Here is a 70,229-nt window from a genome sequence, read left to right as displayed (position 1 = left end):
AACGTATCTTGCAAATATCTTAGAATTCTTTTGACATTTTCCAAATATAACGAAGGAGTGTTGGATTGTGAACAAATTATGACACACGATTCACTGCAAATGTTATATCGAGTTAGTCATGATTAAATATTGAAGAGTATTAAAGTAATGATAAATAGTTGAAAGTTAATTAATAGTTGAAAGTTAGTAAGTAGTTAGTAGATAAATATTTATGATGTTAGTTGGTAATATTTTTATATATAATTTAATTTTTGTATCAAACAACAACAACATATACAATATCAATTCATCTGTTCTCTTTTCTAAGATTTAATACGGTATCAGAGCCATGATATACTTCTTAAAAATGATACGATATCGTTGTGAGAAATCACTTTGTAGGTATTTTTCCATTAAACTCATGTGTACTCCATTAAAACAACAACTGCTCCCTCTCTCTCAAACATCACCTTCATCATTGAGCTTCACCAAACACCCGAACAACCATTCTCTATTCTCTTCGCCAACAGCACCCTTTGCCGCAGGGCCACCCCTCCTTTTTCCTCTGACCAAACAAAAACTACGAAATCATATTTCTCTCCCTACTTCCCTGTTCGCCGCTGGCAAACCCAACGTCGTCGTGGCTACCTTCTCTCCCTTTCTTCTTCTTCTCCTCACAATCTCTCTCTAGCTTGCCTCCATCTGCCATCAAACGCGCCAACACACGCCAGTCAAAGTACCGCTGCATCCATCATCTCCATCACCTTTCCAAATTCAATCTCAGCCATCCATTCAACATGCCAGATCCACAACTTAGATCATGTCGCATCTCTAACCCGCAAACCACTATTGGCTGCGTCCTTACACGCGTCTTCCTAAGCGCCACTGCATTGCACACGTCTTCTTCTGCGTCATCGCGTCGCATGCATCTTCCTTTCTCTTTTGCGTAACCGCGTCGCACGCTTCCTTCCTTCTTTGTGTCACCGTGCCACACGCCTCTTCCTCTGCGTCAATGCGCCACATGTAACACCCTACCACACAAAGCTTTACGCTTAAGTCGTAAAACAGAGGTGATGTGGTATTACGACCTCTAAAATAAAATAAGTACATATAATAGCAAAAGAGTTATAATATGCTAGGAGCCTTGAAGAAAAGGGGGAAATAAAAATCGCACAATAAAGGCGCAACGCTCAAGGAACGAGTTAACTTACGTGCTAAGAAAACCATAACTATCAAACATAAGCTAACAGAAGTGGGAATAGAGTGCCAAAGATACAAAATATCAAGCTCCTAACTCAGCCTGCGAAGTCAAGACTGGCCGGAGAATATTTACACATATATATACATACATATCCAAAACCCAAAAGTACATATACACAATCCTGCCTCTCCATAAACCTCTAAGAGGATCAAAAAGAATAAGTCATGCGGAGAGAAAACTAAGTACATATATATACATCATAGCATAACAAAATATCCTAGTAACCACTCCGCTTCAAGAGTCCAAACGCCTAACGAGATGCCTCTCGACCTGCATCTGAAAAATAACAACATAGTATGGAATGAGAACCGGAGGTTCTCAGTATGGTAAAGGTGCCACACACATAATATATAAGGTCCTGGGAATGCCAGAGGCAATCCTAGAACGCCGACACTCAGATTGTAGAGCTTAAAGTATTAAACAGAAGCCATAAAAGGTGGTTTCCTAGAAATATTTAATCCTAACTTAACTTAACCTTAAATCTAAGTCCTATACTGCCATTCCTCCATACCTCCAATTCCATCATGCATTTTCACAGACAAATAAACAGATAAAGACAAACACAAGAAAGTTACAACTACTGCAGGTAACAAATACACATTTAGCATGGCAAATACAGATAGGCACACCCAATTAGAGCACAAGCAAGTAATTCAAGTAATATGCATATGATGCATGCCTGTCCTATGGCTGATGAGGCTCATTTGTCGGTTATCCAGCCAACCCGACAAGTCTGAATTGTCCTTAGACTGTCCCCCGACGTGCATCCCCAAGAGTCTATGCATAGATTTTTCTCAAATAATCAATATTGCTCAATGGGGGTAACATTCCCGGGAATTTATATAGTGCCCGGTCACACTTACGTCGTAGGGTCAACAGAGTATCGAGTTTTCAACCTGGTACACGTGGTGGCAAGCCACGGCACTTAATCCAGGGAATCTCGTATCTCAGATTATTCAAATTCATAAGCCATATAAATAATTCAATTAAAATTCATCAACATCCACATCATTCTCAATCACATCTCATTCATCATTATATGTCAATCATATTCAATCATTATCCTTCATTATCACACCTCCCATTCCGTCCATCAATAGTTCCAATTCAAAACATAATTCTTTCTTTTCCAAATGAACTAAACTTAAAACATGCTCATTTTCTTAATAACTCAAAATCAAACCATATAACCTTTAAATCTAAATCTTTTTAAATAATCATATAAACAAAATCTCTAATTTTTATAAAATTTCGGCAGCATCTCCTCTAAAACTCGGACTTTGCCACCCTGTTCGGGTCCAAACCTGCATTCTTTTCAATTCAACATAACATTCAACCATAATTCTCTCCAAATTAACATAACAACATTCACCATCCAAAATTAAAAACTAATTATCCAATAAACTTCAACCAAATATATTCATCGATAAATTACTAAACATTAAACATACACCTGCATTCCAACTTATCCAATGGTCATCTAGCCTAAGTTTTCACAGAACATTATATATTAAATGCAAGAAACCTAAACCATACCTTAGCCGATTTCCACGTAACGACCAAAGATATTTATTCAAAACCAAAACAGCCCCTCAAAACTCAACTAATCCGCTTCCTCCAAGTTCCAGTATTCACAATTTCAAGCTCCAATTATTTATTTTCAACCTAATACACATTCATAATACATATATACCCAATTTAATACTCAAAGCTCAAATTTAATGAAATTAAAATAGAATTATCGTATCCTCACCTTACCCAAGCTTTACATAAGCAAAAGTGAACGTTTCTCTCAAGCTAATTGGATCCTAAAACATCAGAAATCAAAGAAATTCAATATTCCCACTTAAAATTCGAAAATTGGGGGAAGATGAAGCTAAGAGTGATTAAACAAGTTACCTATGAAATTGTTCCGGTAGAAATGTAGAGCTCGACGCGGTGAACGCGTGGCCGCAAACGGTGCAGCGATCGGAGCTCGGACAGAGAAGTTACGGGGATCGGAAGATTACCGTAAGGTTTCGGAAGCTTTCTCCCCTCCCTGGAAGTGTTTCACGCTGCTGCATCCAAATGAGGGAGAGAAAGGAGTTCGGCCTCATTTAATGAGTTGGTCCGGTTGGACCGACGGCCCGGTTCGGGTCCGGTTCAACCGGTTCGGCCCGTTCGGTCTAATTTTGGACCATTTTCTTCGAAATTGGTGTCAAAATTCTCGTTTCGATGAGCTCTATCCTAATTTAATATAATATTCACATTTCTAATCCTCCTTATTAAAAAATAATTTATTAACTAATTATCTACTAATTTAACCGGGGTTTACATCCTACCCACCTAATAAAGAATTTTGCCCTCAAAATTCAAATATAGTTACCTGAAAAGAGATGTGGATAGTCCTTTCGCATATCTGATTCGAGTTCCCAGGTATGTTCCTCGATACCAGCTCGTCTCCAAGCTACTTTTACCAATGATACTTCCCTTCCTCGTAATCGTTTAACACTGGTGTCATCAATCCTCACCGGAATTACTGGGAGTGTTAGATCTTCTCTCACTTGGATTGGTTCTGGTTCTAGAACATGACTTGCATCAGGAGTATACTTCCGAAGCTGTGATACATGAAATACATCGTGCAAATTCGAAAGGTATGGCGGTAAGGCAATTCTATAAGCCACTGGTCCAATTCTTTTCAGAATCTCAAACGGTCCAATATAACGGGGATTCAGTTTCTTGTTCTTAATAGCTCTTCCCACTCCAGTGGTTGGTGTTACTTTCAGAAAAACATGTTCTCCTTCCTCAAATTCCAAAGGCTTTCGCCTCTGATCAGCATAACTTTTCTGGCGGCTATGGGCTATAAGCATTCGATTACGAATCTTCTTTATCTGCTCAGTCGTTTCAGCTATCATCTCAGGCCCTAATAAACTCTTTTCTCCAGTTTCATACCAACACAACGGAGACTGACATTTCCTGCCATACAGAGCCTCATATGGAGCCATTCCGATGCTCGCATGATAGCTATTATTATAAGCAAACTCTACTAATGGCATATACCGGTCCCAGCTTACCGGCTGGTCCAAAACACAAGCCCTTAGCATATCCTCCAAGGTCTGAATAGTTCTTTCTGACTGACCATCTGTCTGAGGGTGATACGCAGTACTCAAGCTTAACTGAGTCCCAAATGCACGCTGAAAAGCTCCCCAGAACCTTGATATAAAACGAGGATCCCTGTCAGATATAATGGTAGAAGGCACGCCATGTAACCTGACAATCTCTTTGATGTACATTCGAGCTAATTCTTCCATTGTACAACTTATTCGGATAGGAATAAAGTGAGCTGATTTTGTTAGTCGATCCACAACCACGCAAATAGCGTCACAACCAGATTGGGTTCTAGGCAAACCTATCACAAAATCCATTGCAATACTCTCCCATTTCCATTGTGGAATCTCCAAAGGCTGAAGGGTCCCTGATGGTCTCTGATACTCAATCTTAACCTTCTGACACGTTAAACATTTAGATACATACAATGCCACATCATTCTTCATACCTGGCCACCAGAACATCGCTTTCAGATCTTGATACATTTTAGTGCTCCCTGGGTGAATTGAAAACCCGCTCTTGTGAGCTTCCTTCAAGATTCAGGTCTCCAATATCTGGCACAACAATCCGGTTTTTGAACTTCCACAAACCATCTTGTCCTTCTGACACTTTCCACTGTTTCCCCTGTTCGACTGCTGGTAATACCTTACGTAACGCTTCACTGTCTCGATGAGCCTTCAGAAGTTCTGATTTAAAATTCACTTGAAATCTGTAACTGACTCAAACACAAAATTCCAGATTCTTCTCTAACTCCCAAATTCAAACCTTGAAATGCCTTCAGTAACTCTTCCTCCCATAGCATCATCCAAGCTGCATATAAAGACTTCCGATTCAAAGCCTCTGCCACAACGTTCGCTTTTCCTATATGATAATTCAATTCAAAATCATAATCTTTCAGAAGCTCCATCCACATCCTCTGACGCATATTCAACTCTTTCTGCTAAAAAAGATACTTCAAACTCTTATGGTCTGAGAAAACATGAAACTTAACGCCATAGAGGTAGTGCCTCCAAATCTTTAAAGCAAACACAACAGCAGCAAGTTCTAAATCATGTGTCGGGTAGTTCATCTCATGCGGCCTTAACTGCCGTGAGGCGTATGCTACAACATTCTGGTGCTGCATCAGAACACACCCCAACCCTTTCAGAGATGCATCACAATACACTTCAAACGGTTCACTTGGTTCAGGTAATACCAATACAGGTGCAGTAGTCAACTTGTGCTTCAATGCCTAGAAACTCTCTTCACATTCCGGAGTCCAGATAAAAGGTGTGTCCTTCCTAGTCAACTTAGTTAAAGGTAAGGCGAGTTGTGAAAATCCTTTAATGAATCTGCGATAATACCCCGTCAAACCTAGGAAACTCCTGATTTCTGTCACTGAAGTTGGTCGCTCCCAATTCATCACTGCTTCCACCTTAGCAGGATCCACAGCTATCCCCTGCTTACTCACCACGTGGCCAAGAAACTTCACTTCACTCTTCCAGAACTCACATTTAGATAACTTAGCATATAACTTCCTATCTCTCAGAATTTGAAGCACAATCCGCAAGTGATCAGCATGTTCCTCTTCAGTCTTAGAATAAACAAGAATGTCATCAATGAAGACAATAACAAACTTGTCCAGATACGGTCGAAAAATTCTGTTCATATAATCCATAAATACTGCCGGGGCATTAGTTAACCCGAAAGACATCACTGTATACTCATAATGACCATAACGGGTTCTGAAAGCAGTTTTCGGAATATCCTCGTCTCTAACCCTTATCTGATGATATCCGGATCGCAGGCCAATCTTAGAAAACACACTGGCATCCTGTAGCTGATCCATTAGATCATCGATTCTAGGCAACGGATATTTATTCTTCACAGTGATCTTATTCAATTGCCGATAATCGACACACAGCCGCATACTCCCATCCTTCTTCTTTACCAGTAACACTGGCGCTCCCCACGGAGAAACACTTGGTCAGATAAAATGCTTACCCAACAGATCTTCCAGCTGAGCTTTCAGTTCAGCCATTTCTAAAGGCGACATCCTATAAGGAGTAATTGAAATCGGACCGGCTCCAGGCACCAACTCAATTGCGAATTCCACTTCCCGGTTAGGTGGAAATTCATTAATATCATCCGGAAACACATCTGAAAATTCACATACAACGGGAATCTGCTCTAAACTCTGATCATCACCTGATACTCCCGCAGTTAATAACATAGTACCCTGACATTCGGTTCCAGAACAGTTTACTATCATAGAATTCAAATAGTAACTATTCACCACAACCGGTGCTTCTGACCCTTCCGGCATAAACTGTACTGACTTTTCAGAACAATCAAGTAAAACATGATTCTTGGATAACCAATCCAATCCCAAAATGAGATCAAGACCAGTCATAGGCAAACAAATCAAATCATGCACAAATTCACGATGTTGCACTCGAAAAGGAACTTGTGGACATTCTATCCTAGTCACCATAGCTTCATGAGTAGCATTATATACTTTCAAATCATAACCTAGAACCACCATTCTCAATCCTAATTCATGGGCCTTTTCAAATGCAATAAATGAATGACTTGCTCCTGAATCAAATAAAGCATTTAAGATTTTACCAGCCATTTCACAATTACCTCTAATCAGTGTCTCAGATCCCTCAGCACCAATGGTAGAAGTGGTGTATACTCTCCCCGGCTGCTGCACCCTACCAGTCTCATACTTCTTCTTCTCAGGGCAATTACTGGCTATATGCCCGGGCTGTCCACAGGAATAGCACACTCCAAGTCCTAGTCTGCACGGAACTCCAGGATGATACTTTCCGCACTTCTGACAATTCAGATCTTGCTGTGGCTGCTTCCCAAACCTTTTTCCTTGACTAGCATTGGTATTCGGCCTTCTGTAATTACCTTAACCCTGAGTCTGCTGCGAAACAAAACCTCCACGTTTGAAATTCCTACCTCTCGGAGCAAAGTTCCTCCCTGAAGGCCTCTGAAAAGGCATCCTCAAACTCCCTTTCTCTGCTGCCGCCTTCCTCACACAATCCTCAGCCACCCTACTCTTATTCACCAATTCAGAAAATACCCTGATCTCCATTGGGGCAACGAAGCTCAGAATATCGCTCCGAAGACCTCCCTCATATTTAATACACTTCCATTCAGCAAAATCTTCAGGCGCACCTTGACAAATACGAGAAAAGCGACATAACTCCTCAAATTTGCTAGTATACTCAGCAATAGTCATCTGTCCCTGCTTTAACTGCATTAATTCAAGTTCCTTGGCATTTCTGGCTAAATTAGGAAAATATTTCTTATAGAACTCTGTCCGGAAAACCTCCCAAGGAATCGCAGCACCATCAGGCTGCAGGATACGTCGTGTTCCCTGCCACCAATACTGAGCTTCACCTTGCAACTGATAAGTTCCAAATTCAACCCATTGCTCTTCAGGAACCTGTTGTGCCTGTAATGCCCTTTCCATAGCCTGAATCCAATTATCTGCATCAGTGGGATTTGAGGTTCCCCTAAAAGTCGGAGGGCGAACTTTCAGAAATGTAGCAAGTGTCATAGGACTGTCCTCATCATTATTATTCCCATGATTACCCTGATTTATCTGGTTACCCAGTGCCTCAGCTGTTGCCTGCATAGCTGCAGCCATATTTCCCAAGGCAGCCATAAAGTCTACTGGATCAGTCCCTGTGGGTACAGGAGTAACGGTGCCTGTCCTACCTCTACCTCGCCCGCGACCGCGTCCGCGAGTCGACATCTGGTCCCTATACACACCAAACAAGTGATATTAAGTTGATCAGTCTCAATATCGCAGGTCTAATGCTTTAAGTTCCAAATGCATGCTCACAAACGTTTATGCCATATATATCAATCAGATATCCTAATAGCACATAAACACATATACAGAGAATGCACAGAAGCACAATCAGTCCGTCTTTCAGGCTCTATAGGAACGAACTGCTCTGATACCATTAATGTAACACCCTACCACACAAAGCTTTACGCTTAAGTCGTAAAACAGAGGTGATGTGGTATTACGACCTCTAAAATAAAATAAGTACATATAATAGCAAAAGAGTTATAATATGCTAGGAGCCTTGAAGAAAAGGGGGAAATAAAAATCGCACAATAAAGGCGCAACGCTCAAGGAACGAGTTAACTTACGTGCTAAGAAAACCATAACTATCAAACATAAGCTAACAGAAGTGGGAATAGAGTGCCAAAGATACAAAATATCAAGCTCCTAACTCAGCCTGCGAAGTCAAGACTGGCCGGAGAATATTTACACATATATATACATACATATCCAAAACCCAAAAGTACATATACACAATCCTGCCTCTCCATAAACCTCTAAGAGGATCAAAAAGAATAAGTCATGCGGAGAGAAAACTAAGTACATATATATACATCATAGCATAACAAAATATCCCAGTAACCACTCCGCTTCAAGAGTCCAAACGCCTAACGAGATGCCTCTCGACCTGCATCTGAAAAATAACAACATAGTATGGAATGAGAACCGGAGGTTCTCAGTATGGTAAAGGTGCCACACACATAATATATAAGGTCCTGGGAATGCCAGAGGCAATCCTAGAACGCCGACACTCAGATTGTAGAGCTTAAAGTATTAAACAGAAGCCATAAAAGGTGGTTTCCTAGAAATATTTAATCCTAACTTAACTTAACCTTAAATCTAAGTCCTATACTGCCATTCCTCCATACCTCCAATTCCATCATGCATTTTCACAGACAAATAAACAGATAAAGACAAACACAAGAAAGTTACAACTACTGCAGGTAACAAATACACATTTAGCATGGCAAATACAGATAGGCACACCCAATTAGAGCACAAGCAAGTAATTCAAGTAATATGCATATGATGCATGCCTGTCCTATGGCTGATGAGGCTCATCTGTCGGTTATCCAGCCAACCCGACAAGTCTGAATTGTCCTTAGACTGTCCCCCGACGTGCATCCCCAAGAGTCTATGCATAGATTTTTCTCAAATAATCAATATTGCTCAATGGGGGTAACATTCCCGGGAATTTATATAGTGCCCGGTCACACTTACGTCGTAGGGTCAACAGAGTATCGAGTTTTCAACCTGGTACACGTGGTGGCAAGCCACGGCACTTAATCCAGGGAATCTCGTATCTCAGATTATTCAAATTCATAAGCCATATAAATAATTCAATTAAAATTCATCAACATCCACATCATTCTCAATCACATCTCATTCATCATTATATGTCAATCATATTCAATCATTATCCTTCATTATCACACCTCCCATTCCGTCCATCAATAGTTCCAATTCAAAACATAATTCTTTCTTTTCCAAATGAACTAAACTTAAAACATGCTCATTTTCTTAATAACTCAAAATCAAACCATATAACCTTTAAATCTAAATCTTTTTAAATAATCATATAAACAAAATCTCTAATTTTTATAAAATTTCGGCAGCATCTCCTCTAAAACTCGGACTTTGCCACCCTGTTCGGGTCCAAACCTGTATTCTTTTCAATTCAACATAACATTCAACCATAATTCTCTCCAAATTAACATAACAACATTCACCATCCAAAATTAAAAACTAATTATCCAATAAACTTCAACCAAATATATTCATCGATAAATTACTAAACATTAAACATACACCTGCATTCCAACTTATCCAATGGTCATCTAGCCTAAGTTTTCACAGAACATTATATATTAAATGCAAGAAACCTAAACCATACCTTAGCCGATTTCCACGTAACGACCAAAGCTATTTATTCAAAACCAAAACAGCCCCTCAAAACTCAACTAATCCGCTTCCTCCAAGTTCCAGTATTCACAATTTCAAGCTCCAATTATTTATTTTCAACCTAATACACATTCATAATACATATATACCCAATTTAATACTCAAAGCTCAAATTTAATGAAATTAAAATAGAATTATCATATCCTCACCTTACCCAAGCTTACATAAGCAAAAGTGAACGTTTCTCTCAAGCTAATTGGATCCTAAAACATCAGAAATCAAAGAAATTCAATATTCCCACTTAAAATTCGAAAATTGGGGGAAGATGAAGCTAAGAGTGATTAAACAAGTTACCTATGAAATTGTTCCGGTAGAAATGTAGAGCTCGACGCGGTGAACGCGTGGCCGCAAACGGTGCAGCGATCGGAGCTCGGACAGAGAAGTTACGGGGATCGGAAGATTACCGTAAGGTTTCGGAAGCTTTCTCCCCTCCCTGGAAGTGTTTCACGCTGCTGCATCCAAATGAGGGAGAGAAAGGAGTTCGGCCTCATTTAATGAGTTGGTCCGGTTGGACCGACGGCCCGGTTCGGGTCCGGTTCAACCGGTTCGGCCCGTTCGGTCTAATTTTGGACCATTTTCTTCGAAATTGGTGTCAAAATTCTCGTTTCGATGAGCTCTATCCTAATTTAATATAATATTCACATTTCTAATCCTCCTTATTAAAAAATAATTTATTAACTAATTATCTACTAATTTAACCGGGGTTTACACCACACGTGTCTTCCTTCCTCCTCTGCGTCACCGCGCTGTCCGCGTCTTCCTCTGCTTTTCGAACCGCCTTCTCTCTTTTAGTTTTTCACTCTTCCAATTCTATCTTATTATGTTGTTTGTCATTCAAATTCAAGTTCTGACGCTTGAGTTTGAGGGGCATATTAGAGAAACTCTTGGGGATCAGCAACTTTTAGTACTTTTGGCTATCATTTGGCCAACACAAACACTAAATTATTTTTAACAAGTAAATTTTATTAAATTCATGTGTGCAAATTCTAAAAAACTTAGGCCCAAACTGTATTGATTCATGTATGTAAAACTCTTGGTAAATATATGTGCAAATTATATGTTTTTTTTTGTCTAAAAGTCTATAAATATGGGTACAGATTATTGCTGGCCAAGTGTTAACAAAAAATAATAATATTTACTGACTGTGTAGTATTGCTTGACATATTAAAATAATGATGATAAATAATTAAAAATTAGTAATTAATAGATAAAATATTTTATGAGATTAGTTGGTAATATCGATCTATATATATAATTTAACTTTTGTATCAAATAACAACAACATATATACAGTATCATTTTTTATGTTCTCTTCTCTAAGATTTAACAAAGACGCCTACAATGGATCTGGAATCGTTGGTGTAGGTCTTTGAATTATTCATTCTAGACTTTTGAAGCAAATTCCTTGTATACTTGGCTTGAGAAATCATAATATCACCTTGACGTACGCACGTTGCTTCTAATCCGATCCTAAGAAATAATTAAATTTGCCAAGGTCCTTCAATGTAAAAATATTGTCCAATTGAAATATCACCACTTCAATTTCCTTTGCATTATTTCTATAACAATAATATCATCTATATATATACACCAATAGGCAATAGATAGATAACACATGTGATGAAGTATGTCTAACAAACAATGATATATATATATCTGACTTAGTATTCTTAAATCCAAAATTATATAAAGTGTCAACCAATGTCAACCAACAAATTCTAAGAATTTGTTTTAAGCCATAAATTTCTTTATTCAGGTTGAGCTATATAAACATTGTTTTATTGACATGAATTTGAATATGTTTTGATTCATTCTTTTATTAATTAATTATGTGATCGATAATAATAGATTTTAAGAGTTTGATTGTTAGAAATAGATTTTTGAAATAATAAGAGAAACAAAAAATATATAGCAAACAGATTCCTATTGAAAGAGGATTGAAAACACGAGCCAAATAAAACGAGTTTCATTTATGTAGGTAATTAACATAATAACTTGATAATAATTAATATATATTATATAATGTCTCTATTCCCAAATCTGAAAAGGGAATATATAGATAGATATGTTTGACTCACGAGCATGGTGCCGTGCGTGCACAATATTAATTCAACAATCACCAGTCACCACGATATCTATGCATTAACCTACATGTAAACGTTTCTTGCTTTCTCCCTTTTATTTGTATACTAATACTAATTTCATTAGTAATGTAATCAGAATATTAGTATCTTTCATTCCTAACTAATTTGGATTGATCTCTCCATTCATTTGTTTATTTAATTAAATATTAAAGATTTAAATTTTGTTTTGTATAATTTTTTTTTATTTTTTACTTTTAGGACCATTTATATTAAATTATTGCTTATGATTGTTTATTTGGACTCCATTGTCATCTTGATTTATTTTGTTATGATGTCATTTTTTTTAATTTAAACTGATAAAAAGATGTATATTAATGATTATATTTTTAATAATTTTTAATTTTAATATATGATTTTTTGATATTTTTTAACTAAAATTTAATAAATATTTATTTTAGACTGAATATATAGTAACTATCAGATAGGAGTATAGGAAAAGGGTTATAAAATAATTTTGATATATCGAAAACTAAAATTCTATAATTCTATTTATATATTTGATTATTGATTCTCATTAAATTTCGAAAGTCTAAGTAAAATAAAATAATATTGATTTTATTTTCATTAGGACCTAAATCGATAAATAATATTGGCTTATTCTTTTAATTATTTAAACCAGCAATGAGATTAACTTATATAAAGTAAAATATAAATTTTTTTTAATAACAATCTATTGTCTAATAACAAACTCTTACATAAAATTTAGAGACTAATTCTTAATAATATATATTGAGTGGGAGGATGTTGTGAGAAATAAAAGTATCTTCCAATCATTTTTTTTCCTTTTTTTTAATGTTGAATTCAACATATCAAACTTAAACTTTGGAAATAAAACTTTAATTTGCTTTCAAAAACACTAAAAGAGTAGTGAAGATCTCTAATTTCCAATTGAATTGCTGAAGCTAAAATGCGAATTGATTAATATAACTTGTTTGACCATTCATTGAAGAGCTAGTGAACCCTGTTTCACCAGTTCCGACATGAGAGAATGAAAGAGACGTTTACGTGGAAGAATTCCATTGGTTCCAAAGCCCGCCAAAAAAGGAACGGATAATATATTTTTGGAGTTAGGCAAATGTCAAGCAATTTTGATTTGATAGGGTAGACGGAGCATATGGTTTTATCTTGGATTAGTCATTTCATCTTCATTTGCAGATTTTGATCATTGGATTGAAATAACACTAGTTTATTATGCATGTTTGGGGGTTCAATTCTATTAAGAGAAAGTATGAGGAGCTAATAAAATATTTGTACAATATATACAATGGAGATTTAGCGAGTATTAGAGATATAATTATTAGTGTTACGTTTTTTATTAGCTAAATGTTTTAGGATGAGTGGTATCATGACATGGTATTAGAATTTTAGATCCGAAAGGTTAAGAATTCGATTCTTGGTGAACTCGAAAATTAATTTAAGCTTTTGAAAATATATTTATTATCCCTAGTATTCGAATGATTATTCTAGATAGTATGAAATATTCATTCGAGACTCTTCTATTAATTTATAGTGATCGCACTAAGTCAAAGCTATCTATGGTCGACAATTTGCTACCCTACATTCTCGGGGTTTGACTTTGATGCATGTAGTGTATGTATTCAAATTGTGTATTAATAAGAAAAAGTAAACATTATTTAAAAAATAAAATAAAATAAAAATCAAGGACGCCAACAATATGCTTATTTATAGTTCATGACCTTGTTATTCAAGAAATATACATGCTAAAAGTGGTACCAAGATAAGATCAAGGAGATGGTAATAATAATTCACATTACTTTTTTTCAAAATTATTATTTACAATAACATATAAATAAATGAGGTTTCAAAGCCGTATGATGTATTTTTCTCCCGCCTTTCTCACTTTTCACCCATCTATCTATCTCCACATCAAATTTTTCTACATTTTCTAAAACATGCATGCATACACAAGATGCCAAGCCAACACTACCAAGAAAAGATATTGGATGATTCATGTTACCTATCTTACAATTAACAAAACCTATATTATTATTGACTTGAGGATATGTACATCATATCTTTTTACCTTAGCAACAGTGCATATAAATTTATATATGCCTTTTTTTTTAATGTAATACAACAAGCTAAGAAGATTAAAGGTAAAGATACGTTAATAATTGGTAAGGGCAGGGCATATGTTGTGTATATGCATACGACTTTAATTTGAAATACGAAAGGGACTGACCTAAAGACATCTTATAAAAACTAGTAAGGATTAAGTATTTTTTTTGTCTTTAAGGTTTGGGGTGAAAATTAAATTCGTCTCCGACTTTTTTCTGGTTATTATTCTCAACGTTACAAAACGTTATAAAATCGTTCTTTTCTACTTCAATTTTATTGTTTTGACCAAATTACCCTTAACAATTAATAAAAATAATATTAAAAAAACAAAAACAAAAACAAAAACACCCCACCCCTACCTCCACACCCCAGTACCCCACCCTCATCTCCGATCTCTCTTCCTGAGTTCCTTCCCCATTCCTTTCCTCCTACTCTCTTCGAATCCCCCCTCTCCGGCGTCTCCTCCCTCCGCCGATGGCTCGACACCATCTTCTTCGACAAGGTTTACAGCCTCGCCATCCAGTCCCATGTCGCTGTTTCCTTTGAGATCTCCGACTACACCGCCGACGTCGTTGCCACCGAGGCCCTCTGCCTTCTGGAGGTCGTGTGTTCCCATATCTCCGCCACCGGGCGCTTGCACATTCGGTATTACCAGGCGGGATCCTCAAAGATGTTCGGGTCCGCACCACCCCCTCAGGATGAGACCACACCGTTTCACCCAAGATCCCCTTACGTTGCATCCAAGTGCGCGGCGCATTGGTACACTGTCAATTACCGCGAGGCCTTTAGGATCTTCACCTGCAACGGCGTCCTCTTCAACCACGTGCAAGATCACGCGGGCTGTGGGCCAGATCAAGATCAGGATGCAGAGAAAGATCTTTTTGTCAGCGTCAAGCTCCATCACCCACAGCTGCGACAGCGCCAGCAGCAGTAGGTTCCGCACCGTCACTTCCTTCCTCCTCTTTTCATTCTTCTTTTTTTTATTTTTTTTTATTTTTTGAAGAACATAACAAATTTCTGTTGTTGCTGATTTTGAATCCGAAGTTACAGCTGATGATTTTTGAATTGTTGTTAAATCTAAAATTTCTGTTAATTTATTTTGTGGTTGTTGATGTTGTTGAATTGGCTGAAAATTATGAATTTGTTGTTGCTGAATTTGGCTGTTGCTGTTGCTGAATTTGGTTTTTGTTTAAGGAGAGAAGAAGAATTGGGGTTTGGGAAGGGGGGAGTTCGAAGATAGTAGGAGGTACGGGATGGAGAAGGAATAGGTAAGAGAGATCGGGGATGAGGGTAGGATACTGGAGTGGTGGGGGGTGTTTTTGTTTTGTTTTGTTAATATTATTTTTATTATTTTTATTAATTGTTAAGGGTAATTCGGTCAAAAAAATAAAATTAAAGTAGAAAAAGACGATTTTATAACGTTTTGTAATGTTGAGAATGATTTTAATAACAAAAAAAAAAGTCGGAGACGAATTTTATTTTCACCTCAAACTTTAAGAACGAAAAAAGTACTTAACCCAAACCGGTAATATTAGTTTTTATTTTTGTTGGTTTCTCATTGTATTTCTCCATCCGACAAACCAAGGACTAATCCGCCGTAGTACTGAGCTCAAGGCAGGATTCGAACTACTGACACTTACTTAAACGGATTAGTAAGCTAACTAACTACTAAACCAATCCAACTTAATTAACTGATAATATTAGTTAGGAACTTAGGATTAACACCTATCTTAATACATTAATTATAGAGATTAGGGGTGGATAAGATATAATTCGTATGTATTTTTCCACAATTATTATTGGCACAATTAATATCTCCTTAACGAATAACGTTAATTAATAATTAATTAACGGAGTGGTCCAAGCTTAATTAGTTCTTGTTGATTTCTAATAAAAATTAGAGCGAGGGACTGAACTTTATCCTTTCTAGATCTGCCTTCCTTATTTTCTTTTGCGCTTATTAAATTAAAGAGAAGTAGTACAACACAAAAAAGTCTTTGAACTTTAAATTATAAACACCTTTTATATATATGAAAGAAAAAAAAAAAGGAAAATAAGACTAAACTTATGTGTTAATTAATTTGCTATCGCAATTTAATATTGTATGAATTGAAGAACATGCAATCAAGTTTCCATGTAATTCATTTTCATGTGATTTATGAAGAGAGTAATGCTAATCCAATCTTTTTATGATGTATATATATATATATATATATTACAGCTTCGTTCTAAAATGTAAAAGCTAATATAACATTCCATCTCTAGTAACTAAAAATAATTTTACATTCCAACAACATGCCATGGTAATCTATTTTTATAGTTTTACGGCCTACATCACAATAAAGAGTAGCTTCTGGATTTTGCCTAATTATCTGTTTTTGAATTTTATTCTGTATTTATAATTATCATAAAAATTAAATTACATTTATGCATATTTAAAGAAAAAAAGTAAAAAGACAAATATTTCAACTGCAAATTAAGAAAAATATCAAGTCAATTGTATATAAAGTTCAAATCAAAATTTTGGAAAATAAGTAAAATAGTAAAGTAAATTACAAATTGATCTTTTAAAAAAAATAAAATTAGAGACCAAATTTTAAATATATAATTTTTTTCTGATTTTTTATTTTCCCAAAGAAAATAAAGTAGTAAACTATATATTGATCTTTCATCTAGATATCTATTAATTAGTATCAAATAGAAGATATAAATTCTGATCTCACATGAAAAAAAACAACAACTTGCACTAACCCAATAACAAACAAAAATATGGTGACAAATATTTAGTATAATGCATTTTTGTTTAAAGAAAAATACATGTTCCACATAAATGTCTCATGATTCACCACAAAAAAATGCATAAAAATTTGCAACAATGTAACATTTAGGGAGCTCTATATGCAGCACAAATGATGAAATGAATAAAAAAAACATGTATAATTGTATCATATTATAATTGAATAACTTCAATTGAAACTTATAATACTTGTTGATAATATTTTTTCGTAGTCTTCCTCCATCTAAGCAGAATACCTCTATGACATTAAAAATAGATTTAAAAAAATATAAAAGCCAATGAAATTATACTTTTCCTGAAATGAAAGATGTGAATCACACTTTTAAAAGTCAACTTATTTTGTCCAACTCATATTTAACAACATATGTCATGATAATCCATTTCAACCACCTTTGCCAATTGCAAACTGTCTGAAATTCCAAGGGCCTGGACATATATTGCAACAATGACAAAAAAATATGTTAATGGTAAAAACTTATTAATTTATACATATTCTTAGGTTTAAAGCAACAAAATAATATCCCTTTCTATGGTGAATATGATTTTAATGTGTTCAATGATTTTAAAAAGCTTTTACTTATTCTCTTCTTGTTTGCTAAAATATAAAATTTTGTAGATATGTCAAAAAAATGTTATAAGCATAAAAACACTAAATAAATTTTGGAATACTCAATTGATTTTTGGAAAAGGATTGCAATGTTCAATAAAAATCATAACAATTTGTTTGGTTTATTTTTCTATCTAACTATTTTATAGAATAACTTTCATCAATAAGTATATAAAAATGGATAAGTAAATTATTGCTTTTTGAAATTTTAATTTACATTCACATAATGAACGCAGTGGTTTAGATATCTACAAAAGTTGCAAATTTTTGTAGCACAAACAAAAATTTCAATAAACCAAAAAAAAATAAAATGGGGAGTCACCGATTTTTTTTTTTTTTTTGTATTAGAAAGAAAAAATAGTAAGGAAATTAAAACATGAGCGATTTTAAGTACCTCATTTCTGATTAAACTGAAATCCCTTGTCGGACCTGGATGAACAAATCGTAGTGGTGCTTTCGTCAACTTCAGAATCTGAATCTCCAACGTACAACAACACTGTAATGAACTGGTTATTCACATTCATAGCCCCTACTGGTGGCGGCGAAAGAGCGGTTGCGATATTGTTCTGTGACAAACGTCAGTTCTTTGCCACCTTCTTCTTTTTCTTTCGTTGTGTTTTCTTATTCTCTGCTCCGTTCTATCTTTCTCTCTCTCTCCCTTAACCTTCTCTTCTCTGCGACATCGTCAGAAAAAGTCTTTCTCCGCAAACACCACCTACTCCTCTATACTAAGAATTTAAATTCTGTCTCTAGTTCTCTCTTCTCATTTTTAAATTTTGTCTTAGTTTTTTTTTTTATATTACAAAGATTAACAAACAAATATATGTATGAGATTACAAAAGAGAAAGAATGAGTTTGGAAGTGATCTACAACTGGAATAAAAACTAGAACAAAATAGTTTTGAATTTGAACTTGATAAAACTCTTGCTTAAGTGACTCTCTTTTAGCTTTCTTTTATAACTACCACTTGTCAAATATTGGAGTACAACACTTGTTATTCATTGGCGGCTCTACTTATCAAGCAAATAACCGTCAAGTGCTCTCCTATTACACATAAAGAGATTGGTTGGTGCTCCACTTGTCAAGCAAATAACTCTCAAGTGCTCTCTTATTATATATAAAGAGATAGTATAGATTTTGATAGACTAGTCATAATTCATATATCCAACTTTTTTTTTTAAAATTTATTCGTATGTATGATGTTATAAGTATAATAATAAACTCATTAAAAGCAATTTACTTGACTAAATGAGAAATAATATTATTCATTTGTTTTAAATATTCTTACACATATATAAGCATTGACATAATAATAATAAACAAACTATTAGCATGTCTAAAATTGAACTACATAAGATGAGAAGGCATCACCAAAATCGATTAACCATTGGCTCTGATAACATAAGATAAGAAAACACTACATCTAAATCAAAACCTTAAGATATTAATTTATAGGCTCCGTATTTTATATACTCTTCACTTCTCCATGTTTTTTTCAATGTGGGACTAATTCATTCCTCACACTTGCAACCATAACAATCTCTCCCTCAAATGTGAGTCACCACATTGAGCACATCAACTACCTCTCTTATATGTTATCTACCATATTTGAGTATTCATCCCTCATTTTAAATACTCTTTAACCACTATACCAATTAACCATCGGTTCTGATATCACTTATTGGGCCACGGTGGAGAGCTCTGGACTACTAGAAAGATTTCTGAAAGAAACCAAGTACAAGAATTAAGATGAGAAGACAGCACATCTAATTTAAAACCTTAAGGTGTCAAGTTAATGGGTCTCTCATCTTATATATTTTTCATTTCTCTATGTTTTCTCCAAAAGAGAGAACAACTACAAAAATGAGATAAAAGAGGCAAAATAAAATTTTTATTTTTATGTAGAGCAGCAATCTTTGAACAGCGATTTCTAATTTGTTTACCGTTTAATTGGTCTGAATTAAAACTAATAATAACATATGGAAAATTCTTATTCTAATCACACTGGTACCAATGTATTTAAAGATCAATGGTAATTAAAGATATGTATGCACACTATGATAAACTTTTCTTCACTGAACAAACTTAAAGTTTATTCTCACATACTAGATTCTTTCATTCTCTTATATAGAATCAGCATGCTCTGAACTCACCATGTGCTTATTATTAGTATAGTGTAAATATTGACATATGGATAGGTCATAATTTATGTACCTAACTTTTTTTAATTTATTCGTATTTTTTATATTATAAGTATAATAATAAACTCATGAAGAGTAATTTACTTACTAAATTAAATGAAAAATAATATTATCCATTTATTTGATATGTTCTTACACACAAGCATTGACATAATTATAAACAAATTATTAATCATATTTAAGGTTTTTTATTTTTTTTGGGTGAAGAAAGAGTTGGATGAGGAGGGTAAGGAGATTATCCTTGTTCAAACCACCAATTTTCATGTCACTAAATTTAACGAGTAGGAGTAAGATGGGCAGATCATCTCTATGGCCCCAACCTTATTTTTTAAGGAATGGTTCAGCTAAAAATAAGAATATTTTAATATTTATTTAAAAAATAAAGCCCAAAAAATTATTTAATAATTTTATAAAAATCAAGCATGTCTAAAATTGAACTACATAAGATGAGAAGATACAACCAAGAACATAAAATTGTTCATCACCTCCCCAATTTTTTCGAATATGAAAAATGCCATCCAGATCGCTCTTGTCGGAAAGACTTTTGATGTTTCACCACCAAACCGATTAAACATCGGTTCTGATATCACCTGTTGGGCCACCGTGGAGAACTCTAGACTACCGGACAGACTACGGAGAGAAACTAAGTGCAAGAACATAAGATGAGAAGACACAACATTTAACTCAAAATCTTAAGGTATCAAGTAAATAGGCTCCTTATCTCATATACTCTTAATTCTCTATTTTTTTTTCAATGTGGGATTAATTCATTCTTCATACTTGCAATCATAACAATCTCTCCCTCAAATGTGAGCCACCACAGTGAGCACATCAACTCTCCATCTTATATGTTGTCTACCATATTTGGGTATTCATCTTGCATTTTAAATACTTCTTAACCATTATACCAATTAACTATCGGCACTGATACCATTTATTGGGCCACCGTGGAGAGCTCTGGACCACTGGAGAGATTTCGAGGTAAAACCAAGTGCAGAAACTTAAGATGAGAAAACATCACATCCAATTCAAAACCTTAAGGTGTCAAGTTAATGGGTCTCTCATCTTATATACTTTTCATTTCTCTATGTTTTCTCCAAAATAGAGAACAACTACAAAAGTGAGAGAAAAGAGGAAAAATAAAATTCTCATTTTTATGCAGAGTAATAATCTTTGAACAGCGATTTTTAATTCGTTTACTGTTGGATCGGTCTGAATTAGAACTAACAATAACATGCAAAATTCTTGTTCTAAATACACTAGTACCAACCTATTTAGAGATCAATGATTATAAAAGACATGTATACACACTATGATAAACTTCTCTTCACTGAACTAAATTAAAGTTTATTCTCACATATTAGATTCTTTCATTCTCATATATAGAATTAGCATGCTTTGAACTCACCATGTGCTTATTATTAATATAGTATAGGTTTTGATGGATAGGTCATAATTTATATACCCAATTTTTTTAAAAATTAATTCGTATGTTTGATATTGTAAGTATAATAATAAACTCATAAAGGACAATTTACTTACTAAATTAATGAGAAACAATGTTATTCATTTATTTTATATACTCTTACACATAAGCATTAACATAATTATAAATAAACTATTAATCATATTTAAGATTTTTCATTGTTTTTTGTGAGGAAGGAGTTGGATGAGGAGGGTAAGGAGATTATCCTTGCCCTAACCACCAATTTTTATGTCGCTCAATTTAACGAGTAGGAGTAGGATGGACCGATCATCCCAAGGCCCCAACTTTATTCTCTAGGAAATTGGTATCTCCTAAAAATAAAAATATTTTTATATTTATTTATAAAGTAAAACCCAAAAAATTTGTTAATAATTTTATGAAAATCAAACATGTCTAAAATTGAACTACATAAGATGAGAAGACTCCAACGGAGAGGATCCAAGTGCAAAATAGAATATAAGATGTGAAGACATTACATCTAAATTAAAATCTTAAGATGTCAAGTTAATGGGTTTCTTATCTTATATACTCTTCACTTTGCACTTGTACGCCAGTGCACTTTTGGGAAAAGAAGAAGCTTGCAAATATAATGAGAGTTTATATTATATTGCATAAAATGATTATTGAGGATGAAAGAGACACTTATGCAGAAAATGTTGCTCAAGACCTAGAGTATCCTAATGTCAAAAATAGCTTATCACAACCTCATATGGGAGAAGAGAATTTTGCCCCACACCATCAATTTCTCCAAAAAAATGTCCAACTTCAAAATAGGCATCAGCATCGAGAATTGAAAGAGGACTTGATTGAAAACATATGGCAATTTCATAATGCGCGTCGTCAACTATAGAGTTTAATTATGTTTTTCTTTATATTAAGTAATTTTGTAAATTAGTTTAAACTCAAATTATATATTATGTATTATTGTTATTTATTAAGTAATTAATTTTTTTAAATATTACTATTTTCATAATAGTGAATTATTTTTTAATTTATCAATATTAATAATATTTATAAAAAATAAATAATTACATTAATTTTAATTAATTAATTAAGTGAGACCACAATAGCAACTAAACTTAGTTCCTTCTAATAGAAAAGAGAGAAATGTTTTGAGTTTTTATTTATTATTTATGATGCAAAAGTTGGTATGAAGTTACTTCTTATGATAAATAAGCCATAAATAAGGATTGAGATGAGTTTTCAACTGGAGATGATCTTATTATTTGATACTTACTTAAGTATTTATTTGGTTACATGAAAATACAATGAATAAAAGATGAGAAAAACTAAGTACAAATAAATTTGATCATGTAGAAATGTAATAGAGCAAGAGTAAGGGAGAAATGAAAGGATCGTTGATGATGAGTTATATTTCATATGTCATTCCAATCTTGAGAAGTCTCTTACGCGGGATGGCCATCAATTGGTTTCCTTGGCGGAAGTTCTTTCTTAAGAAAGTATAAGCATAGTTGACAACTATCTTATTGAGGAACGATGAATTTGGTAGAGCCACCACCTCTGCTTCGCCAAGCATATACATCACACCTCTTTGCATTGCCATGTCGATAAAGTTGACCTCAGGTTCATCTAGGTGAATGAAGGCTTTGAGATTTTGTATTAACTGTGATTCAAATACAAGAGCATCCTCGAGTTTATCTTTATAACCGCATCTAACCACGCAACGGAACATTCGGTATTCTCTGGGCTCCAAATGGCAAAATAGAAACCTCTCCTCTAAAGAAACTCGGCTGATAGGGATGACCTTGATGGAAACAAAGACAATGACTGAATGGATGGATGACATACAGGCTATGAGATGGGGGAATATCGGAGGAATCCCCTGCACAAGCTCAGAATAGAGCAGCCCTACCCCGGGAACTCTTCTTATGTCCCTATCCATGGCCAATTCTCCTATGTATTCACTGCGAACTTTATTTCTAAGCTCGAACATGTACCTCTCTTTATGCACGTAATGCCAGATTCCCATGATCATCGTCAAAAACAAAGAAGACACAATTGGAATATAGCCTCCCTCCATGAACTTTGTTATCTGAGATGAGAAATAAATAGCCTCTATGCAGCCGAATACCAATAAGAAGATAGTAGCTTGCCATATGCTCTTCTTCCATATAACTACCATTATTAATGAAACCAGCCACGTTGTGATAAGCATATCCCCAATAACTGCAATCCCGTATGCTTGACTTATCTTTTCTGTGGTTTTGAAGGCAACACACATAATAATGCTTCCAATCATGAACATGTAGTTGATCTCAGGAATATACACCTGACCCTCGTGCTTAGTGGAAGTATGCACAACCTTAACTCGTGGGAAACAACCTAGACTCAGGGCCTGCGATATGATGGAAAATGCTCCTGAAATCATTGCTTGGCTTGCTATGATAGCAGCACCAACAGCCACCACAAATGTTGGCCAGTATATGGGATCTGCATGTATTGTTACATTGGACTTTACTGATTAATCATAATAACTACAGTAACTGAATTTCCTACGATTGCTCAACTTACTTGGTAGACTTTCATAGAAAGTATTACCCACTTTTTCAGGAAACTTTCGAAGAAATGCAGCTTGCCCAGTATATGCACACAATATTGCAGGACATGTAATCAAAGTGAAGCTGATCTGCGTCAATAACAACAATAATTTGGTAAGCTTACTTCTTATATAACTCTTAGAAATTAGAATGTGATTAGATAACATAATAAACGTTGCTGTATGACCAAGTAAATATATTAGCAAAGTCTGCCAAATCAGAAAGCAAAAAAAAAAGCAAGTTTAATATTAGATAGAAAAAATATATGCACAACACAAGTTTACATTTATTTACTCACTTGAATTGCTCGTACATTAAAGTGACCCAAGTCTGCAAACATGGCTTCAGATCCTATGATTATATGAGTACTAATTAGAATTAAAAAATAATACAACTTAATTAAGGAGATTAATAAACTAGGAGCGAAACTGATTTTCCAATTAATAATAAAAATAAAATGCTTTAGGCAAATATGCTATATGCCGACCTGTTATGCATAGAAAGACTCCACCAAGTGATAGCCATCCTTGCTTACCGTTGCGTTTGAAGTAATCAACTATATATTTTGGATTGAAAGCACGCAACACTCTGATATCATATTTGAACAAATTATAGATACCAATTCCCGCTATGAGTAAAAACCACACTAAAATAATTGGTACAAATGAGAATCCCATTTTATCTGTACCGAATCTTTGCAAAGAAAATAAAATAATTAAGATTCCTATAGCGATTCCCACAGTAGCATCTGCGTTTAAAAAAAAAAGAAAAAAAAATAAAAATTATATATATACACATATTAATTTTTTTTTGGTGACTATATACACATATTAATTGTGATTATTTTAATCACTCTTAGTTCAAAAAAATAATAAATAAATGTTATGTTTATTAATATATTTTATATATTTTTTGTTGTATTTTTTATCTTTTGTATTAAAAATAATTAATAAAAAAATAAAAAGATAAAAAATTCTTATATCATAAAAAATATAAAAAAAAATGTACACTACATGCAAAAAAAAAAATATATTATTTTTTTATTATGTAACACTTAACCAAACCTACTGAGATTAAAAGAAAATGAAGTCATTGGTTTAAGTACCTTGACCGAGTGATTTACTGATCCCACTTACGGCAGAAAGGACTGCATGTAAAATGAACAACATGTTTATATATATATAGAGAGAGAGAGAGAGTATATGGATCTATATACACACCTGACATTGAGGGAGTAAGAAAGCCGTCTCCTATGACCATGGAAGTTCCCAGAATGGTTGCAAGCAAAAGAAGAAAACGAGCAAACTGACTGTTCTCAAGCATCTGCTTCAGTGTTTGGGATTGTTTGAGCTGACTAGACGGTAGTTCCAGCTTGTAGTTAGAAAGTTTTCTGTCTTCTGGTTGTTGATTTGGAATCAAACTCACGTCTACGTGTCTGCATATCAGCGAATACAATGCAAATGCTCCACCTACACAACACAAGTTTCTTATATATGATGATGTGCAGCATCATCAACATAAAACTAACAAGTGTGTTTAGTGTATTTACCCGTCAAACGCATGAGAATAAGATGATGAAGTAAAATAAAAATATTTTAACTACATTTCATAGATAATGATTTTAGAGTATTACTTGCCACGCTTAAAATGATTATTGCAATACCAAGGAGTTTCATATAACAAATTAAGTAAATTAATTAAAAAATTTAGTAAAATCAAGAAGAGATCTTTGTCCTCCATTATCCAAGTAACAAAAGTAACAAGGTTAAGAGTTAATAATAAATGTATAACGCGAGACATCAAAAACAAAAGATAGAAATGGATTGAATTAGATATTTAGATGTGATGTTGAGAAGTTACCATTGCCGTTGTCGTTCGCCCATAGTACAATAAAGACATACTTAAGAAAAGGTATGAGCAGAATGGTATAGATGATGAGGGATAAGACGCCAAGAATATCATCGTTGTTTTTTATTCCACTGGTAAAAATGCTCGAATACACATAAAGCGGAGATGTGCCGATATCACCATAAACAATCCCTACGCTTTGAAATGCCAAACTTAACGTTGTCTTCCAGCTAACCTAATAATGTCATATTGTTTATTTATTTATTGTAAGAAAAAACTACACTACACTATATAACAATGATATACCTTAGAGCCATGTGTTTCACTCATGGTAACACGTCCAGCTTCCAAGTTGATGAAAGAGTCCATGCGTCGGACTTTAGCAGTGGCCACCGTCTCCATCTCTTTATCTTTGTCCATCGGATCTGTTTCTCCGAACATCACTTTTGCTGTACTGTCTCCCTTGCGGGTGTTTCTTCTCTTCTTATATATTATAATAATAGAGGGGTCAGGTTCTTTATTTGTTTTTCTTGGAAATGGTCAACCTCCTGCACAAAAGTCTCAATTTTGTTGACGTACGTAGTTCACGTTCATTTCTACATTTTAGGATTTTTCTTTGGCGAATAGGAGTAGACCCCATCAATGCGATTCTTTAGGCAAGCATATATGGTTGGAGGGCATGCAAGTGCTCTTTTTACTAACTTAATACGTTGCCACATTTGCATGCATTTTTCACATCCCCATTCCTCTCTTTTCCTCACTTTCTTACTCTCTTACATTTTTCAACTTGGTTTCTATCATCCCCTATCTTAGTGCCCAAGAAATCGGAGGGAAAAAAAATTAAAGACTTATCCATACGTACTAGACAACACCAAATAAAATTCAACTATAAAGAAAAATAAAATTCTTATGATCTCAAAAGTCCAGAGTAAAGAATTTTTCTTTTTTTTTTTACCATAAAAAAGAATTTCTCTTATTTTATATTATATTCAGAGCACTCTAATCATATTTTTTACCATTATCAAAATATATATTATTGATAGAAACTATTGCCAAATAATTTTACAAAAAATTTAAAAGCATGTTTTTAGAAACATTTTGTTATAAAGCAGCATATATGCTTTGCCGCTGAAAAGTTTTACCTACACAATTCATGTGATTGATGAGGTAACATGTTATATATGTCTCATCAGTTACATTATGGTTAGGGTTGAAAGTAAACCAGTCGAACACATAAGTTCTCTTAAAAAAAAATGTGAATAAAGAATGTCAAAACGCAGAAGAAGTTAATTGCAATACACAATATTTGTGTGTTTCCGCTACTGAATTCTTTTAGTTAATTGGTTGACAATTAATGAATGTTAAATAAGGTAAGTTATGATTGTTTTTGGTTGATTTTCTTTCGTTACCAAACATTTCTGATAATAAAAAAGTGTTAGTCTTCATTGCATGACAAGTGTTACTCACTAAATTTTTGGCATTAAAATAAAATTAGACCCAAAAGTTAATTAAATTAAAGAAAAGAACAAAAATAATTTCAGAGAATTTGTGGTTAAGATTTTATTTCAAATTTGATGACCAAAGCCTAGTAAACAGAGACCAAGCTTTATATAGTTTAAAGGGGGCTGTGCCCCCAAAAATTATCATTTTTCTTAGAAAAAATAGAAATTTTACAATTATAATTCCAATATATTAATTATGTCTTCTTTAAAATATATTATTTAATTATTTAATTATGGTCCCTCCTAAAAAAACGAGTCTAGCTCTATCTCGCAAGTAAAGATAAGAAATTCCATTTGACTTATATTGCCAATTTTGAGTACGAGATAATATATCTAATAACATGACTTATTTTGTTTAGAAGATATATGTAAAAGAAAAGTTTAGGGCCAGTAATTTTATTGAATTTTGGCCATATGTAACCAGTAGAGAAAGGTGAGTCATTAGATGAAATCTCACACCATTAAATTATTATTGATAGCTATTTGATAGCTACCAATCACAAAAATTATTGGTCTCCTAACATTGCTCATATGTAAATATATATGATTCCAATATATTTATGTCAATTTGACAGGGTGAGTCAGCATATGAGTTATTTTTATGGGCTCATTTTTTGTTTTTTCCTTTCTCGCTATTTTCAGGTAAGAAAGATTTTCTTTTAGTATTCTGGGCAGAAAGAAAGGTTTAGTTTTGAGCCCATGTTTTCTTAGTAAGGAGCAAACCTACTAGTCAGTTTTAGCCCAAATCCGCTGCAAAGGGATAGGCCAGGGCGCCTACAGGCAATTCCAAATCCAAATGCAAATGCTAATGCGACCAAATCTTGTTTGGACTTTTTCTTTTAAAAATATAAAAATAACAATTTCATCTATTCAATGCTGCACCTGCACATGAGATGAAGCACTGGAATTTGGTAGAGTGGGCAGTGAATGAGTGATCGCTCTATGGTTTGCTAATAATGACTACAAAATAAAAAGAAAAAGAAAAAGAAAGTGGTGTATGGTTGCATGTTTTTCCTGCATTTAACTCTGATTTGGAAATACCAACCAATAATAAAGACACAATGAGTTAGATGGACTGCATCCACAATGAAAACGTCAAAAGTTGCCTAGTGAATAGTGATCTACACCCTATGGTTTTGGCTTAGCTTGTCGCATGTGATAAGGGGGCACACGGGTTGTTAACCCACCAAACATAATTATCAAGCATGGTTAGCGTCCCTTTCAATTGGATGGCCTAGAAAATTTATTCGAAAAACAAGTTAAAACACATGTAGTAATATAACATCTAAAAGATATTGTATCTATAAAAGAAATATTAGTTATTAAATTGTTTTTAGTTTTTACCGGTACTTTTTATTTCAAATGTCAAGTCCTGGAAGCCACGATCTACCACCAAACAACAAATATTAGTACTACCTACGGGTCTCTGACGCAAATGTGATTGAAACACATTTAACAGTTTCATTATGATTGATTAACATGGACTTTGAGGAGTAAAATAGATAGATTCATGTGTAGTAATTTGTTTTTCAATGCATGTCTGTATAATACAAATCCATTATTTGCAGAGGGAATATGATGTACAACAACCACAAACACAGACACAGATATTGAAGCTAAGAAAGTTTCTTTTGTTTCTTGTCTTGCCATTGCTTGCGTTCGGCTTCAATCTTTGCCTTCACCTTTGCTTGGAACCCTGGGTATGGTTCATATCCGACAGATAATTGGAGAGCCTGAAAAAGAGCAATGACCTTGTTTGAATTGTCAAGCAGACTATTATATATATAATGAATGAATATGTGAAGGTATTAAATATTAATTACCTCAAAGAGGACAAAGAATGGGGCCATTAGGAAAGCTTGAACAAGGTTATCGAAGAGGGCTGGAGCACGTTTCTAACAGAGGAAGATAGAATAAGATGAGTGAGATGCATCAAAGTGGTGATTACTGATTAGTAATGAAATGATTTACCTCAAAGACGCCGTGACCAATAAACTGTCCAGTCCAACAGAATATCTGAGAAGCCAACACAATCTGAAAATAGACTGAATCAATTAGCGTTGACAAGATAATAATAATAAGAAGAAGAAGAAGTGTACCTTCCAGGCGAGGGAGAATCCGAGGTGGTTGGCGAGGAAAGAGGAAGCGAACCAGCAGAGGAAAGTGAGGAGGGCGGCGAGAGAGCCAGCTTTGAGGTCGAGGGAGGCGTAGAAGAGGGCGTAGATGGCGGTGAAGAGGAAGCCGTAGTTGAGGAGGAGAGGGGGAGGGAAGAAGGAGAAGGAGAAGGAGAAGAGGGATGGAGTGAAATAGAGGAGTATTTGAGCGGTGAATAGGATGGGCCAGACGAAGAGCATGTGAATGAAGATGTTAACGGGGTTGCTGTGGTATGCTCCATAGAAGGCGAAGTGTTTCTCCAGATCTATCATTGCCATCGCCACTTGCGAGTTGCTTCAAAACTCTTCCAACTCCGCCCAATATTCTTTATAGCTCTATGTCAACTCACTCACCGGGCCGGGTTCCAGATAAGTAGATAACTATTCCCAAAACACACATACGGTAATATTAATCCGCCCCCTCCAAAAAAAAAAAAAAAAAAACAGTTAATATTAATCCTATTCGATTCCAGCTAAAAAAAAGTTAATATTAATCCTGTTAGGTGTGAACTTTTTAATAATTAAAAAATATTTTTATTATAAAATGTGAATGATATTTTGTTATATTATTTCGTTTCTTTCTTTTCTTAAAAAAAACTATTACAAAATTTTTAACAATTTTTTTACTTGATATTCGTACAAAGTTCATATAACAAAAAATGTTTATATACCAAAAAAGTCTTTATATACTCCAAAAAAAAAAAAAAAAAACTACACGAGCCTAACTAAATTCACCTTTTTTTACTGCCAATCCAAACAAACTCGTGAGTTATAGCTCCTTTTGATAATTTTATTATTCTTTTCCTTTTATATAATTTTGTATTTTTATAACATAAAAGACAACTTTTTTTTACTTTTTATCAATCAGATAATATTTAATTTGGTCCCTAAATTTGCATACAAGCCTCAATTTAGTCCCTAAAATTTTAATTGACTTTATTTAGTTTCCAAACTTTGCGAACATGACTCATGTTAGTCCTTTGAACAATTTTCAATGTATAGATATTAATAGAACGTTGTCATGGACAGGCGGATGTCACACTAGATTCTGTAAAATGATGTCGTTTTGGTTTTGACACTCAAATAACCAAAAACAACATCATAAATGGTGTTTATTGAAACTTTATCTAACAAAACAAGTGATGTGACATCATTTTGTGCTATTTGAATACTAAAACCAAAACTACGTCATTTTACATATTTCAATATGGTATTTGATTGTCCATTTCAACGCTCCATTAACGTTTTTGAACTAAAAATCATCTCAAGGACTAATGTGAGGCACGTTTATAAAATTTAGAGACTAAATAGAAGTAATTAAAACTTCAAAAACTAAATTAAGACTCGCATACAAGCTCAGAGACCAAGTTGAGTATTAACTCTTTTATCACTATATAAAGATGGTGCGTATATAACATTTTCTTTTTCATTTTCTCGCATTTCAACAAAAACTATAAACTATTGCATCTTTTTGTCCATTAGTTAGTGGTACCAACTCAAAAGGTCAAAAAACTATAAACTAATGCATCTTTTTGTAGGGTGGTTCTTCACTTGACTCTTATCCACTTTATCCTCACTTGTGTAAGTACCATACCAGTACGCAGTACCTTGTTCTTTTTCTTTTTGTTTTGTGCTCAGCACTTCACACCATGGCTGAAGCTATCATTGGTTTCACTACCGTTTTCAAATCCTGTCTACAAACAAGGAGATTTGAAGCCAACCCCTCCTCAAGATTGGTATAATTAAGATCGGAAACAATTGAATAATATAAATGCAAGCATGATGTATTTCTAGTTTAGTTCGACAGTAAAGGTGCGTTTGTTTTGAATTTGCAGCCTAAGCAGCATTCAAGCTCTACCCTTTTCAGGCGATCATGGCAGGTAATTAAGTTGTAGTAGTTTCTTTAAAATGAAAGCAGTTTCAGTTGAAACGTAACATTATATATATGCAAGGTAAGGTTGAAGAGAGTAAGAGGAAAAGAGGTTGTTTGCATAAAGTGAATGGTTTGGGGGATTGGCCATTGATGGCAGTTCTAGTGGAGACAATGGAAGGGCAGAGAGACATGTTAACCACTAAATCCATTGTGCATCTCAGTGATGACGCCATCAAGAATGTTTGTAAGTCTGTCTCATATTATATCATATCTGGTTTAATTTGAGCTCTTTTGAATTTGAATTAATTTCCTGTGTGGTGGCATGCATGCAGACTCTTGGTACATAATGTTCACCGTTTGGGGATGCTTATTCTTTGGTTCCATGAAGGTTAAGTAATTTCATTCAACAAAGTTGTGAATTGTGATATATGCAGCATTGAAACAAACTAAATGAATTAATTGTGGTGTTTAGGACCCATATTACGACTCGGAGACGTACAGGGGAGATGGAGGAGATGGTACTGGAAACTGGATTTATGAGAAGGTAAGCTTTTATTTAATTTAATAGCTGCAGTCAGTGATGGATATTATATTACATCATTATACGAATATACATGAATGCATGCAGCAAGAGATTATGGAAGCAGAAGCGAGAGAAGCATTGTGGCGTGAGGAGTTGATAGAAGAGATAGAAGAGAAGGTTGGAGGGTTGAAGGAGCTTGAAGAAGCAGGCAAGAAGGAGGAACTAGTGAAGTGATGAATATGTATATATAGTGTATAATATCATGATCTAACAGTGGATGTGCCTTCTCCCTAAATTTCCAATTATTCAAGAATATTGCAAATTGCATAATCATATCGTGTATGTAATCGGTTACATATTTTTCACACACTCCCTGTGCTGTATGCATCTCAATATCAATCATCACTTTGTATTCTCTGCCTCTGCCCCTGCCCCTAGTAAACTTAATGAATTCACCTCTCCATAGCCCAGACATAGGAAAAGAATCTCACACACGCGCGGTGGCTCAGTGGCGGAGCCTAGTGCAGCCTAAAGGGAGAAATGCCGCCTCCCAAATTGATAATTTTATATGTAAAGTTCTCTATTTTAATGTTTTAACCTCTTTAATTTTATTTTTTGGCCTCTTATCAAGTTATTTTTTTATGTTGGCCCTTTTTAAAAAAAAAAAAAAATCTAACTCCACCCCTGATTCATGGGTGGGCATATAGCGGCCATAAAGCTTCACAACGACGGCGGCAAGGACCGTGTTGGCCGGTCAGTGAGGCTCCTGGCTGGAAGGGGAGAGAAGAGAGAGGATGGGGAGAGGGTCACAAATTTGAAAGATAATATGCATCTCTTTAAGGAAAACGGTGTATTTTATTTAGTTGGTTTACTGTTCAACGATAACATTTCACGCCAATTACATAAGTTTTGTGCTTTATTTTAGCATTAAAATAGACCATTCCACGACTAAATCCACATGTTAGTATTCACAACTTTTATCTTTTTAGTTCTTTAAATTTAAAATTATCTATACTGATTTTTGAAATTCAGTTGTGGTCATCGTATTAGTTTTTGGATCCTTTTTAGTATTGAATCGCTGAATTGACTCAGATTTACCATGTTGGAGACATAGCTAAATAGTGTCATTTTGTTTTGGCACTTAAATAAAGCAAAAATAAAAAAGAATTTAAATGGTATACAAACCATTATATTTTTCTTCATTCTTTAAAACAATCTCATTTTTGCCTTATATAAAAGCTAAAATCAAAAGATACTATTTAACTATGTGTCTAATGTAGCAAGTTAAAACTAGCTCAACATTTCGTTCATTGACTTAACATGAAAAATAATTTAGAGACCAATATGATCCTGGAATTGAATCTCGAGTATCAATATAATAAATTTTAGATCTAAAAAACTAAAAAAAGTGAAAATCATAAATCTTATGAATCACTGTGGGAATTTAGTCACAATTCGACAGGTATTATTGACAAAAATCTTGACATATTCCGACCTAAAATTTGACAATAATTATTGCAGAAAAAATTCGACCATAATTTCAAGAAATCTCAGTACATTTCTTAAGGTATTGGCTAGTGTAAATTTTTTTCTTTTTATAAATTTGAGATTTTGAGGTGCTTACAAATATTTTATTATATCATATTCTGCATTGCATAAAAATCTTTGCATTTGTATTCTCATTGAAATATTTTACATATATGCACTTGCCTATATAACACATGCATGTCTCCTGCAGTCCTGCAATATTTTTGCATTATCCAAGATATAATACATTCATGTTTCAGCAATAAATATTTTTTTTAAACTATGATTTGATATTAAGAACTAATCTTTATTAGTTTACTATAAAAATATAATTGAACAGATAAAAATTTTACTTAGTTAAAAAGAAGAATATAGGAGGAGATGAAATACGAAATTTTCATTTTTAATTTAGTTCTGTTTTGATTTTATTTGAATATATTGACAATTTTTATGGATACTATAATTTTTTAATTTTAAATCGACTAGAGAGAATTATAAGACATTAAATCTTAAATGTAACTGTGCAAATCCGTAATCGTTTTAACTAGATTTTATTAGTTATTGGGTGAGTTGTGAGTGGTTAAAATTAGTTATTCGCTGTATGAATTATCCGTTGTAAAAGTTGAGGTACAAGAATAGAAAGTGTAATAAAAAGTTTTAGTTTTAGTAGGTGAATTGAAAGGCTGAAGATGGCAATGAAGTTAAAATAATTATCCATTTTGCAGAGCATTATTATTAAGAGGACATATAGAGAGCCACACATGTGACTCAACAAGAAGCAATCCAATTCCAATTCCACGCAGATAATGCTGCAAAAAAAGTTGACGTGGATTTGGATAACCATCCTCTTCTTTTCTTTTTAGTAGTAAATTTTCTCAAACGGATAAAGGTTATTTATTGACTGATTGACTCGTTTCGCTTTTTAAAAGAAAAAGACAGCGCATCAAAGGAACCACCTTATTGAATTAAATTATATCCAGTGTGTTTGTTATTTGAACTAACTCTCTTTTCGTCTCTCTCATTCACAGGAAGAGAACACTGTTTGTTTTATCTGATTAAAATTCTGCTCTGCACTTTTTATTATCCATTGAATAGCAACACAAGGGTGCTGGTGTTGCTTTTCTCCTTTTGCCTTTTTGGTTTCACAAGCCTTAGCATCATATAAAACAGGAATATTTGCTCCTTAATATTTGCTCCTTAATGGCTTCCTCCATGAACTTGAAGAGTGCTGTAGTGTGTGTTCCTGAGAACATGGTTTGCTCAAAAGCCAAGCCTTGTCCATCTTCAATGAGACTAGCTGGTAAAGCAAGATCAAGGGCGTTGAGTGCTGAATTCATGGGGCAACCCATCATCATCAACACAACAAAACTCCAAGATGAAAAGGGTTTATGCAGTTCCAAAACCTCAATTCATGTACGTATATTGCTTTCTTTTTTGTGGGATTATATATTTATTCCTGAGTAACAATGCAAGCTGTTTCAGGCAGAAGCAAGTATATGCATTAGCAGATCGATGCAGTGGTGGAAGAAGAACCTGAAGCCCAACATGATTGAGATCCATTCAGCACAAGAGCTTCTCAATTCTCTGCTCAGCGCTGGTGATGCTTTGGTTGTTGTTGACTTCTATTCACCTGCTTGTGGTGGCTGCAGAGCCCTTCATCCCAAGGTATATATCTCCATATCTATGAACAATCAATTTTAATTGGGTCTTGAAGATTGTGTTACGTGATTGGATTCAGATCTGTCAAATTGCTGAAATGCACCCGAATGCAATATTCCTGAAAGTAAATTACGACAAGCTGAAAACCATGTGCCAGGCTCTGCAAATTCATGTCTTGCCATTCTTTAGGTTCTACAGAGGTGCAGAGGGTCAGCTTTGTGGATTCAGCTGCACCAATGCAACTGTAAGATTATTTCAAGTCCTAATTAATTAATTTACTGTTATGAGTCCTAATAATATAATTTTGTGTGCAGATCAACAAGTTTAAGCGTGCGTTGTCAAAGCATGGGAATGAAAGATGTAGTCTAAGGCCACCTAAGGGTTTAGATGAATTAGAGTTGACCAATTTGGTCTCAAGTTCTCAGATTTGGTTCTAGTTTTGCATCAATAATAGGTTGAATAAATATCAATTAGAAAATGAAGATGGAGCAGGCAAGGAATCTCCATTCCTTAATTCCTTTCTTTTTTTTAGGGGAGGGATGGGTTTGGATGGGAGGCTTGTAATTTTTTAGTTAAAATTGAGCTCCCTCTTTTAGGCGATAGCAATTCTTTTTTATTCCTCAAGTTCAGTTTAGAGGACAAAAAGGCAACAGAGATCGGTGTGGATTTCACTTGTGTCAATTAATAACAATGATATTGAAGATAATCTTGAGCTCTTATTCCGTGTAGCTACATTTTTAGTTTAATTAGTTTCTGTCAATTATGTGATCCATATGTACATAAGCATAATATATAAATTTTGGCATTATTTTTCCTTTTATTTTAATATTAATATTAAAAGGTGTATCTATACCTAGTAGGCTAGTACCTAGTTCTAGTTGTCCTGCCTGATTTAATAATATCGAAACACATGATAATATTAATGATACAAAGAGTGACAGATCCATGAAAAGAAGTTTTCACATGTACAATTTTACTTGAAGGTCTGAAAATTTTAGAATCTTATGACCATTAAAATAAAAAAGAAAGGAAAGGGATAGAGGAGGTCCCACAATGTACCTGGATATGTTGCGTCTCCCGTGGCATTGAATTGGATAGTAAAGAATCCTACTCAGCGTGGGGCCCATGAAATATGGACATGGACATGTGCTGCCGCTAGCCCATTGGAATTTGGAAGCACTGCACGCGGTTTCAGTTAGCCGCAATATCTACTAAGCGCTGACTCACTTCCCACTCCTAACTTCTAGTCTTGGAGTGATTCTTGATACAACTTATAACAAAAGACATTTACATGATACAACTTGAGAGCTTTGTTCAACAACCTTCATCTATTGTGTGCAAACTGAACAAAAGTTGTTATGGCCTCAAGAAGGCTTCTAAAATTATGTTCTACCTTTTATTTTTTATTTTTTGGTTTTGAGAACACCAAATCTGACATTTTTCTATTTATGAAACAAGACCCTACATATGTTATTTATATGTTATATTATGTGGATGATGTAATAATTACAGAGAATGATGTTACAAAAATTAATTTAATGATGAAGAAATTAAATACATGTTTACTTTAAAGAATCTTGGTATACTCCATTTTTTTCTTAAGAATAGACGTTCATCAAAGCAAAGAGGGGCAAGTTCACCTATCACAGATTGGATTTATTGAAAATCTATTATCAAAAGTTGACATGAATTCAGCTGCCTATGCCAACGCCCGTGATTTCTTTCTTACAATTGATGTCATTTGGGTCTGAACAGTTTGAGGATTTTTCTTTTTCTATATGTAAATTGAGTTAATTTATGCATCATCCATTAACTTTTTATTGAAAAGCTGTCAATTGTCAAAACTCAAAAGAGTTCTAAGATAGTAAGATATTTATAAGAAATTAAATATTATGGTATTGTTTTTAATAAATGTACAGATTTTAGATTTTGGATTTGTATCCTCTAAAGTTTGAATTTTACTTTAGAGAATAAAGTGTGATCTTCTATTGTTGAATATTTTCTCTTTCATATTTATTATTTGTCCTACCTATGAAATCAATGGTGAGAGATCACATTTTATTCTTTAAAGTGATATTCAAACTTTAGAGAATCAAAATCCTTAGATTTTATAGGTTTGTAGATTTGGATTGGACTGCTGATCTTGAAAATAGAAAATCTGTCTTAGAATTTTGTGTATTTTTTGGTACTAACTTAATTTTATGGCATTGTAGAAAGCAAACCACTATAAGTAAGTCATCAACCGAGGATGAATTTCGAAATCTTGCCTCCTCTGAAAATAGTGAGAAACTCTTATCTAAAGTCATTAAAGCTAAATCAGTGAGTGAAGACTACTAACAAACTTTACTAAAATATCTAACAGTTCCGAACCACATGGCCTTGGCGACCACACAGCTGACACTGTGGACAAGTGTTGAAGAAGCTCCTTCTGCCACCTCTATTCTACCTACAACCTCTAGCTCTTCTGTCATCATGCCACACTCACCTTGAAAGTCATAAGCAGTAGGTAGTTGTGGCAGATTAGCCATAGGAAGTCCTCTTTGAGGTATCTTAAATCACTTTAACATGTCATCATAGGCAACGAAAAGTGATTCTGCCTCTGCAACCTTGAAAGTCCCTAAGCGAGATATCACTGAAGTGATGAATATGATATATTCTTCTGATAGATCATCCAAGATTGTAGCAATGTGATATTCTTCTTGGGTTTTATAACCAATTGCAAACAAAGAATCAACTAACCTTGAATCTTAGACAAGTATTCTTTGACTGAACCAGTCTTTTTCACAAATTTCAACTATGATTTTAGGCTTTGAATGCGAGTAGCTGATGATTCTGAGAAATAGTCATTTAGAATGTGACATACCTCATGAAATCTAGTTCAGTGAATACTCTTGTTCTTGAGAGAATTTGAAATAAATGCAACCAGCCAAGTAGTCGAAGTTAGACCATCTAGTCACCTTTCTTTCTAGGTGGTGGTTTCAGATTTTGTTTTCTTTGCTGCATTTTCCTCGAATTATTCTGGAATTTCGGCAGCTGATTGACGATCTTTGAGGTTGAGGCTCTAAATGATGAGAATCACAAGATGATGCCATGTAGTGAAATTATTGTCAGTGAGTTTTTCAGAAATTGATAGTAGAACTTTTTTTTCACCGATGAATTGAGAGTATGATAGACATGTTGATTATTCAAGACTGTTGCCTCTGGATACCATAAAGAATAACTTATTAAATTAGCGGTAACAATTAAAAAGTTACTAACGGGGATATGTAAGAATAACTTATCCAATTACGAACAATGATAAATAACAAAAATAAGGTAAATGTGAATATAAATTGCAATATTTTCTTCTACTTAAAACTACTATTTTATCTTATATTTTTGTTATATATTTTTTATTTTATCTATTTTTCTCTTTTTTATCATTGTTTGTTGTTCATCTCTTCTCATTTTCATAATTGATTTTGATTTTTTGAATCCAATTGATATAATTTACAAATAATTATTTTGTACCAAAACCAAAGTTGTTATTTCTATTAAAATAACTTTTTATAATCTTTGTAAAATTCAAATTTTATTATTTAATTTATATTTATTGCAATATATGGTTATTGCTTTTCTAAATTAAAATTATATTTTAGATTTAACAAATTTGTTGCTTCAATATAGAAATTCAAAATTTGAATTCAAATTATATTCCAAATTAATAATTTTTTTTCAATTTAGCATATTTATAACAACCATCAATCTCATAATTATTATATTTTGAGTACTTATAATCAATATAGAAATATAGGCAAATAATTAAATAAATATAAGAATAATAAGATAAAAACTATTATACCATAAAATTGACAATATTATAGTACCAAAGTTAAAACGTAATACCCAGCGTACTAGAAACATGAAAGAAAAATCACTTCCACAACTTCCGCAATGACATGTTCTTCTCTGTTTCCTTTTTCATAACCTTGGCCACAGCCATCTCAAAGTCCTCCTGTGTCACATGTACTCTCCTCTCCCTCAAAGCAAACATTCCAGCTTCTGTACACACGGCCTAAACAAAAGAAAAAAGAAAATTGGATAGGATCGAGACAACTTAAAAACAGCTGGACAGACAAATGCAGCGTAAACAATGTGAAACATACCTTAAGCTCTGCACCAGATGCTCCATTCATCTTCTCAGCGATCTTCTTCAAATCAATGCCACGCATTAAGTTCATTCTTCTTGAATGAATTTTCAAAATATCTAGCCGAGACTGCATGAGATTAACTCAGTGTCAGGAGTGATATGAACGCAGTGTGTGTAAGTGTATTTGCTTCTTTCCTGGAACAAGTATATAAAAGAGTAAATGCTAAGGTAGTAGGTACTTATGCATACCTCCTCATTTGGGTTTGGAAATTCAATCTTCCTGTCAATTCGTCCAGGTCTAAGGAGGGCTTGATCCAGGATATCAATCCGGTTTGTGGCCATCAAAACCTGTATTGCATATTTTTCTTTAGAACTTGCTCATAAAATTGCTTAAATAAACATATATCTTAAATGAGTAAGATAGAGTGAAACATATTGTTTATATGTTACTTTTTTTTTTCTATTTCTAGCTAGGCTAGTTTTAAAAAATTCTCCTGAATGCATAATAGCAGTATAGCTCCAACATAAACAAACTGTATAACCTTGATTTTATTTGAAGCTTCAAATCCATCTAGCTGGTTGAGAAGTTCCAGCATAGTGCGCTGCACCTCACTATCACCATTGCCACTTCCAGATTCCATTCGAGCAGATCCAATACTGTCAATTTCGTCCATGAAGATAATTGATGGAGCATGCTCCCTGTGAAAGGAGTAGTGTTACGTCACAATCATAATATGGTTAAGCATGTCTTCATCAGGCATAGTTCCTAGCATACAAACCAATAAACCAATGAATCAAAGAATGTTAATGCAAAACTCTTTATAAGTATAATTTTTCTCTTTTCAACCGGCACTTACTTGAAATTGGAGAAGGATTAATATTTATGCCAAATTCATTCTCAGATTAATAAGCATCCAACTACAAAGTTCACAACCACAACATTACTAATAACAGAAGCATATTCAATCCACAAAGTGGTGAAGCCACAGGGAGCCAGGCACATATTTTCCCCCCATTTCAATGAAGGGCAACACACAATGAGCATAACAAGCTGAGATAAGAAGAGAATGTACCTGGCCATGACAAAAAGTTCCCTGACCATTCTGGAACCTTCTCCAATGTATTTCTGAACTAATTCAGACCCAGATACCCTGATGAAGGTACAGTCAGTATGATGTGCCACTGCCCTAGCCAACAACGTTTTTCCAGTACCAGGTGGCCCATAGAGTAGAACACCCTGCGATTCATGAGATTGTCAGCAAATGGGGAAAGTGAAAAAACGTATGCAAACAAAGAACAAAAAGTACAATATACTGATGGAAGCATGGTAAGTTGTGTGACAATCTCAAAAGAGATAGTACCTTAGGTTGAGCTATTCCAAGACTTTCAAACAGTTCAGGATGTTTAATTGGTAGCTCAATGACCTGAAAAATTGATGACATACATGAGACTCAGCAACAATTATAATTATTTTCTATGATGAATACACTTAAAATATAAATATACAAAAAATGTATATGCGGATTAAAAAGATGGATAAATAGATCTCACAAAATGCAAATATTGGAAGCATATCAGTCAATATCTTATATGATTACATACCTCTTTAATCTCCTTGATTTGCTGGTCTAAGCCACCAATCATGTCATAAGTAGAATCCGGAACTTTCTCAACTTTCATCAGATTGACCAATGGATCAACTTTGCTCGGTAGAATTAAATGAAGGACATAACTATCATTACGAAGAGCTACTCTTGTCGATTGAGTAATCTTTGTAATGTTAACATCTTTATCAATGTCCACCACATATTTCCCTTCTGGATGAACCTGAAGAAAGAATAGGAAAATCAGAACTTCATCTAGATTCTCATTAGTGATTATAATCAAAACATCCCATAAATAATCCAAATCCATATAAAACACTCTTCAAGGACATAAAGGGTTTTGTAGACAAGAAAGACGACACTCCATAATCCAGAAAAAGGGACCTTTAAACGATAAAACATAGATCTGTAACAAATCAGACGAAGCTTAGGTGTCCTTAACTGAACAAAAATTTCGAAGAAGAATATGTCCATCAATGATTTAGAGTGCAAGTTCAAATGATACTTATGCCTATAGCAGAATGACACAACCATTTAGGTATCTTGACAACATGCGAATCGAAGTAAATATTAAGATGCCAATTTTAGATAACGATAATTGTAATACAGGAGAGGAAACGTAAAAAGCTTCAATTCACCACAGAGAGTAGAATAAACAGAAAGCAGAGGAGCGAGACCGGACCTTGACTAAGACTTTGTTCTTTCCCATAACTTTCACAACTTCCCCTACATATGATCCGGGCTCCTGGAGAAGCTGCAACTCCTCCCTGAGCATCCTCACTGTCCAAAGTTGCCATTAACCACAGAAACACCCTTTCATTAGTTAACTTAAATTATTAATTATAGCACTAAATCCAACCAAATAGTTATTAAACGCATTAATTTTATTTTATAATAAAGGCAGTCATGTATAGATTAGGGCAAGGGTAAAGGTAGGGTTAGGGTAAGGACTAAGGAGAGTACCTCTAGAATTGAGCTCGTTGCGCTGAGCCTCGAGACGGTTGAGATTGTGCGTTTTCTGGCGGAGAAAGAGCTGTAGCTCATGGATGTGGACAGAGTAGTACTGGCGGAGACCCTCCCCCTTGGAGGCTGGCTTGGCAGAGCAGTTTTCCTCCGGTGCAGCCTCGGCCGCATGTTTCATCTCTACGCTTATAAATTTTAAAATATCTTTTAAATTTGAAGTAATACATGAAATGTCATCAACCAAAGTCTTAAGATCTTTAGAAAAAGTACAAACTTAAATCCAAATATGAAATTCCAACATAAAAGTTCATCAATCATCAAAATCTGTAAAAATTTGCTGCAGATTTGCATATGATATGATATGAAATGAAACATATATGAAATGAAAGTAAAAGCTCAATTTAGTTCTCCAAAGATTTTAGCACCATCAAGTTGGTCCTTTACACTCTAAACAGTTTGTACATCAATTTGGTCTCTCTATTTAAAATGGCATCAATTCAGTCCTTCAGTCTAATATATATTTAAATACCAGTTGGTCCTTAAATTGATGATTATTTTGTTCTACAAAAAACCAACTCGATGTTAAAAGTCTTGGAAGCAACTGATTTGATATCCTACATGTCTTAAACCAATTTGAACATTTACTCTATCAGTTAACATATCATATTTCAATATTTGAATTTCATTCCCAATATTACCTGAAACTAAATAAGCAAAGTGACAAGCTACGGCGAAGTGCGACTAGCAAGCGCAGAGAACAACCGCGAAGCTAGGCGAACGACGACGCAGCAAGGAGGAGGTGATGCATCGACGCCGGCGAATCGCGTGCGGCTGGGAGAAGATGAGGCTGGCAGTGAGCGCGACACAGTGGGGAAAAGGAGGAGGTGAGGCAGCGTGATAGATTAGAAGGACAAGGAGGTTAGAGGTAGAGGAATGGAGCCATGGAGGTTCAGATTTGGGAAGAAGAAGTGAAGGAGAAGAGGGAGGTTGGGGGCTCATGTTGTAGGGGTGTAAAGGTGTCTTTCACGCCAAGAAAAGCTCAATGTTTTTTTTTTTTTTTTTGGTCTGGAGAAAAGCTCAAGGCTTGGGATTCATTCGGACAACCTGGGCTTGCTTTCTAGAAGGCCCATTTTGTTAACAAAGAAGCTGAAACCTCATCAATCCAATTCGGGTTTTAAGCTGCCCCAATTCATTGGATTTTTGGCCCTTTTATGTACACATCACTCTTTTAGATCTATACTCATCGCCAGTCCATACAAACTTTCATCTTGGTATCATCATTATTATTGTAGTTAACCTAACAATTAATTTATCTTTTGGTTGCCCCTTTGGGCTTTGGTATTCATCACCTAGACAAATCTAAACACGACCTTGGTTGCATTCAAGTCAGTCTGAACTGATTATCACTAGAGGAATTACTCAAAGAAAATCAGGTTTAAGTTTACTTGCACAAAAAATTCAACTTAACTCGTATACTGTAAGAATATAACTTTTTAAAAAACTAGTCATACAAATAGTTATTAAATTTAATTATAGTAAAATAAATAACAAGAATAAGTTGAGAAACTCATTTGAAATATTATAACTTTATAACAATAAAAATATTAAATAATAATTATCTTTCCGAATATATTTTTTATTATCATCATTTAGTTAAGTTAATTATGCATTATCGCAACGCATGACTAACTAGAGTTTTTCTTTTTAGCAACTATATAAACGTTATTAATGCTTGTCAACATAGTTTTGTCACTGCTTTTTTATTTGAATTTAAAAGAATGTATGGATCGATATAATCGAGAGTCATTCTATATATTTACGAGAAATAAAGACGATGTCGTTATCATTTGTTGAGAATCATACAAGAAGCACCGCTACCTCCATCCAATTAGCTACCATCTATATATGGACATGATGAATGTTAAAAATATTTAATTTGTTAGGAATTGAAGAAGGTTGTTAATTTTGTTCTTCTAGATAGTGGAGTTAAAAATATTATATTCCTTCCCTTGCGTCTTATTAGACTCTTATTATAATATTTTGTTAATATTGTAAATACTAGTTAAGTTTGATATAAATTTTGCAGAAATAAGAAAAATTAACCAGTAATGAATTAATATAAATTTTAAGTGTGAAATTTTTGAAATTTAAATATATACTTTTTTAATTGTTTGATAACTCATTTTTGTTACTCTCCTAGCCGAACGAATTATGGAGGGCAGAGGAAGAAGAAGAAGATTGGTCCCAAAGAGCGGTAGTAACAGCAGTCATCCATTCACTTTGACATGCAGCACGCATTTGACAACAATATAATGTCCTTTTGGTACGAAACATACAAGAACCAGCTATAATCCACTTGAGTTTGGAACAAATAAAAGAGGGGTTTTGAAGCCAACAAAAAGCGACAGTGAGTGAGTTAGAGTGACGCAACCCAACACCATCCATGCATAACCCCAACACGTTCATTTCCGATCCCTAAACCCCTTACACTTGCACCTTTTTCTATGTCCCCACATTTGCATGCATTTTTCACATCCCCATTCACTTTCTTACTCTCTTACCCATTTTTCAACTTCGTTCCTAATTCCTATCATTCCATATCTTAGTGCCCAAGAAATCGGAGAAAAACAAATAGAAAAATCTAAACGGCTCAAACAATTAATTCGAAAGACAACAAGATCTCTAAACAAAAAAAATACTCAATCCGACTCCTAAAATTTATTTTTATAGGACTTATTAGTCCCTGTGGCAGTATTTTTTTGTTTTTTGTTTTGGTACAGAGACTAATCAGTCCCATAAAAATAAAGTTTAGGGATCGGGTTGGGTGTTTTTTTTGTTGGGAGCATCGTAGTCCTTTCGAGATAATTGTTAAGAGCCAGGTTGGGTATTCACTCAAAAACAAATTAAAGACCGTAACCATACGTACAAGGTACAAGATGCAGCGATAAAGGTTCAAGACACCGAATAAGATGCAGTGGCGTGATCCACTTGTTTTAGCTTGAAAATCGTAACACCGTCTAAGCAAGAGATAAAGGTGAGGTTGTCCCTCTGCTCCGAGTTACGCGGATAAGATGCAAGAGTTGCAGTTTAGTCTTACTTGCTCCATGTTGTAAATTTCGGTTCGATTTTGCGGTAATTTTCGATCCGCTTCGGTAACTTACACCCCTAATCGCTACTGAAATATCAGGTTTGGCTATATAATCGACATATAAGACTCATCGGCCATAGTGTAGAGATGCATCATGTGCATTTGTATGCTTTGTTTGAGTTTGCATTTGTTTTGACTTGCCTAGTTGCTTAACTCTAATTAACTGCTATCTTATCTATTTGCTGTAACTTTATATACACATGTGCTTTCCTTTTCTATTTTGTCTATATTTATTTCTGAGAGATCTCTCTAGCAGGTGGAGGAGGCGTTGAGAGTTATTCCACTTAGATTTTGGAGGATTGCTAAGAAAGAAAACAAAGAGTTAAATTATATTAGAACCCTTAGACATAATCACCTTAATTTTGGTTTAGTTAAAATTTTAGTATATGAATATGAGTTGATGGAGTTTTGGAATGCCTCTAGCTTTTCAGGACATTATTTATTATCTATGCAGGTACCTTTACCATACTGAAAATCTTCGATTCTCATTTCATACATATGTTGTTTTTAGATGCAGGAAATGAGACACCACGTTGAACTTGCTGGAGACCCTTGGGATGCGAAGATCTACCTTTGGGATATTCTATTTTTAGTGTTTTGTATATGTATATAGCAATATTCTCCATCTTGTACATAACTTACATTTTATCCCTTTTAGAGGTTGACTTTCGGAAAAAATAGGTTTTGTATTTTGTCTTCTGGGTATAGTTGGGTTCTATATATACATGTATATTTATTCTCTGGCCAGCCTTTACTTCGCAGGTCGAGTTAAGAACTTGCTACTTGTATCTTTTTGGAACTCCATATATATACGTACATTTCCCTTATTATACGCTATTATCTCCCCTTTTACGCTTAATCGTTTCTAGTGCGATGCGTTTTCTGTTGGTTTTGTTCAATTTTTCTTCAAGGCTAGCTCTTAGTTAAAACTTCTTTTCATATATACCTATGTACGCATTTTCACTTTTAGAGGTCATAATACTCCACCAACTCTGATTTACGAACTTAAACGTAAAGTTCTGTGTGGTAGGGTGTTACAGCCATCGCCAATCATGTGCCTGAGTAACACTTAAGACATCAGTTAGATTTATACTTGGTATAACTAAAGTAGATTGCGAAAGAGTTGAAATGTGTGATTGTGTACTTGCTAGTTTAGATAGAATGACAACTCTGTGATTTTGTTCCCTCGGGATATGATGAATTTCAAATTTAGACAAATGAGAAATGAGGGACTTGATAATATCTAAATATTTCATTAAAAGAGGGTATTTGACTTGAAATAGTTGGACTATTGCACAACTAATAGAGAGTCACAATTTACCTTTAACTCGGAAATGTGCATATCGATTGCTAACCTTAAACCAGCAATCAGGGCCTCATATTCGGCCTGATTATTGCTTGCCTTAAAAAAGAAATGCAAAGAATTTTCCAAGACAATTTCATTACCATCTTCAAGAAGGATTCCAGCTCCACACCATTGTGGGTTTGAAGCACCATGAACGTAAAGGGTCCATTCGTTGAAATGGTCTTCTGAGTCAGGAGCAGTAAATTCGGTGATGAAGTCTGCTAAATACTGGAATTTGATGGATCCCCGACTTTGATATCAAATGTATTCGAAGAGTTCGATAGACCATTCTATAAGTTGGCCAGCTAACTCTAGTTTAGTAATCAGATGTCATAATGGTTGCTCAGTCTGAACTATAATGACACGACTTTAGAAATAAGGTCGAAGTCATCTAACTGAAAACACCAAAGCCAGGACGAGCTTTTCTATATTTGGATAACGAAACTCGGTATATTGTAGGGATTTGCTGACAAAATATACAGGGTGTTGGACTTTATTCCTTTCTATAACAAGAACAGAGCTAATGACCCAATTAGTAATGAATAAACAAAGATGAAGTTCTTCCCCATGTTCAGATTTTTGTAATATGGGAGGGTTTTAAAAGGATAGCTTTAATATTTGTAAAAGCATTTTCACATGCATCATTCCAATCAAAATTATTTTTCTTTTTTAGTGTTTGAAAAAAAACAAAGATTTAGAAGCTAAACAAGGTAAAAATCTTAATAAAGCAGCAAGTCTCCCCATTAGTCGTTGGACCTCCTTAATTCTTTTAAGATTCTTCATTTTGAGCACAGTTCGGCATTTGTCAGGATTGGCCTCTATATCTCAGCTTGTAAGTAAGAAACCAAGGAATTTACCTCTTTCAACACCAAAGGTACATTTTTCAGGGTTTAATCACATGTTGTACTATTTTATTTAAGCGAAATTTTCAATAAGGTCGGCCACGTGGGATTTCCCAACATTTGTATTGGCTACCATGTCATCAACATAGGCCTTTATGCTCCGACCAATTTTCTTGGCGAAGACTTTATCCATAAGTCGTTGATAGATAGCCCCTCCATTCTTAAGACCAAAAGACATAACTTTATAACAAAAATTGCCATATTGAGTTATAAAAGATATTTTATCTTGATCGAAAGGATGCATCAAAATTTGGTTATAACTAGAACAGGCATCCATAATGCTTAAAGTTTCAAAGCCAGAGGAATTATCAACAAAGGTGTCAATAGATGATAAAGGATACACATCCTTTGGGCAAGCTTTGTTCAAATCAGTAAAGTCGACGCACATGCGCCATTTACCATTATGTTTTTTTACCATGAGTGAACTTGATTTCATGTATAAAGCTGGCATGAATGAGTTTTTGAGTTTCCTCTAGGATTCTTGTTTCTTATCCATGCTAAGGTTGCACTTTTTCTGTGCTATAGGTCAAACAAATGAATTTGATGCCAGTTTGTGAGAAATGACAGAAAGGCCAATGCCGATAATATCTGAAGGAGTCCAAGCAAATAAATCTACATTTTGTTAAAGGAATTGTTGGAGTGTATCTTTCTCGTGTTCCTTCAGAGCTGTACCTATATAGGTGAACTTGTTAGGATCATTAGTTAAAGAAATCTTTTGTAATTCTTCTATTGGGGTGGGACGGTCTTGGAGCTCGGCTATTGGGTTTAACTCAGCTAACAATGGAAGATCAAGCAAATTGTGAACATCATTGATCTTTCCGCCTATATCTTGGTTAGAAGCAGATGTTCTCAGACTGATGTTATAGCAATGTTTGAGCTTCATGGTGGTCATTGTAGATTGTGGCAATGAGGTCGTCCTACAAATGAAACTTGACACATAGATGAATTGCGAATACTATAGCACCAAACTTATTTAAAAAAGGACGGCCAAGTATTAAATTGTAAGGACTGAAACAATCAACAATAAGATATTGAGTATCTAAAATTTTGGTTAGAGGATTCTCACCCAGTATGATTTTTAACCACACAGATCCTAAAACAGATACATGTTCGCCTAAAAACCCCACTAAATCTCTAGTGGATGGTTGCAGTATATGATTGCTCAGCTTCATCTTTTGAGTGGAGTAAAAAAGGATATCGGCGCTGCTTCTGGGGTCCAGCAAAACTTTCCAAACTATTAGATCCCCAAATTGAATAGAGATCACGACTGGATCATCTAAATTTGTTGTAGTTGTAATGAAGTCGAATGGTTTGAATATCATCTCTGGAAAGGTAGGATGAGGTTGAGGATTATTGAAGGCTCCTTCCACTGAGAACATAGCTCAGTAGGTGCGTTTACGAGCAGAGCTTGTAATTCCACCAATAGCAAAGTCTTCATATATGCAATTAATAACACCTCGGAGTTGATCAGGTTGAGTATGTGTTTTCTCCTTTTCATGAGAAAATTGTGTGGCAGAAGAGTGGTCAGCAGAATGTCCTATGCACTTTTGGATGTGTCCGCCAATGTATTTATCCAAATATCCATGGCGAGCTAGTCGCTCTATTAGGTCTTTGGCTGTGTCACACTCGTCAATAGTGTGTCCATGCTTTTTTATAGAAGGTACAATATTTTGACTTATCCACACTCTTCAAATCTTGATAATTTCCAACTTTCCGATGAGGTTTAATGAATTTTGCATTCAATGTCTCCTTGATTATTTCTTCCCTCTTAGTATTTAATTGTGTGTAGGAATCATAACGCGGCGTTAACCGAAATAGTTTCTTACTATCTCGAGCTTTATTTGTCTTTATTGTTGTGAGTTTTCTTTGACCTTCAACCTTGGCGTAGCTCTTCAATCTCTATTTGACCTTTTGCTTTCTTTCGAAACTCGGCTAAGGTTCTTGGCTTAGCTATGGTTATAGCTTCCTAAAACTTTTCTGGGTGATGTCCATTCTTATTAGTGTGTAGGTGCACCTCTGGATGAAGATTAGGAATGTTCATCGCTACTTTAGTGAATCGGATGACATACTCCCTAGGGCTTTCATGTTTTTCTTGTTTGATTGTGTTTATATAATCTAAATCTTGCAAATAAATTGAAAATGCAGTGAACTAAATTTCAAATAACTTAGCCAGCTCTTGAAAGCGTGAAATAGATTATGTAGGCAAAGAAGAAAACCAATCAAGTACAGGACCATCTAAAAAAGTAGGAAAACAATGACATAAAATAAGGTCAGAAGCACCGTTTATTATTATCATGGAACAAAATTTGTTGATGTGTTTCTTCGAATCACCTAAGCCATCATAAGGAGTTAAAGTCATTGGTAACGCAAAGTTCTTGGGCAATTAAAAATTCATGACATCTGCTGTGAATGGTCCAACTGCGTTGTCTAACTCGTCTTCTTCATTGGCTGGTTGATCCTCCTTTGGTTGCTAAGTTTCAAGCACATGGGTTGGATCGGAATTTGCTTCCTCCTTGTCTGATTGTTCGTTGCAATAATTATGAATTATTCGAGCATTGATAAGCTCGACTATTTGGTTTTCTATTATTTATTTTTCGTCTGCTATGCATTGATTAGCTTGTTGTAATTCTTGTGAGGTTTGACTGCAGTGTAGCTGGCGTATAGCTCGTCCTTTGTTGGTTGTCTTCTTGTTTTTCGTCAAGAAAAGTTATACCTCGGCACCAAGAGAATAAGGGGGTGGGTACCTGCAAAAGATACTCCAACGCACAACTTAGTGAGTAATATGATCTGAATATCTCATGTGTTAAAACAGTTTCTTATTACCTCCCTTTATATTCGAAGTGGGTGTCAATGGTCGGTTATGCGTTTTGTTCTTGTGGACCACTGTATAGCTCGTCTGCTGATGAGTAACTACAAGCTCTTTCCATCGGGATGAGTTATACTTCGGCAATGAGATAACAGAGGGTGGGCACCTGTAAAAGGCACTCCAACGTTCAAGTTAGCAAGTGAAAAATAAGCTTTTCAAATTGTAATAATTCGAACAATCTTTTTACCCTTTCCTTTATATTTGAAATGGAGAGTAACGGTTATGTCTCCAAGTAATTTTGCTTTAAACGGAGAGTAATAGCATATTTGAACGTTTTGGTATTTGTTTTTATGACTGTTATTATTGATAACTGATTTATAACATGCATAGCTGAGTCATGACGTGTAGTCGAGCTATATCATAGCCCCTAAACTTAATCTAGTGATATTTTGATAAAAATAGGTTGAACTTTTATTGATGAGTTATGACTCGACATTTTGATTTATAGATATATGGATCCCTAAGTCAACATATTTGATCAAAATAAATATCAAAATATATAAAAATTGAAACAATTAAATGGAGAAGTGTAAGTTTTTCTTGGAAAAGAAAAAGAAAAAGAAAAATGGTCTTGTCATTAAATGGGGTAGTAATTGGTGCTCCAGTTTCTAATGTATTTGAGTACAGTTAGTTTTGATAGAAACAACAATTGTGATTAAAGAGATGGAACTGAATCGATTTTTATTGAATTTTGTATATGTATTTAGAATTTTGACGGGTTTCATTAAAGTACTTAAATCAAACTACGTACTAGCATCAATCTGCCAAGTTGTCATTCTCATCCTCGGCAACATCATCGTCATTCACTAATACTTCTTCTCGAACAACTTAGCCCAAATCCATCGCCGAGAGGTCACTATCGGGAACGAATAGCTTCGCTTGCATAACAGTACGCTCAAATCCTTCAATAAAGACATCTAAAATCTCGGTTTGTCTATTGTTCTCCAAAATTTTCAACTTTAGAATAACTTCAATCATTTTAGTATTCATATTAGAGAGATCATTCACCTTCTTCTTCAGCAACTCTACTTTTTTATAACTGCTTGTTAATAGATTTGAGCTCTCCTTTTTTCGAGAACTTCTTTTTCATCTTGGCTATAATATCATCTTTCTTATGATAAAGAGGAAAAAAAGACGGTTATTATTATACGATTTTTTTATAGAAAAATTTTAGGGGCCAGTATTTATAAAAAAATGAGTAATTTTACATTATTAAAAGTATTTTTATACTATTAACAATATTAATAATAACTAATTAATGACTAACAATCACAAGATTCAGGTTTTTTTTTTTTTTTTGGTTGGGGGGGGGGAGAAGGTGGGGTTAATATTACAAGTTTACAGCTTAGAAGTTGACGAAATTGGTTTTCATCCACCTGCATGCAGAACAAGCTATAAGGCTGCTGGGGGGACCGTCTTTTGCGACTTGACTACGAATTGCATGAACCACATGTTGCACAATACATTCAACTTTTCAAGATATCAAATAACGAAGATTATTTTTATTTTTATAATAAGAAACCAATTAATAACTGATTATATATTTTTATTCGAGGCTTGAGGAAATTAAAAGAAGTGAAAAGTTAAAGCACATGGCATGGTTTGAGTTTGAGGAATATAGATATAGAAGAAAAAATGGAATCGGTGAAGTTGGCGGTTGTGGGTCCCCAGTCCCCAGAGGTGACAAGTGTGACGCTGACGGGTAAGCTAAGCAGGCGAGTCCTAACATGTATTTATTGGGCATCAAATGTAAGCTGTGTTTTTAAATTCCATCCTCATAACTCATCACTCTATATAGCTTGCTAGCTAGCTGGTAATTAATTAATAAGAATGGTTGATTTTGTGTTGGTGGGATTTCTGTCCCTGCTGCTGGGATGTTGTTGTCCTGTTTATGGTGTTGGCGAAGGAGGTTGGAGCAATGCCCATGCAACCTTCTACGGCGGGGGTGATGCTGCTGACACAATGGGTAACTGCATATTCCATTGTATATTTTTTATTTTGAGGCATGCATGAATCATGATGTATGTGTAGGTGGAGCGTGTGGATATGGGAACCTGAACAGCGAAGGGTACGGGAGAAACACAGCAGCTGTGAGCAGTGCCCTCTTCAACGGAGGCCTGAGCTGCGGAGCATGCTTCCAGATCAAGTGCGTCAATGACAAGAGCTGGTGTCTGCCGAGGTCGGTGGTGGTCACGGCCACCAATTTCTGCCCTCCAAACCACGCCCTCCCTAGCACCGCCGGCGGATGGTGCAACCCTCCCCTCCACCACTTCGATCTGGCTCAGCCTGTCTTCCAACAGATTGCCAATGTCAGAGCTGGCATAGTCCCTGTTGCCTACACAAGGTACTTACTAGTTACTACATGCATACTTTCAGTTCTTGTTGTTTCATTCGACACCACTCATCATCATGGTGCAATTACCATTATAGGGTACCATGCCAAAAGAGAGGAGGCATGAGGTTCACCATCAACGGCCATGCATACTTCAACTTAGTACTAATCGGAAACGTTGGAGGTGCAGGCGATGTGCATGCCGTTTCAATCAAAGGCTCCAAAACCAATTGGCAATCCATGTCAAGGAACTGGGGTCAGAACTGGCAGAGCAACTCATACCTCAACGGCCAAACCCTCTCCTTCAAGGTTACCACCAGTGATGGCCGCACCTTGATCTCTAACAATGTTGCCCCTCCTTCCTGGTCCTTTGGCCAGACCTTCACGGGCCTACAATTCCCTTAATACAACTCACTCATTCATCCATTAATTAATTTCTCATAAATGAAAGCAGTTGCAATTTCACTTCTCAAGTTATTAGTAATAGGATGCGATCTTGCATGTATGTTATGAGTGATTATTGAGTCTTAAGGGTATATGTACGCCCAAATGAAAAAGGGGCTTATTTTTTAAAATAGTCCCATTCATTTCAATTGTGGTAGAGTTTTTAGACGGTAGTGGTGGATCTTTAGGTTCACCACCCGGAATTTTAGTTTCCTGTCATATGAAATAAGTGATCGTACTATTTCGCGTCAAATAAGAGCCAGGAGTGATATGTACTTATAAGTTTATCTAGTTTTGTGTGTTGTGATTGTGAGAATAAATGTAAGTCATTAATCATAAATGAAATAAAAGTAGGCTCTTCTTTCTTTCTTGTGACAAGCTGCCTGATAGTTAGTCATTTTGGTATTTGAAAAATTTTTATTTTAACAAAATAAATCATAATTTTTATTTTTGATAAAATAAATTTTACATATTAATTCTGTTTGATAAAATAACCTAAATATCAAGGATGATGGGTTAACCATTATAAATCATCTAAATATCAAAATGGTTATTTACTCCTTTGTTTTGCATCAATCAAGTTCAAACTTCAAAGAGCTATTCATTGCCTCTGAATAATATAATGATATTTAAGAAGAAAAAAAAATCCAAGTTAAAAAAAATGATAAAGTAATAAACTAATAATTAATATTGAATTTATAAATTTTATCATGTATAAATTTTATAAGGATGATTAAACTATGGTTTTTTACTTTACTAATTTTTTTAATATAGAAAAAAATTTATATGAAAGATGGGGTTTTTTTATTTAAATAAATAAAAAAATGATTAATTCCCAAACTACAGGAGAATGAAATTGGGATGAAAATACGCATGGTCATCTCACTTGCAGCGCATGCGAAATAGAAAAACACGTCAATTTAAGAATGGCGCCAGCTAAACAGGACTGACATAGAAAAAGAGTAAACCGCGTAAAGAAAAGTCTGACTTCCCAATGCAAGACTGACGACTGCAAAATGGCCATCTCTGGTTCAGCACCCGCGAATTAGAGCGCATCAGCCGTGGCAAATACGAATTGGGCCAACACAGTGGCAGCGCCTACGAATTGTGTTGCAAATTCCAAAGCGATATGAGACAAATTCTAAGCCTTGTTACTGTTTCATGTCATATAATACAAAACAAGAAAGACCTTGCAGTAGTTCTGGTGGTCGTGACGGAGTACCTGCACCAACACCTTGGCGGCAGCTCAATCCATACATGTCTTCGGAAAGTCATTTGTCGCATATGAGCTCGTTGGATATCGTAATTCCTGAGTTGTTCGAGCACATTCGTTACTGTGTTGCGGATTAACTTTGACATTAGATTGAATTAAATCCTAGTTGAATTGAAATTGGTAATGGTAGTGACCAGTATCCAAAGCCCTAGGACTTTTCATTGTTGAGATCATCGATAAAGTAAGTGTTTAGATTAGCGTTTGTCAAACAAAAGTAATTTTATAGAATTAATTTTGATTAAAAATAATTTTGTGCCAACATGATTTATATTTGACAATTTTATTCTAAAATTAATTTTGATAAAATAAATATTGTTTGAATAATATTAGTTAAAATATATTTTAGATAAATAATTACTAAAAAAGCATAATATTAAATTACAGTGTTATCTTTTTAAATATATTTAGGCAAATTTTTTTTAATATTTTTTTAATATATTTTTTGTATAATACTTTTTTTAATATTCTATTTTAGTTACTATTATAATAAAAATTAATATTTATTTATTAAATTAAAAATAACATATAAAAAGTAACAATTTTTTAAGTACTCTTTTTGATAGTAAAAATTAATATTCATTTATTAAATTAAAAATAATATATTATAGTATTTTTTTAAATATTATTTTTAAGTACTCTTAATAATTTTATTTTTATTACTGTTTTAGGTTTCAACTTTTATTAGTTATGCTTTTATTATCATGTATGGTTAACTTTTTATTTAATTTATCATTTGTAATAAGAACAATAATATATATTATAAAAAATTTGAATATTATTGAAACCAACAAGAACCACAATGTAGGTTAAGTGAACGCGCCTTTGAAATGGAGAATCACCTTCGCGTTTTGAGCAGAAGTTACCAAACACGAAAAACAACGTTAAAAAATTTAAACACATTTTTATTTTTATCGTCTTTAACGTGTTTGTTAAACACATCCAAACTTGATTTAAAAAAAAACCACAAAAAATTGAATTGATATATAAGTGAGGGTTATGTTTTTATTTTAATAATAAATTTTGGTTATGACAAAACTCAAATCTGCTGTATATACAAAAATATAATGACTAATAATAAATTTTTAAATAAAATTAGATTAACTAGTAATTTTAAGTGAAAAAATAAAATTCATTAGCGCTGTTACTCTGTTGGCCCAATTCATATCTGCCAGTGTACTTTAATTTGTAGGTGCTGAACTAAAAGTAGTCATTTCGCTGTTGCCAATCCTACACTAGAAGTCAAGCTTCATTTTTCATGTGCCATTTATTTTTCTTCCATGTCAGCATGTTTTTTTTTATTTTGCATGCGCTACAAGCGAGGTAATTATGCGTATTTTTATCCCAATTTTATTTTTGGTGTATTTTAGAAATTAATTATTTTTGTTTATTTATTTAAATAAAAAAATCTTGAAAGATGGTGTATATATCTCTTCGCTGAGGACCTAAGTCTTTAACATGTGTTTTAAGAAGACTACTTTAATAAAGATATTAAAAATATCTTTTTTTAAGACGTTTACATGTTATGTTATTATTGGATATTTTTATTAAACTGGTTAATAATTTATTTTTTAATAAACCAGAATAAAATCGATTTATTATAGCAATAATAATAAACCTAATTGTTTGTATTATAATTATTAGATCCAATTTGATCCGATCGAATTACACAATCTAAACCGAATATCTTTAAATTTTTTTATAAAAAGGCAAATATATCCCTAATTTTTTGTTTTGTGAATATTTAAATCCCTAAAAAATTAAAAATATAATTAAATCTAAAAAAATAGGTTTATTGTTATTGTTATAAAAAAAATCGATTTTATTCTAATTTGTTAAGAAAATTAAAATAATCAGTTCATTAATACGTCAAATAATAATGCGAAACCTAAAAGTCTTTACAAAAAGACGTTTTAAGCGTCTTTATGGGAGCATCCTCTGTGATTTAAAGCTATTGTAAAAAAGACTTACAAATTTTTTAAGTAATATGTAAAAATAAAAGAGCTTTTTAAGAAGTAAAATTAATTTAATATTTTGATATTTTATATAAAAATATTTTTTAATTATTAATTACGTTATAAAAATATTTTTATTTATTTATTATGTTAAAATATTTGTTTTAAAATAATTTTTTTAAAAAAATATAAATTATAATTTTTAATTTTTTATATTTTTAATATTTTAATTTTTAGGTTTAATTACTCTGCAGGTCTCTATAGTTTCACCGAATTTTCAATTAGGTTCCTGTACTTTTTTTCTTTTCAATTGGGTCCCTGTACCTTTTTTTTTTCAATTAAGTCCCTGTTAACGTTTGACGTTAAAAAAACGTTAGTGAGCTGTGGAATGACTTATTTACCCCTGTCTTCTCCCTATAAACACTCTCGTTACAGTATCTGAGGTTTCTCTTCTTCTCCCTTTTCCATTTTCAGTTTTCATATTCTCCAACTTTATGGCTCATAGTTAAGGAACCTCATTCATTCTCTCTTCGGGAAGCTGTGTTTCCAGGAGCTCGTACTCGAAGGAAAGAAGACACCTGTGTTTCTGTGGAGAGGCAGTAACCGTTCGCCATTCCTCAGCCGTTTCTGACCATGGTAGGAGGTATGTTACTTGTGGGAAGATACCAAAATGCAACTTTTTTGAGTGGATTGATGATTTTGATTGGATTGAGGTTGATGACGGTGCAAAGAATGGGTGGCCAAAGGAAAAAGAAAGGCGGGTTCACTGTTTGTGTGGTGACACTCTGAGTCTTCAAATTTTAGGAACAACAAAGAATCCTAATAGAAGATTTATTTCTTACCCTAACAGAAGATGCAAATTTTTTGAGTGGGTTGATGAAGTTGGTGCAAGAAGTAACATGTCTATTGCTGCTGTTGGAGTTGTTGGAACACAAAATTCTGCTAAGTTGGAAGCTGAAATATGGAAATTGGATGCACAAGAAAGAAAGATAGCGAAGCTAAACGTGGAGATGAAGAGATTAATTGTTGAAGCCAAAGAAATAGATGCTTATGTTGGTAGATTATGTGATGAGTTGAATATTCTCCAAGAACAAGTTGGGAGGTTGGATGACAATATGAAAATTCAATGTAAAATGCCATATATACTCTTTATGTTTTTGCTAGTCTTAATAATTGGAATGTGGTTTGCAAGAGTTTAGAGTTATCTGTGCTATGAAGTTGTAATATAAGAGATTGTATGGCTTCAATCCAATTAAAGTTAATTAAGTTTAGTTTGAATCAATTTTGCACTTTAATATATTTTGTGTTTATAACAAATGATAGTTGGGAAGCAACTTTATTAATGTGAATATTTAAATTTTCACAATTGACAACAACTTGCAGCAAAAAGTGGCAAAAAAATATGCTATATATATTTTCATTAAGTGTACCTGTAAATCATACTTACACAAAATATCAAACATAAGTGGCCATATAATATGCCACATATAGCTAAGCCAAAATAAAGATCCAAGAAGTGCAACAATTAAAAGTGGTCCAACCTGATTACAAAATATCAAAATAGTGGTCCTATCCACCTAATAAACAGTGGCCACATAGACACAATTTATCACAAGATATACTATTTAACAGCAACCCCAACAACCCTAACTATAAATATAAAGAGACTTCAGTCATCACTTAGGTCTATATGTAGACTAAGTGCTCCTTTTGCTTTATCACTCCTAACTTCAGCCGCCCACTTCTCCTCACACCAAACACCTTTGTCTTTGGTAAAGGTTGAGAAGATGCTTTAGGTGCTTGGTGAGATTTTGCACTTGTCACAGCTAGGAGAGGCTGGGAAGCTGGCCCTTCAAGAGATAAGGTTTGTTGTGAGGTGGCTGTGGTTGGAGCCACTGCACCGGTGGATGTGGTTGGAGTCTGAGAAGCTGAAGTTGTAAGTATGGAAGGTGGTTGAGTGGAGGCAGCAACAACAGATATGGCAGGTAACTGTTGGAAAGATGCAAGTGTGGTGGGGAGTGATTGTGAAGATGCAGCTCTACCCATAATAATTTTAAAAAATAACTTTAAATAAATTCTTATATTACTGTTTTTGTTTTTTCCCATAATAATAACTTTTTAAATTTAGTCATAATCAAATGATGAATCGATCCAAAAGAGATGAAACTTGTGCATCTATGATTTAAGGCTCCACCATGATTACTGACATAACATTTCAATAATCTCAAAAATCAAATAAAGAAACTTGATAAGAAAAGTGACATGCATTATTCTAGTGCCTAATGAGGTCTACAGTATAGATATATTTTAATAGCAATGTTTATTGTGTGGCCAATGATAATTTCTGAAAAGTAAAAAATCGTTTTAATAAGTAATCCACTTGCAACTTGCAAGACCAAAATCCAAACCAAAAATCACTTGTTAACACTATACAATCATGTTGGGGTCAAAGAAGATTTTCATTCTGGCTATAAATATGAATATTCTTCTGTGTTTCATTCTTTCATTAACTACTACTATTACTACATCTTTCATTAAAGAAGTAACCATACCACAACTATTACGTAACTATACACTTCATTTGTAGTTCAATTTTGTTAGCATTTATTCTATACACACACCTAATGAGTACAAGAATAAGACTAATAATTCTTTAAGCTTGTGGAAAGTATATGTGGCCAAAGGGTCTTATATAACACGTAACTAAAAATAATAATATGAAAAGGCATCAATTCTCTAGTAATATACTATAGCATTCTACATAGTTTAGTCTTGATGACAGTAAATTATTTGATTCAATTACAACACTAATTCTCATTTGATTGAACATAACAAAGAAGTAATGAGACCTTTTTCTTAGTTCATCACAATCAGTTAATGGAACAACAATGCTAAAATATAAACCATGGGGAGGGAGCAAATAAGATAAAATTTTTAAGATATGATCAATATAAACAGATTTCAAGAACATAAATCATACACATGCTACATTTCAGCTTTTACAAGATAAGTGCTACATATTTACTAAATTACTTGGTTTATGAGCTCCCGAAGTTTTAATGGATTGCTTAACCATTTACACAGCAGGTTAATACAGATTTAAATAGCAAATGCTAATCTTTTGTTGGTCGGACATGAATACCCACTTCCTTCTACTGACATCTCCAATATCATCCAATAACAGGTTTATAAACCAACCCCAACTGTCTCTAGTCTCAGCCTCTACAGCAGCAACAGCAATTGAAAAATAGTTATCGGTTGGATCTCTTCCCTACAGCCATCAACAACATATACCGAGCAATGCTTAACAGTTTGCGATACTAATAACCTACCCATTCTCATGGCATCTCCATCACTCATCAACTCTCTGGGACCCGAGCTCAATTGACAGCCTGGTTCAGAGTACCAGATCCTGGCATTCCCTTTGTACCCTAACTTTTGTAACTCACTAACTATTTCTTGCAAACTCCATTCATCGAGCTCATAATGCATATATCTTCCAACACCTTTCCCCCCAAATATTCTAGTCCGTTCCCTAAATCATGAAACTTGCTACCATGGTGTATGTCTATGATAAAATCCGAGTCCCCCATCCCTACAGGTATTAAAAACAGAAACATAATCCATTTAAACCAACATCGGCACAGCCACAACAATCAACATTCAATAATAAATAAATTTCATCATCCAATGCCATAGTAGCTCCATTCAATCACATAATTTGAAAAAAAGGTTCAGACTTTCATAAGTTGAAACCATCAGCATACATTACACTTTCACAAATCTCCCATTGAAAGCAAAATCTATTTAATAAAAATAGAAGTAGAATCCATTTAAAGCACCACCATCACAGCAACAATAGTCAAACAATGCCATAATTTTTTTTTGAAAAAAAATAACATAAATATCAACTTTTAACATTGAAAAAATTAGGATTTTTTCTTTGTCACTTGCAGAAACTTCAACTGCAGGGAGATGGAGCAGAGGCGTGGTCGGAGGCTCGGCAACGTGCGGCACGGTGACTCCAGTCGAGGGCCTTCACCGCGACGGAAGGAAGACGCCTTGGCCGGACAAATCGTGGAGAAGACCTCAGAGAAGAACAACGAACAAAGGCCCAGCGCAGAGAGAAGGCGACGGAGGAGACACCAGCAACCGTCTGTTGCAGTCGATGGCAGACACACACGCCGTCGACGGAGGCAGGAGACGGAGAAGACAGGAGAAACTTAGGGTTTCTTTTTTTCTTAGGAATGAAATGTGAGGGGTTATTTGGGTATTAGGAAAAAATTCAGATTACTTTACCAAGCCTCTACAGCTAATTGCCAAGAATATTCCTTTTTTATGAAGAATATTCTGTTATCTCAAACGGTACACTGACGATAAGGACTTAATTGAAAAAAAAAAGGTACAGGGACCCAATTGAAAAGAAAAAAAGTATAGGGACCTAATTGAAAATTCAGTGAAGCTATAGGGACCTGTAGAGTAATTAAACCTAATTTTTATTATAAAAAATTTATCAAATACATTAAAAAAAATTAATAATTGAATGACATTCAAAAGATCAAAGTGAACCAAATTATTTTTTTGTCAGGTTTTTGTCATAGCGCAACTGACTCACAGTCACATCTGCACTATTTATTATTTTTTGACGAATTTGAATTTTCACTTTAAAAAGTAAAATTACTTTTCTATTTGTATTTAGTGTGTTTTTCTTTTGTTAAACCCAAAAAAAAATTAAAAGGCCAATTTCAATAAAAATATATTTTGCTAATAAATTAATCTTTAAAAACCTTTGTTAATATTGAGCAAAATGATCGAAAATAATTTTTTAAAAATTAGAATTAAGATACATTTAGCTACCAAATATCTTGTGTAAAACATATTTACAAATACTTTTATATTTTTATATTAAAAAAAATGATAACAAATTGATTTAGTTTTAAAATTAATCCAACTAATTTTTCGTCATCTTTTTAAAGTTCTGGACCCATCCTCGCAAGTAGCAAGGTAAATAGAACTTTATTACGATTATAGTGCACTGAATTTGTTACACTCTCAACGAATTAAAGCTTTTCATAAAATCCATTTCGAAACTAGCTTTAATTCAAATTTTAAAGCTTCTCACTAGATTGGTGTTTGCATTACAAGGAATGATGAAAAAGTTGGTGAACAATGCAAAACAAATTGTATTTTTGAGTATTCATATTTTCTAGGAGTAAATATGTCTCCATTTCAATTGGATATAAAATTTATGTGAAAATTTAAGCATGTGAAACAAAATATATTACTTGCCAAAAAATTATAAAAAAAAATATGCATTCTAAAATTAACTACGAAATTATCATTTTTTTTTACCAAAGATATGAGACTCAAACCCGTAATCTCTTAATTGAATATGGGGAGATTATGCCATTTGAACTATTACTCATTGGCACCAAATTATCATATTTATATGTAAATATATCTTATTTCACATAATTTTTTATGTGTATTTCGTGTATATATATATATTACTTTCAAAATTCGAAGAACAAACTATGCCTTTAAAACATATTATTTTATTAGTCTTCTGTTTACCAAAATCTTGACAATTTTTTTACTCATTATTAGCTGTCTTTAAAAGCATACTTATTACAATTCTATTGGAACTTTAATAGTTCAACGTCTAGAAATTAAGATAAATTAAGGTCATGAATATAATTTTGTCTATCTGGTGAAAAATTGCTGATTAACAACAACAATGCTTCTAGTTCAAGGTATCTAATTATGTGAAATATAAACATAAAAAAAGGAAATTTTTATCATGATCGTTTCAGCAGATGATGCAACTCTTGCTATTGTATATTCTCCTGCAAATATGAAGAAAAAAAAAAGTATCATCTAACTCATTTAAAACAAAGAAAAAACTTTGCACTATTTGTATATATAATAATTTAAGGGTTATGTTAGGTAACCAATAACTTTTTTAAACAACATAAACAACTACTAATTAAATCAAAACACACTATATCTCCAAATTATCCATCTAAATCTTAATATTAGAATAACCATCCGCACACTTAGTAAAACGAACATCCGATATATCCATTGTTCGCATTGTTTAGTATTTTTATTGTCTACCTATACTTTTCATCCTTTAAAAACCGAACAGGTCAAGTTTGAATATTTTTATTCCTACTCCAAACCCAAAAATCAACGTCCTTTAACCAATATTCTGAAAACCGGATCAGACTGGCCGGTTCAACTAATTTAACCGTGAATCGGTAGTAATTACGGTCCGATTTACCCCTAAAACCGTTTCTCTAAAAATTGGAAGATAACCGTTGAACCGGCCGGTTTCCGGCTGATTGAATTGGACAGGAAATCGACCGGTTTAAAAGAAACCGCGTCGTTTTTGCCAAATTTGCTTCCTTTCACTCTTGGTTCTGAAGCTCCTTCGTTTCTTTCCCCCCTTTCTCCCTCCATTTCTTTCATTCACAGAAACTCAGCCAAAAAAACCTAGCACTGTAAGCCTACACCACCGCCGCCGCAAGGAGTGACATACTGCCGCCGTCCGTCCGTCTATCTAGCTTCCCTCGTGCTCCAAGTCTTCAACCCCCGTTCGCTGTCACCGATCGCAGCTGCTTCCTCGAGCTCGGCGTCCGTCGTCTTTGTCTGCTCAGCCGCGCTTCCGCCGCCGTTGGTTGCCGTTAACGTTCGCGTCTTCGTTCAGCCGTCATCTTCGTTCGCGTTCTTCGCCGTTCAAGTTTGCTCGGCGTTCACCGTTCGGGTTAGCGTTCGTCTGGAAGCCACGTTGCCCTGGTTCAAACTCTGCGACCAACCCGCGCGCTCCACCTAGCCGTCGAACTGTTCTCTTTTGTCGCCGCCGTGAGTTCCCTAAACCCACCACCAGACAATACACTCACACAACACCAATACTCTGCTTCAAACTCTGCAACTTCTTATTTCTATTACAATAAGTAACTATTTGATTTGGCAGTGGTTTGGATTTTTTTCATAGACTGAATTAAAGTATACAATAGTTATCTTCTCTTCTCTATCACATTGATACTAAGCTTTGAATTCTCTTATTTCGTTTCAAGTTTACCGCACTCAACATGTTTGATGAAATGCTTTAACCATATTTGGGGTTGGTTTTATCATTTCTAGCTTTTAGAAACTTAGTAAGTTGATTGCATGTGAAATTAGAATAATTGGATCTTAGTAATTAGGAAATTTTAGCTGCACAAATAGCATCTTTGTAGATAACATATTAGCATGATGATTCCACTTGCATTAGTGTTCTTCTGGTAAATTTTAACTGTTAGTGTGAACTTGTTAATTTGCTAATTGTTCTTGTGTTGTTGTTCTGTTGTTCTTCTGTTATTTTTATTTTATTTTTTTTGCTGTGATTTTCTGTTCTTTAACTTGTTAAGTTGATAATTTGCTAAATTGTTAGGTTTCTGTGATTTAATTTGTTGGATTTTCTATTTAGGTCTTGTTCTTGTTTATTTGCTAAACTGTTGTTGTGTATTTATTGTTGTCTTTGAGATTCTTGCTGGATATTGGTGATCATTGATTTATTATATGCTTCATGTTTTCATTGTTTTCTTCTTCTGAAGGAAAAAAAATATTATGTTTTCATTGTTTTGTTGATTGTTTGTTTTGTTTCAGAAATTAATTTTTTGTGATCAATGCTCAAACTTAAATGCTGTTCTGTTGGTTTTGCAGTGTTTGTTTTGTTTCAGAAATCAATTTTTTGTTATCAATGCTCAAACTCTGAATGTTGTTCTTCTGTTTTTGTTTTGTTTCATAAATCAATATTTTGTGATCAATGCTCAAACTCTGAATGTTGTTCTGCTGTTTTTGTTGTTTCAGAAATTAATTTTTTGTGATTAATTCTCATACTCTGAATGTTGTTCTGTTTTGTTTTAAGACTGTGTTTAGAAGAGGTGATTAATTTCTGAGTGTTGTTTTGTTTTTGTTTTAAAGCTGTGTGTTGTGTTCAATTTTCATTTTGTAGGAAATTCTGAGGTATATAAGAATTAAGAAGGAAGACTATTTTAACGGTATTATTCTGTTGATTCTGGTATGCTACAAGCTTGAACATAGAATTAAAGAGAGAAACCTTTTATTATTTTATCATTGGCCTATTTTTGGCATTGCATATCATTGTAGTTTGTTTATTCATAGAACTAGTTGTTTATGATCCTCTTTTGAAGTAAAAAAATGCAGTAGAAGAGTGTTTAGAACCAGTTGCTTTATTCATTGAATTTTTATAGAATCAGGTGTTTATTATAAAACGGTTTTTCCGGTTGAACCACGGTTGAACCGATTGAACCAATGAATTAGTGAACCAGTAACTAGAACGGTTCGATGACCGGTCCGGTTTTCTAAACCTTGCGTTTAACCCGTTTACCCCAATTCTCAATCTCTCCTTCCCTCCTTGCAGCCTCACTTATTTAAGCCTCACTTCCCTCAATCTCTCCTCCTTCCCTCCTTGCAGCCTCACTTATTTAAGCCTCACTTCCCTCCTTGCAGCCGCCGCCCCCCTCACGGCCTCACCTCTGTTTGTCGTCTTCTGGTTTGTTGTCTGCCGCGGTTTCTCCTCTGAATCTACCGCTGTGTGTGCAATCTTATGAGCATTTTTTTGTTATTTCTTTCGTATTTAACTTTTTTAATCAGTTGATAATTAGTTTATTGATGCTGGTAAATATGTAGAAGAATCAAAAAGCTTGGTAGGGAAGAATATATTTTGGGTATAAGAATGAAGGAACCATGACTGCAGAACAATCGTGAAAAAATATTTCTTTTTGTTGTGCGAGTCCTTTTAAAAACTTTGTTGTGCGGCTCTTTTTTTTTTGGCTCAGAAGAGAGGGTTTTCTCCCTGGGTGAAAGGTTATAGGTCTATGGCCGAATGGTACGTGAAAGTGGAAAAATGAGAGGAGAATAAGAAAAAGTAAGAATAAAAATACAAATTTGATGATGTGAATTTAGTGTGTTTTGGGTATTGTGATATGATAGCCTTTTTTTTTGTCTGCTTGCTTTATTTCTGCTGAAATGAAAAATGGACCATTGAATTGAATTGAATCTGTCGAGACTTCTAGGAATTTTTATTGTGAAAATATATGCATAACTAATTTTGGTCCTAATTAATTAGTAATTAGTGACTCACCAGTTGAATCAGTAACTCGGTGATCCATAGTCCAATCAGTTCGATTGCCATTTTGGTTCTGATAACTATGATAGGTCTACAGTATAATTCACTCAACCTAGTGTATAGAACATGTTTTGTTTGTTTTGTTGCCTCAATGTACTGAAGTTTTGTTTTTTTTTTTTTTTTTTATGTTATTTGTTTTCTACTTTGAGTATTCCTAAATTAAAAATTTCATGCCTCAACTAGTATGCAAGGGTTTTCTCTGTTAAGCAATTAAGTTAAACGAATTTGATATGTAGTGTATGATTATCTATATATATTTTATTAAACTTGCTTCTTATTTTGATATGTTCTCTCTTTCTCGACATGAATACTTGTTTTATTACCGTTCTTGTTTATTTGTTTGTTCCCTCTTCTTGATTTGCAGGTTTTTTTTTTCCCTTGCAGTTTTCAGTCATGAGTTTGCTTGAAGTCATTAAAAATGCTTCAATCAATTCGAAGCCACTTGATTCTCCATTGGATTATCCTATTGTTCTGAACCCTGATACTATTATACCTAACTTGAAGCCTGAACAAGAAGACGCAGCGGCCTTGTGTCTTGTAAAACCTCTTAGTGGATGGAAAATTTCGCAAGCTGATGCCGAACTCATTGACATTGGGAAGAAGTTCTTTATACAGCTAAAGGCAAAGCTCAAGAGTGGTAATAGTTTGGAGAAGGATGAGTTTATTGGTGATTTGAATTCCTATCTGAATAGCATCGCTGAGAAAATAGGTGTTTCGATTGCTATTAATCCATCTATGCCCAATTATACTAAGTTCTTGATTGACAAGGTTGGATATTTTATGGGTAAGGATGTTGTTGTTGTTGTTTTGGATGTGTGCATTTCGTTTGATATTTGGGATATAGTTGAGGCTTTGATTGAGCATGGTGTTATTAAGCATTCTTGTCATTCGGGCTTGGTTACTAGGTTAGTTGAAAAGAAGAGGTCCGATTTGATATGTACGTGCATTAAGCACGCGTTTGATCTCGGGTCATCTGAAATACTCAGCATTCTGAGGTATTTTCTTTCTCCATCCAAAGATGCTTATGATAGTATGATAACTGTGAAGAAGGAATGGGAGAACCAAGCACAGTTGGCCATTGATGGAATTAGTGATAGCAGTTGGAACAAAAAGAATCTGCTTGTGGCAAAGGAGGCTTCCATTTTGCTTATGGTAGCTTATGATGGTTTCTCTGCATCTGAGATTTGTTTGCATTATCTACTAGCATCGTCAAACTTCAATGATGTGCTGTTATCATCTTCCTTCAGTAAGTTGAATGGCAAAGAGTTGATTAACTTGATTCGCTATTTATCGAAGTGGCTAAAGAAGTACGAGAGGTTTCCTCAAGCCGGTCCCTGCCCTGAAGCTACAGCAGCTTTGGGTTTGACGGTTTGCGATTGGGTTCCTAAACTCGACGATGTTGTGAAGTTTCTTGGTTTTGTGCTTGATGAGAACTTTTCTTCGTTGGTATTGCATCCGGAGTTTCATGAGCAGCTAAGATTAATTGAGGAAGTGGTTAGTTCTTTGACTGCTGAATCCAAGTGTTGTTTTTTGATGGCTGATGTGGTGAACAAACTAAAGATGGAAGTAAAAGGTGGAAATACGTATGATCTTTTTTGAAACTTAGTTGTTCGATTTTGTTATGTTTTATCCATTTTGATAGAATATGAAGACGTGTCTGAAGTGTGAACTGATAATCAAATGATCAAATCATTGTAATTTTTGGTCTATGATCTCGACTGCAATTCATTTAGAGGTTATCTATTCTCACGTGCTTTTTTATTTAAGAATTATTCCTTGTGGTGTTCATTAGTAGTCGATTTCTTGGATTCGCTATAGTGTTGTTAGTCTACTCGTGTCATTTGTTACTTGGTACATTTGTTACTTGGTAAAGAATAATTTTTTTTCCTTCTCAAATGATATCATTGCTGTTTTTCATTTTTTTTCCTATTTATATTCAAACATTTTAAATTTTAAGAATATTTACATGTCATCTGGATTTTTTTATTTCAATTAATTAAATATAATATTTACTAAAATATATAAACAATCAAGTATTTATCCATATGCATAACATGACATATTTCGGATAAGGTTCTGAAAATCAGGCCGGATCAACTGGTTTGACTAGATTTTAATCGGGAATCGGTCAGTTGGTCGGTCCGGTTAATATTTAAAACCAATTTTTTAAAAATTGGTAAAAAAAATCGGTCGAACTGAATAAATCGGTCGATTTTTTGGAGGTCCGGTTCTTCTCGTTGTTGCAGTGTCTCTTCTCCTCCTCACCGTCTCTGTGTTCGTCGTGAAGCTTGCCTCTGTCCTTGCCGTCGTCGGCCGCCTCTTTCTCATCATCAAAAACGCCTCTGTCTCCGAGCCATCTCTCTATGTGTGCGAAGTGCGAACTTACCTGTGCCGCCGTGGACTCTTCGCCGTCGTCGTGAGTTCTTCAATCTTCGCCGTCCTTCAACATCTTCTTCGTGATCTTCTTTGTTTTCACTGATTTCCTCTCTTTTTCACTTTAGTTTTTGATTTGTTTCCTCTGTTGTGGAGTCATTGATTATTTGTTAAACTTTATTTATTCTGATTTCTGAGTTGCTTCACTTGCTTGTTGCTGATTTTTTCTATTATCAATTGATAGTGCTATGATGCATTGCTTCTCTACATTGTTTATGGAAATTCATAATCTTCAGTGGTAACAGAGTATAGAGAATAAATGTTGAAAACTAGTGATCACATATTGTGGAATTCTATATTCTGTAATGTATTCTTCTAATAATCCTCCTAATTTTGATATAATTTCAGATTATGGATTTTGAACGCTGAATTGAATTTTGGTATAATTTTATAATGCTAAACATAATTGATATAATTTTGAATTTTGAATGTCTGTAATTCTAAATTTTGTTGTCATTACTGTAATGGCTGAGGTTTTATTTTACTGTAATTGCTGTAATAGCTGAAATATGAAGTTGGGTTTTCAGGAGGCAGGACATGGTTTGTTTTGCACATCTTGAAAAAATGTTACTGCTGGTTTATAGTTATTTCTAATTAGTAATTTGGCATTAATTGAGTGAGTTTTGTCTAATTAAGTAATTATTGATGTTGGTGATTGTTGATTGAATATGAATATAGTATTTTATGCCATGATTTTTTTTAGATATAAATTTTGATGTTTGAATTCGAATGTAGAATTTTAATGATGAGATGAGATATAGTTTATTTAGTGGATGGGTTATGAAATTTTAAATTTTATTATTATATGAATGATTGAATTTAAATTTTAAAAGATTAATATTGTATTTTTAATAATTTTATTTTATATTTAACGAAATCGGTTCGACCACGGTTGAACCATTAAACTATTGAACCAGTTACTTGACCGGTTCAATAATCGGTTCGATTCTCGTAACCTTGGTAAAATGTGATCTCTTACAATGTTTTCTCTCTTATATTTTCTCTTGGTCCCACTTATGAAATAAATAGTAAGAAATTACACTTTACTAGGGGTGGTAAGCGGGAAAACTAGCCCCGTCCTGCTTTGCCAGAAGCCCGCCCCGCCCCGTATAGTGAGGCGGTCCTAGAATCCCACTCTGCCCCGCCTAACTGCGGGTTGGCGGGCTAAGCTCACCAAAGATCTTTTTTTTTTAAGGTATAAAAAAATTATATTTTTTATATTCACATTAAAGTCTTTGTAATTATAAATATCTATTAAACATAATTATAAACCAAATTTTCATCCAAAACATAATTATAAATAGTCTCAAAAGTAATATAAACATAATCCAAAATACTCAATTTTCATCTTGATACTCTTGTAAGTTGGATTGGGAAAAGTTGAATTTTAACAAAAAAATTACAAAAATAATCCCTTGTAAAAAAAAAAAAACTAAGCCCGGCGGAGAAGTTCGTCCCACCCCGCCAAAATCCGCTGTTTAAGCGGTGAGGGTTAGTCGGACTTTTGTTCTTTGGTGGTCATAATTTTTTAACCCAATCCACCTTTTTTAGCCGGTTATGCCGGCTAGTCCGGCAGATTTAGGCTCGTTTACCACCTCTACATTTTACTCTTTAAAATAAAATCCAAAATTGAGAGGATCCAAATCTTTTTTTGACGGTCCAAGATGTCATTCTTAGAGGCACTAAGATTTTATCATCCATGGAAGCCTCCGAATGTATATGATCGGGCGTAAGGCCCCATTTTTAACAAGTAGAGTTGGCAATGGGCATGGGAGTGGGCTCATGTTATTACCGGGCTGGGATGATTCTTTTATATATTTTCTGTGCAATTGAAATCTTAGGTGCCTTGTCTTTTTCCGTGCGCAACTATATTTGAGCCTTACCCAAGTTAGTAGCTACTCCAAATACTAGGCCCAAGAAAAAATACACCATGTACTTTATATTTGACTTTCGTTTTTAGTTTATGTAATCGACAAAAAAAAATATTTTAATGAAATTTTTTTCAATTGACAGTATTTAAAAAAATTCTAGCATATGTTGGCATTTGAATAAATTGATGTCTTAAAATTGTTAAGAAAATGACACAAGAGTAAAGTATATGTTAAGATAAATTCAAAGAGAAGCAACAGGAATAATGATAGATTAGATTATAAAATTGGAGTTTTAATAATGGTTTGGAATTATCCATATGTTGATAGGTAGAGCGTAATTGTGAGGAAGCCAGGTGTGTGGCATGGATTGGTGGTTGATGATATTAAGATATTTGAAGGAGTGGGAGTGTGTGGTCCCACAGAATCTAAAGGCAGCCAACAAGAAGGGAGTAATGGATTTGCGGATATAAGAAGCGAGATAAAACGATAAGCCAGAGCGCACGTGAACCGTGGGATCGAAATATCCTGGGAGGCAACGGTGGAAGAGAAAGGACGAACAAGAACCACATGAATTCAATAGAAATGAGGGCCATCCACTTAACAAAAGAAAACACATTCCTTGCTTGTTTTGATATCAGCAGAGCGAGATGGCGACTGTAACAACGCAGGCTTCAG

General features: G+C 34.1%; 9 protein-coding genes across 22 annotated transcripts in view; 5 read left to right on the top strand and 4 right to left on the bottom strand.

The window, feature by feature from the left end:
- Positions 1-22,613: 22,613 nt before the first annotated feature.
- LOC140178050 (potassium transporter 5-like) lies at positions 22,614-23,901 on the bottom strand. The gene has a single exon (XM_072212987.1). The coding sequence runs from the start codon at positions 23,840-23,842 to the stop codon at positions 22,823-22,825; it is 1,020 nt and encodes a 339-aa protein (XP_072069088.1). The 5' UTR covers positions 23,843-23,901; the 3' UTR covers positions 22,614-22,822.
- Positions 23,897-26,279, bottom strand: LOC112736009 (potassium transporter 5-like). The gene is made up of 6 exons (XM_072213179.1): positions 26,166-26,279; positions 25,872-26,094; positions 25,232-25,480; positions 25,117-25,158; positions 24,310-24,362; positions 23,897-24,100 (listed from the first exon to the last, which is right to left on the bottom strand). Exons 1-6 carry the CDS (start codon positions 26,277-26,279, stop codon positions 23,936-23,938), a joined length of 846 nt encoding a protein of 281 aa, XP_072069280.1. The 3' UTR covers positions 23,897-23,935.
- Positions 26,280-28,846: 2,567 nt separating this feature from the next.
- Positions 28,847-29,988, bottom strand: LOC112736182 (2-hydroxy-palmitic acid dioxygenase MPO1). The gene is made up of 4 exons (XM_025785527.2): positions 29,461-29,988; positions 29,333-29,395; positions 29,185-29,256; positions 28,847-29,094 (listed from the first exon to the last, which is right to left on the bottom strand). Exons 1-4 carry the CDS (start codon positions 29,791-29,793, stop codon positions 28,978-28,980), a joined length of 585 nt encoding a protein of 194 aa, XP_025641312.1. The 5' UTR covers positions 29,794-29,988; the 3' UTR covers positions 28,847-28,977.
- Positions 29,989-30,917: 929 nt separating this feature from the next.
- On the top strand, positions 30,918-32,322 carry LOC112736181 (photosynthetic NDH subunit of subcomplex B 4, chloroplastic). Its single transcript, XM_025785525.3, has 6 exons — positions 30,918-31,250; positions 31,350-31,394; positions 31,472-31,631; positions 31,720-31,775; positions 31,860-31,931; positions 32,016-32,322. The coding sequence occupies exons 1-6, from the start codon at positions 31,164-31,166 to the stop codon at positions 32,142-32,144; spliced, it is 549 nt and encodes a 182-aa protein (XP_025641310.1). The 5' UTR covers positions 30,918-31,163; the 3' UTR covers positions 32,145-32,322.
- Positions 32,323-34,202: 1,880 nt separating this feature from the next.
- LOC112736180 (thioredoxin-like 1-2, chloroplastic) lies at positions 34,203-35,813 on the top strand. The gene is made up of 4 exons (XM_025785524.3): positions 34,203-34,850; positions 34,920-35,102; positions 35,176-35,340; positions 35,411-35,813. Exons 1-4 carry the CDS (start codon positions 34,638-34,640, stop codon positions 35,531-35,533), a joined length of 684 nt encoding a protein of 227 aa, XP_025641309.1. The 5' UTR covers positions 34,203-34,637; the 3' UTR covers positions 35,534-35,813.
- Positions 35,814-37,239: 1,426 nt separating this feature from the next.
- Positions 37,240-42,798, bottom strand: LOC112736178 (26S proteasome regulatory subunit 8 homolog A). 7 transcript variants are annotated; one of them, XM_025785520.3, is made up of 11 exons: positions 42,491-42,798; positions 41,793-41,977; positions 41,512-41,609; positions 40,828-41,052; positions 40,587-40,649; positions 40,299-40,462; positions 39,768-39,924; positions 39,475-39,573; positions 39,242-39,352; positions 38,982-39,150; positions 37,240-38,296 (listed from the first exon to the last, which is right to left on the bottom strand). In XM_025785520.3, exons 2-10 carry the CDS (start codon positions 41,968-41,970, stop codon positions 39,010-39,012), a joined length of 1,236 nt encoding a protein of 411 aa, XP_025641305.1. In that variant the 5' UTR covers positions 41,971-41,977; positions 42,491-42,798; the 3' UTR covers positions 37,240-38,296; positions 38,982-39,009. The 7 variants fall into 7 exon arrangements, with proteins under 7 accessions (XP_025641305.1, XP_072069087.1, XP_029147176.1 ...); XM_072212986.1 differs by having other exon boundaries at positions 37,240-38,157; XM_029291343.2 differs by having other exon boundaries at positions 41,793-41,972.
- Positions 42,799-51,614: 8,816 nt separating this feature from the next.
- On the top strand, positions 51,615-53,199 carry LOC112736179 (expansin-A1). Its single transcript, XM_025785523.3, has 3 exons — positions 51,615-52,019; positions 52,085-52,397; positions 52,484-53,199. Exons 1-3 carry the CDS (start codon positions 51,884-51,886, stop codon positions 52,788-52,790), a joined length of 756 nt encoding a protein of 251 aa, XP_025641308.1. The 5' UTR covers positions 51,615-51,883; the 3' UTR covers positions 52,791-53,199.
- A 9,230-nt stretch (positions 53,200-62,429) lies between these two features.
- Positions 62,430-67,146, top strand: LOC112736177 (uncharacterized). Of its 8 annotated transcripts, none has more exons than XM_072212980.1 (3): positions 62,430-62,918; positions 64,054-64,099; positions 65,615-67,146. In XM_072212980.1, the coding sequence occupies exon 3, from the start codon at positions 65,644-65,646 to the stop codon at positions 66,847-66,849; it is 1,206 nt and encodes a 401-aa protein (XP_072069081.1). In that variant the 5' UTR covers positions 62,430-62,918; positions 64,054-64,099; positions 65,615-65,643; the 3' UTR covers positions 66,850-67,146. The 8 variants fall into 8 exon arrangements, with proteins under 8 accessions (XP_072069081.1, XP_025641300.1, XP_025641301.1 ...); XM_025785518.3 differs by having other exon boundaries at positions 62,479-62,918; positions 65,635-67,146; XM_072212981.1 differs by having other exon boundaries at positions 62,507-62,918; positions 64,054-64,119; positions 65,635-67,146.
- Positions 67,147-69,819: 2,673 nt separating this feature from the next.
- LOC112736176 (chlorophyll a-b binding protein P4, chloroplastic) overlaps positions 69,820-70,229 on the top strand; it is a 1,313-nt gene continuing 903 nt past the window's right edge. The window contains exon 1 of the mRNA XM_025785514.2: positions 69,820-70,229. This exon is cut by the window's right edge and continues 172 nt beyond it. Coding sequence (XP_025641299.1) covers positions 70,202-70,229 — 28 coding nt within the window. The 5' untranslated portion in view covers positions 69,820-70,201.

The sequence above is a fragment of the Arachis hypogaea genome, chromosome 13 (assembly GCF_003086295.3).
Source record: "Arachis hypogaea cultivar Tifrunner chromosome 13, arahy.Tifrunner.gnm2.J5K5, whole genome shotgun sequence".
NCBI classification, from domain to species: domain Eukaryota; kingdom Viridiplantae; phylum Streptophyta; class Magnoliopsida; order Fabales; family Fabaceae; genus Arachis; species Arachis hypogaea.
The sequence above is the reverse complement of the archived record's forward strand: the minus strand, read 5'-3'. Positions and strand labels throughout refer to the sequence as shown.

What these genes read in the sequence shown, in the direction of transcription:
- LOC140178050 (XM_072212987.1), bottom strand. Translation starts at nt 23,842, where the DNA reads ATGATTTCAGGAGCATTTTCCATCATATCGCAGGCCCTGAGTCTAGGT.
- LOC112736009 (XM_072213179.1), bottom strand. Translation starts at nt 26,279, where the DNA reads ATGGACAAAGATAAAGAGATGGAGACGGTGGCCACTGCTAAAGTCCGA. An exon ending in GGCGAACGACAACGGCAATG is followed by an intron (nt 25,481 to 25,871) that starts GTAACTTCTCAA and finishes TGTGTTGTGTAG; the next exon opens with GTGGAGCATTTGCATTGTAT. An exon ending in CAGTAAATCACTCGGTCAAG is followed by an intron (nt 24,363 to 25,116) that starts GTACTTAAACCA and finishes ATATAATCATAG; the next exon opens with GATCTGAAGCCATGTTTGCA.
- LOC112736182 (XM_025785527.2), bottom strand. Translation starts at nt 29,793, where the DNA reads ATGGCAATGATAGATCTGGAGAAACACTTCGCCTTCTATGGAGCATAC. An exon ending in TTGGTCACGGCGTCTTTGAG is followed by an intron (nt 29,257 to 29,332) that starts GTAAATCATTTC and finishes TTCCTCTGTTAG; the next exon opens with AAACGTGCTCCAGCCCTCTT. An exon ending in CATTCTTTGTCCTCTTTGAG is followed by an intron (nt 29,095 to 29,184) that starts GTAATTAATATT and finishes GCTCTTTTTCAG; the next exon opens with GCTCTCCAATTATCTGTCGG.
- LOC112736181 (XM_025785525.3), top strand. Translation starts at nt 31,164, where the DNA reads ATGGCTGAAGCTATCATTGGTTTCACTACCGTTTTCAAATCCTGTCTA. An exon ending in TATTCTTTGGTTCCATGAAG is followed by an intron (nt 31,776 to 31,859) that starts GTTAAGTAATTT and finishes TGTGGTGTTTAG; the next exon opens with GACCCATATTACGACTCGGA. An exon ending in GAAACTGGATTTATGAGAAG is followed by an intron (nt 31,932 to 32,015) that starts GTAAGCTTTTAT and finishes GAATGCATGCAG; the next exon opens with CAAGAGATTATGGAAGCAGA.
- LOC112736180 (XM_025785524.3), top strand. Translation starts at nt 34,638, where the DNA reads ATGGCTTCCTCCATGAACTTGAAGAGTGCTGTAGTGTGTGTTCCTGAG. An exon ending in GTTCCAAAACCTCAATTCAT is followed by an intron (nt 34,851 to 34,919) that starts GTACGTATATTG and finishes AAGCTGTTTCAG; the next exon opens with GCAGAAGCAAGTATATGCAT. An exon ending in TCAGCTGCACCAATGCAACT is followed by an intron (nt 35,341 to 35,410) that starts GTAAGATTATTT and finishes TTTTGTGTGCAG; the next exon opens with ATCAACAAGTTTAAGCGTGC.
- LOC112736178 (XM_025785520.3), bottom strand. Translation starts at nt 41,970, where the DNA reads ATGAAACATGCGGCCGAGGCTGCACCGGAGGAAAACTGCTCTGCCAAG. An exon ending in AAGCTTCAAATAAAATCAAG is followed by an intron (nt 39,574 to 39,767) that starts GTTATACAGTTT and finishes TATGCAATACAG; the next exon opens with GTTTTGATGGCCACAAACCG. An exon ending in TTCCAAACCCAAATGAGGAG is followed by an intron (nt 39,353 to 39,474) that starts GTATGCATAAGT and finishes AATCTCATGCAG; the next exon opens with TCTCGGCTAGATATTTTGAA.
- LOC112736179 (XM_025785523.3), top strand. Translation starts at nt 51,884, where the DNA reads ATGGTTGATTTTGTGTTGGTGGGATTTCTGTCCCTGCTGCTGGGATGT. An exon ending in TGATGCTGCTGACACAATGG is followed by an intron (nt 52,020 to 52,084) that starts GTAACTGCATAT and finishes ATGTATGTGTAG; the next exon opens with GTGGAGCGTGTGGATATGGG. An exon ending in GTCCCTGTTGCCTACACAAG is followed by an intron (nt 52,398 to 52,483) that starts GTACTTACTAGT and finishes TTACCATTATAG; the next exon opens with GGTACCATGCCAAAAGAGAG.
- LOC112736177 (XM_072212980.1), top strand. Translation starts at nt 65,644, where the DNA reads ATGAGTTTGCTTGAAGTCATTAAAAATGCTTCAATCAATTCGAAGCCA.